The following is a 70,477-nucleotide window of genomic DNA, read 5'->3' on the forward strand; positions in this document are numbered from 1 at the left end:
TGTGCAGTTTACAAAGAACCTTCCGTCCACAATGGCTGGATTCTTAAAACAATCCTGTGAATCCAACAGATCAAGGTTGTACTATAATTGCTTTGCGTATAAAGACACTGAGGCTTAAGCAGTGCATGCAATTTGCAAGGCTGCGGAGTAGGGGCGGGGAGGAGCCAAGGCAGGCTGGCAGCTACCGGGCGGTGCCATCCCCACTCCACCACATTGCCTTCTGGGGACATTATTATCTGTGCATTAGAGGTTATGGGTAGATTGCGGGGATTCTTCATGAGGCTTTTACAAAGCTATCATCCGTCTAAGGTGGCTTATAAACACATCCCTGGAAACAATGGGGAGAGCCAGATGAGTTGTGGGGTAGAGATAATTGCACTGAACTTGCACCATTGTCTGCAGGGAGATGGCTGCAGCCCACTTCCCAAAGGGGTTGGCCAGCCATGACAAACAGGACTGTGCACTAGAGCCTTTAGGAGAATCAGTCACTATGCTCAGCCCATCCCCCCAATACATTTCAGATATATTATTGGAACACAAGAAAATAAAATATTCAGTATTCAGTTTTTTGAACTCCTAAGCTAGGTCTCAAAACTCACATATTAGACAGTAGTGAAAAAGGCAAAACTGTTGATTTACAAGAGCCAAGTCATGGTAAGACAAATTGGGCCTCTAAAGGGGACTCCTCACCCTCTGGGAAGCAGGGATAACTTTCTTCCCATACAACAGATTAGAGAGAAAAAAAAGAGGTGGGCCTAGATCTGGGGAGAATAGATGAGCCGCAGCCCTTGGCCTAGAAGGAAGGAGGTTGGGGCCTGGGGGACCAAAAAGAGAGAAGGTCACAAAGTGTCAATATTGAAAGAACCTTCCATCCAGCGCCAGGGAGCCACTGACTGGATGGTAACCTTCTGAGTGGCCTGCACATCCCCTGGGTTGAAAAGCTAAGTGAGCTGTTGCTTTCACTGCTGACAAGTGAGGTCCACCCGGAGGCAGGGGTCCCCCATGCTGCACGCAGAAATGATTCCCACCAACCCATGGGGGTTTTGCAGCCCCTCACCCAGACTGTTTCATCTACTGAGCATCTTTTCCAACTTTCACATGTCCCTTGGGACGGAGGCTGCCATCCCTGACACCCAGAGGAACAGACGTGGGATACAATGGGAAGCCCCCAGCCTCTGAACTTGGTGGGACTGGACAGTGGTGACCTTCATCCCTGCCACTTTACGATTACATTTTATCCACTCCACAGCAGAGTGGAAGTAGAGATGGTTGGGTCCCAGTTTGATCATCTGTAAAACGAAATTCAGGGATCAGACCATGTCATGTTCAGCTTGCGTTGTCCAGTACCTGCTACATGCACACTCCGAGGAGAACTGCCTGCCCACTGCCCTTCTAGGGGTCGGGGGCCTCATTCAGACCACAGGAACTCAAGTCCCAGTCCCAGTACTGGCTAGACTTTAGGCAACAGGAGGCACAGAGGTCTGACTAGCGAGAACTTACCAACCTGAGCTCTCTGAGCTCTGCCGTCCCTGTGGCTGGGATGGAGAGGCGGGCATGGGCTGCCCTGTATTCTTATGGGTCACATCCTCTCAGATGCCCTTGGCAACATTCTGAAATAACGTTATAAATAAGGTTATAAATAAGGTTATTCAGGCTAAATAGATCTTTCCTCAGAACAGGAGCCCTAGGAATAAAAGATAGCAGAGTTTTCTCTTAACTGGGAGAAAACTATCAAGGTGCCTATACATACCTGGGCTGGGTTATCCTCGTAAAGGAAACATTAAAGGAGAACTAGAACTGGGGAGTGCAGGGCAGGTGATGCTGGGGAACCTCTCCCGCCTCACCCTGGCAGTCCCCGTGTGATGGGACACATGTCACCCCAACCTACCTTCCCCTTCCCTACTCTGGGACCCCTGCCGGGTCAGGACAGGCCGACCAGGGCTGGAGCCTGGGATAGAAGGAAAGAAGAAAGGGAGCAGATACTCCTCCTGATGGCTGGACTTTCACTCTCCCACTTCTGAGCAGGCAGGCCCAGTGCAGAGATGGCAAGATGGCCAGAGGACTGCAGAAAGGGACGTCGGAAAGAAGAGGCTATTGAACACGCTGAGTCCCTCTTCTAACGCCTTGGGGGGCCTATCACCTCCATAAGAAGAGCAGCGCCCTACATTATAGGGCACTCAGGCTTCTCACGGTGCCCTAGAAAAGTGACACACACCCTGCCAGGCGCTGGGTGGGGAATCACAGAGTGTAGAGTGAGCCGACATGGGCGGCCTGCAAGGATGCCAAGCCTGACACCTGCTCCTTCACTAACCCTCAGCACACCCCTGAGAAACAGGTTTTCAGATAAGGAAGCAAAGGCTTGGAGCCAGGAGCCAGGCCTAACACACGGACAATTCAGGAAGACACATTTAAGCTCATTCAGAGGAAAAGTCGTTCAAGTTAGAAATGAGATTCTGTGATTCCAGTTGCCTGTGTCTCTGACACTCTGTGTGTGTGTTGGGGGTGGGGAGGGGGAAGGGGAGCGTGCACACGCATGATTACTAAATGCCAGTAAAATCACAAAACACAGGGGCTTCATTTCTAAACTTATTCCCTCAGGGTCAATGTTGCCTCCATTAAAATGATAAAGAACAAATGAATACACAGAAATAACTGGCTTTGTCAGGCAGATATCCAGTGTGTTTGCATCTTTAGCTTCCAGCCTTTGCCAGAGCTGGTGCTTGCCTTTTCCGGAGTGTATAGACACGCGTGCGCACACATGCACTCACACTCACACACACGCAGTGCTCAGGGCCCTGTACTGGGCTACATCTGGCGCTGTCTTAGGCACGTTCTTCCCCACAGAACAGCCCTGCCCTCTCTCCAGGCTGATTGTCTTTTATGATCAATGAATGGTTCGAAGGCCCACAGATTCCGCAGATGGGCCTTTGAAGAGCACTGCCCTCAAGACGACTCTAGAGCATGCGGATGAGAAAGTGCACAGATGCATCTGCGGGGGAGCATGGTGCCTGACTCATTCTCCAGAGCCAGGTTACTGGGGCACCAGCCATCTGACTCACCAGCTGTGTGACCTGATGTGGGTGTCTTAGCCTCTCTGAACCTCGGTTTCTTCATTTGTCACTGGAGATAATAACAGCACCTGCTTCCTAGAGTTGGTGTGGGGGTTAAATGGTCCTAACAGAACAGGGTTCAGAACAGCATCTTTCCCACGGGAACTCCAGACCTTCCTCCTGCAGGCTCAGACCCCCAGGACCTCCGAGCCAGCGGAGGGTTTAGATCTTCCTTCCCACCAGCAGCCACACTCCAGATGGAGTCTGGAGCCTTTAGTTGTCTGGGCCTTTAGTTTCTGTGTAGTTGTGCCCCTGGGAGCTGGTTCCTTTTTAGTTTTCTATGTGAAATCTCCCTGTTGGGCCTGTGAACGTTGCCTTTGGACCCCTGCCCATCTGGCTCAGCCGTGACTCCACATCTGCCCTGTTCAGGGGTCCATCCCATCCCCACCCTTGTTCAGGGGCTGTTTCTCCAAGACAGATACTCCCAGAATTGCATTGCTACCATGCCCCAAACTAGGAGTACAAATCCCGTTCAGAGGCTCCTGTGGCCCCATGACACCCGCCAGATGCAAAAAGAAGTAAGCCAGAGCAACCTCCTGAAACAGTTCAGGAACTAAGCAAACTACACCATTTGAACTCCATGGACAGAGTTTTAGAAACAGTGGCCCATGGAGAAAGGCAAATTCTCATTGGGCCAAAAGGGGGGAAATAATCCTGCCCACTCCACACGCCTCATGCACGTGGCCCATTTGAACGTGTTGAAGACTCACAAGAACTTGATAGGCTGTGGGAGTTGAATGGCCCCGCAGGATGTGCTCTGGGCCTCACCCTGGTGGTCCTGGCCACAGAGCTAGTCAGCTCGGCACGTGTGGTTGTCATTCCCGGAGACAGCCTAAAACTACTGCCTATTTCTGAGCCTATTTCTGTTCTGCTTTTAAAATCCATTAATGGTTTTCAAATTTTTTTTCAATATATAATAACATAAACATTACTAACAATAATAATAATAATAATAACCAGAAATCATTGAAACCTACATGCCCAGCACTGTGCTAAGAACTTTACTTATGTCACCTTGTCTGATGTTTGGTGACACACATTAAGCAGGTAGTATTGTCACCCCACTTTCCAGAGGAGGAAGCTGAGATCTGGAGAGAGGTACACAGTCAGTTAGTGACAGGGGACACGAGCCCAGTTCCTCCTCCAAAACTGATTTTTCTGGATTGTCGATTGTCAGCAGCATCTCCCTGTCTCTGCTACACTGTCCTCTGCTTCGCAGGGATACACCTGGGGCCACAGAATCACTGTCCCACTGGGTCCAGGTTAGCTTCAGTTGGTAACACGGGCACTGGGATCTGGTGCGGAAGTGGAGAAAACTCGTCCTGCAGCTGCTTATGGGTGGTGCTCTCTCTGCCTCCCAGGGCTTCTCCTGAGAATCGTCCTCTGGGTGCCGCAGGTAGGTGACACCCACAGGCAGGCAGCTCTCAGGTTTGCAGGTGTCCTGACAACACCTGCTTTGGAACTGGAGGCCCCAGGGTCCCCTCCCTATCTGTTCCGGAAGCCCTAAGGAAGTCTTCCCGACCTTCACTCCCCCAGTCTCTCCCACGGTTCAAAAAGCCCCCAGTTGCCCATAGTAAATCTCTCTCTACTCAAAATACCTAGAGTGATTTTGCTTCCCTGCAAAACCCTGAGCAAAGGCCCTCAGCAGAAGCTCACAGGGTCCCAGGCACTGCCGGCCGGAGAGGCCGTCCACGGCTCCTCCCTGCACACCCTCTGCAGGAACTGTCTGCTCACCCCAGGCTCCTCCCTGCCCCCCACCCTGCGTGTCCCACCTGCAGGCTTAGAGCTCATTTCTCCAGCAAGTCTTTCCTGACCCCAGGCCCCAGGAAGGCCTCCTGGCTCCATGCCCCTTGCACCCTTTGCATCCATCCTCCTGCTTGATGTCAAGCTCTATAAACACAGCGACGGTGTCTGTTTTGCACACCACTGTACCAGCATGGGGTCTATAAATACATTTGCATTAATGAGTAAATAAATAAACGTTGAAGGTCTTTGAGGTCATGATGCCGTGGGTATGAGGAAAGAGAACATAATGTCTCTCAAATATGTTGTTTTATTAAGAATGCGTATTGGCACTGGCTCTGAGCTGGGTGAGCTCCAGGGGGTAAAAGGTGAACCCAGCAGGAGCCCAGATCCAGGAGGGGCGAACATGTGTGTCTGGGAGTCTGGTGGTCTCTGTGCAGCTGCATTCTGTTAAGGTTTCTAGTGACTTCTGCTTCCCTTTGTCCCTCTAGGGTCTGCATTTGTGCCTGGAGAAAAGTGACAGGAAGGCGTCCACTCCCAGATGTCAGGAGGGCTGCCTCTGCATTCAGCAGATGGCTTGTTGAAGTTCCAGAACTTTCAACAAGAGGAACTGATTGATATCAGTTCCTTGAACAGTCTACATGAAGACTGAGTTTATGGCACTTAACCATTTTTATATATTTCATCAAGGTCTAGTAAAGCAAACCTTTTTTAAATAAGGGCAGTAACTATCCCACCTTGTCATCACTGTGAGGTGGAGAGCACGGAGCCAGAGAACCACTAGTCAGCCACGCCCACTTGAAGCTGTAACCAGACTTTAGCTCGTGAAAGCCTGTAAACCTGTTTTTAAAACCCATACCATTTTGTATAAGTTACGCTGGAGAGTGAAGGGAAATCCAGCTTTTCCACACCACGTGTCCTCTGTGGTTGGCCTCATGCAGCTGCCTCTCAGCTCAGACCCCGTTGCCCAGGGTCTGTAACCTGCTGCCCTCAGGGCAGTGGTTCTGGGGCTTCGTCTCAGCCTACCATCCAAGAAGCAAAGTCATGAGGCAATAAAGTTTAAAGCTAAGAAATCACCAGGAGAGGACACAAAAGCAGTGAGAGGATAGGAGCCAAGAAAAAGTGAAAGAAGCCACAGGGAAACAAAGCCACTGCGTTTCTCCAAACCATACTGGACCTCTTCTACCCTCTAGTGGACACTGGCCATACCACAACCTCTGCTGACGGAGCCCAGACGCTGACAGCCGCCTGAAGCTGGGCTCCACTCAGACACTGCCGCTTTCTAGTTGGTGACCTTGGAAAGTCACTTAAAATCGCCCTGCAGAAGTTTTCTCATCTGTAAAGTGGGGGTAAAATAGGCCTTACCTGTAAGATTGTTAAGAGGTTTAAATGCCCAAGATGGGGTAAAAGGGACCAGATTTATCCTCCAATCTGAAACTTAGTTTTTAAGACAAAGCCCATAGACCGGATGGACTGTGATCCCTGAGAGTCGGCAAACAGATGATTCCTATCATTGGCCACCTCGCTGCCCAGAGAGTTTCCAGGCCACAGCACAGAGAGGGGACCCTGGACAGCTCACAGACTCCATGAGTTGAGAAGACAAAGCTGAGAGTCCAAAGAAACCAAGACAGATACAGAGTTCCTGAGGGAAGAGGGAACTGCATAGAGAGACAACTCCAAAAAACCGCAAAGTATCCAGCAGAGTACTGATCGGCACAAGTGTACCAGAACCTGGGAAAGAAACGCCTGACAGGATGAGAGAGAAGAAGATCCAGCATCCACACAGAACCAGAATAGTGTATCTTCCCACCAGCCAGGCTGGAAACCTCACATACCATGAGGCATTAGGTTCAGGAGTGGGAAACAAGTACCCCTACAGTAAACACAGCTCCAATTCCCCCTAAGAAAGTTTAAAGGCATGACTTGACAGGATCTAACTGTTTCTAAGTAACTTAACTGTGTCCCAGACAAAGGTCAAAAATGCATACAGGGAAACAAAAATATCTTGCACACAACAAGAAAAAAGTAACAATGTCTGGCATCCAGTAAAAAATGACCACACATGCAAAGAGGCAGGGAAAATGACTCATACTGGGAAGAAAACTCTATCACTGGATTGAGTGCCAAAACATAACATATCAAAATTGATGGGTTGTGGACAAAGAAATACTTGGAGGGAAATTTATAGCACTAAAATAGGTTAGAAAAGAAGAAAGTCTCAAATCTATGATCTCAGCTTCCATATTTAAAAAAAAAAATAGAAAGGAAAAGCAAATTGAACTCCAAGTAAGCAGAAGAAAGGAAAAAATAAAGATCAGGGCATAAATCAGTGGAATAGAAAACAGAAAACAAGAGAAAAAGATCAATGAAATTAAAAGCTGTAGGGGTTGTTTTTGGGGTTTTTTGCTGTTGTTGTTTGTTGGGGTTTTTTTTGTTTTGTTTTTTTGGAAAATCATATTGATAAACCTCTAGTCGGACTGATGACCAAAAAAAGAGAAAAGGTCCAAATTACTAATATCAGGAATGGGAGTTATGACATAATTGTAGACTCAACAGATGTTAAAAATAAAATAAGAGAATATTATGAAAATCCTGAGGCCCATATATTCAACAAGTTAGATAAAATGGACAAATTCCTTGAAAGACATTATCCATGCTCACTCAGGAGTAAAGAGGTAACCTGAAAGAGCCTTGTATCTATTTTTTAATTGAATTTTTACTTCAAAATCTTCTCACAAAGAAAACTCCAGGTCCAGATGGCTTTGTTACTCCTCAAATGGCTTTATTTATTCCTCAAATATTTGAGGAAAAAAACTAATACCAATTCTATATAAACTCTTCCAGAAAATTGTAAAGGAGGAAATACTTCTCAACCCATTCTAAGAAGCCAGCATTATCCAGATAACAAACCCAGACACAGACATTACAAGAAAACTACAGACCGATGATATCCCTATGAATACGAAAGCAAAAAAAGAAAAAATAATTTTTTAAGCCAAACAAAACTTTAGCAACTGAAATCTAGCAACATAAAAATATAATCCATCATGACCAAGTGAGGTATATTCCAGGAATGCAAGGTTAGTTTATGATTTGAAAAATCAATCAATGTAATTTACCATATTTATAAATTTAATAAAGAAAAACCATATAAGCATCGCAATAGACATAGTAAAAAATTTTCAAAAATCCAACTTCCATTCCTCATAATAACTCTAAGAAAACCAGAAATAGAAGGAATTTCCTCAATCTGGTAGAGGACCTCTATGATAAACCTACCATTCATATTACAGTTAGTGGTAGAAGGCTAAATGTTTCCCCCTAAGATCAAGATCAAAACAAGGATGTCCATTCTTACAACTTCTACTCAACATTCTTCTGGAGGTTCTAGTAAATCCAACAGGGCAAGGGAAAGAAATAAAAGGCAGAAAAAGGTATCACATTACAATAGATCCAGGATTAACCAGAGAACAGTTACCTAGAACTCCCAGTTGACAGTACTATCTTTCTAGTTTACCTCCACTGTTAGAAGTAACAGCTGAAATAATAATAGCTCCCACTCACTGAATGCCTACCTTAAGCCTGACATAAATTGTCGCTTTGGATATGCTACCTACAAGCTTTATTAACGCCACAAAAGGAAAAAGAAACTTAGTAACCGTGTTCCGATGAGGAAAATGTGACTCACACATGTTAAGTGACAGTGGGGATTCCAATTCAGATCCATCTGGTTTTAAACTACTCACAGAAAGCTAGAATTTTTTTCCATAAAGAAGCTTCCAAGGAATGACCCAAATCAAATGGTTTCTGCCAAATCTACCTACAAAAATTTAAGCTCCTAGTTAATATTTTAAATCCTGGATCGCTATTAAATTTCATGCCTGTACTAACCCCTGCCTAATAAAATAGCTGTCTGGAGTCTTGTACCGACGAAGATTGTGCAGCCAAGTTTGGGCTAAGTGAGAAAGATTGCAGACTGGATTCTAACGTTGTTTGTATTTGTTGGAATTCTCCAGAGAAACAGAGCCAATAGGTGGACAGAGAAACAGAGAGAAAGAGAGATAGGGAGAGGAGGGAAGGAAAAGGGGAAGGGGAGGGGAGTGGAGGGGAAGGGAGAAGAGATTTTTAAGGAATTGGTTCACATGATTGTGGGTGCCATCAAGTTTGAAATTCACAGGGCAGGCTGGCAGAAAAATTCTGGCGGGAGTTGACACTGCAGTCTTGAGTCCCAGGGCAGTCCAGAGGCAGAATTCATTTCTCCCCAGGGGACCTCAGTCTTTTCTCGTAAACCCTTCAACTGATTGGATGAGGCCCACCCACATTATAAAGAGTAGTCTGATTTACCCAAAGTCTACTGATTTAAATCTAAAAAGGACCTGCACAGCAACACCTAGACTAGTTTTTGACCAAACAACTAAGCACCATGGCTCAGCCAAGTTGACACATAAAAGTAACTATCACACAGTCATAGATCAGAAAGACAGTGCTCTGTAGAGCAGTGGGTCTCAAACTTTAGCATGTTTGGGAATCCCCTGGAGGGCTTGTGAAAACACAGACCCAGTAACTCTTCCACCCAAGTTTTACGTATCTTGAATCAGTTCGAGACAGACATTCAGACAGTGCTGTTGGAGGGGAAATGAACTGCTCTGTAAGGTAGGAAGTTCCCCATGAACAGCGGGAGGTTCAAGCTGGAGGACCCTTGGTGGGAATTTCATAGAGAGGATTCAGGGAGCAGCTAGGACACTTCTTCTCCTCTCACACTGTGAAGTTCTATGAATCCCTGAATTCCAGCCCAAATTCCTGGGATGAAGCTTAAAAGGAAGAAACAAACTTTAAAGAAATAGAAGAAGGTGCCAGAGTGAATATAATTATTATGGATAGCCCTTATAAAAATCACACGAATTGTGCTCATGCATCTTTCATGCAGAAATCCAAAACCAGGTCATTAAAGCAGATTCGGGGTCTCAGTAAGTTAATGAATAAACAAACAAACAAAAGTCTACGCCTTCAGCAAAACTGTTCCAACTTGCATTAATCTGGAACTGAATGTCACATTTAATTCTGCTAAGGTTTGGCAGGGCCCCAGGCAGGGAATTGTTTGCATTCCATCAAGAAAAGCTGCTTTGGGTGCTAAGGAACCAGTAGTCTTAGTGGGGCCTGACTAGGGTGGCTAGAAGGTAGTGTTCCTCTTGGTGGGCTTATGCAGCGTGAGTGAGTTAAGGATCACTAGCCTGAATCCCAAAGGTAGCTCCCTAACCTCACTCTCAGCCTGGCCCAGCTCACCCCTCAGCCAGTGTTACTGCTAGAAACACCGCCAGCTTGTGCAGCAAAACAAAACTACGTGTATTCCCCGTGCAGCTGTGATTCCCGTTGTACCATGCATGACCCAAAGATCAACTCTAAGGCTCAGTTCCTGCTTTCTGAGAATTAGTGGACACAGCCTTAAACTTGGAGCCAGAAGACCTGAGTTTAAGACCGGGCTCCGCCCTTGGAGGACTCTGTGATTTGGACAAGTCAAATCACCCCTCTGAACCTTTGTTTCCTCATGGATAAATAGGGCTGAAATTCCTGTCCCTGTATGCCCCACAGCAGGTCTTTGCAAGGGGTTATTAAGATTCAACTCCTCACATGTGGTCCAAAGAAAGTTTTGGACCCAACTTGCCTGGGTTTTGCAATATATGTCACAAAGATAAAAATATGGCATAAAGTGTTCATAACCTTTCCTGTATTTCACTTTTATTGGCAGCGTGAATGGGAGCAGGATCCTGAATCGTTTATGTATTCAGCCAGGGGACCAGCACAGTAGCTGTGGAGGTGCAAAGTGGTTGTGAAAGAGGGGTGGGCCCGAGATTTTAGGAGAGACCAGAAGAGGGACCGTGGTTTGTGAGAGGGGCTGAGGGAGAAACCGTGATGGCAAGGACCGCAATGAAACACTCCTGAAGATTTTGTGAGACCTTATGCTGTGTTTTGTGTTTCCCATATGCTAGCCCACCAAAAGGCTTCAAGTCTTCTGTTACTCTGAAATGCTTTTGGAGTTGAAACTGCATTTCTTTTGATTCATCACAGTGCTAAGACTGGACCTTCACGACAAGGCAAGCAGGCCCAGATAGTTTTTGGTTATACGTACTTAAAAGTCAATGCATTTTAGGATGAAAGCTAGGGTCTCTATATACGTACATGTAGGCATAATAATAATAATAGTAATAATAATTTCTGACATTTCTCATATCTATCATTTCCAAAACATTCTTGTGTGTTGGATACAATGCATTCTACGTGTTCTGCAAAGCAAGAGACTTTGTTCCCCCCTCAGAGCTGGATGTTGTACACAGAAGTCACTTTTCCTAAGGGGAGTAACTGTAAGAATTCCATGTCCTAGAGAACAGATTGTGGTTGCCAAGGGGGCGGGGGGGTGGAGGAGGGATGGATTGGGAGTTTGGGATTAGCAGATGCAAACTATTATATATAAGATGGATAAACAGCAAGGTCTTACTGTATAGCGCAGAGAACTATATTCAGTATCCTGTGATAAACCATATTGGAAAAGAATATGAAAAAGAATATATATATAACTGAACCTCTTTACTGTATAGCAGAAATTAACACAACATTGTAAATTGACTATACTTCAATAAAACTTAAAAAAAAAAATAGAAAGTATTCCATGTCCAATTAGAGCAGGTAAGGGAAGCTGTGAGATGTTTGATTGATGGGAACATGCTGGCTCCTCCTGCTTATGTGAGACAAGGATGAACTCTAACTTCAGATCTGGCACCGTGGTCCTGTTTTTGCAGTGACATGTTCCCATCTAGACATAAATGTCTGTTTATACATAGACATAGACAAGTACATTTCAGTTAACTAGATCCACCCGGTCTTGCTAGCAGAGAGTGGTTTTGCCTCTGATGAACTCTGCTCTTCCAGCCTCCAGGGATGATGAGTAAATGTCAATTAATAAAAAGGACAGCACTAAGAAAAACGGTGGGCTTCACCTACGTTCCTAGACTGTTAGATGAAAACAAAGGCCGAGATCAGATTAGCCGCATCTTCATAATGAGGTGAATGAATTGGGGAAGAGGAGCGTTTTGGATAACCACAGCTCTTATCCTGCCTTAGAGATAAGGCCTGGGCCCACCGTGGTCCCCAGCCATGTCTGGGGCTCTATAACTGGGATCTGGCCCCCCATCTCTCTCCCAGTTCTTCAGGGAATGAAGTTCCTCTTTTACCTAAAGGTGCTTTTCCACTTTCCCATACATGCTTACGTATGATGCATCCAGATCTCAGCTCTAGGCCTGGCTCCATCCACATCAGGCCAATTTGTCTACAGGTGGCCCTTTAGTTTCTCAATGTGCCTTGAGTGAGCACAACATTGGTGCCGGGGTTTGTAAAAGCAATATGGTTACAGGAAGAGGAGAGAAGAAAAGATTTGGGGCGTGAGATGGGGTGAAAAATCAGCAGCACAGTCTGCAGGGTGTGGACCTTTAAAATGCGGAGGAAAGTCTCGGTCCCTGCTGATGGGCCAGGAAGAAGAAGACCAGGAGCAGTGGAGGACGGGCCAAGGCCTTGGCCTAGGAATGAAACTTAAAATTGCACCTGTGTGGGGGCTTCCCTGGTGGTGCAGTGGTTGAGAATCTGCCTGCCAATGCAGGGGACACGGGTTCGAGCCCTGGTCTGGGAGGATCCCACCTGCCGCGGAGCAACTGGGCCCGTGAGCCACAACTACTGAGCCTGCGCGTCTGGAGCCTGTGCTCCGCAACAAGAGAGGCCGCGATAGTGAGAGGCCCACGCACCGCGATGAAGAGTAGCCCCCGCTTGCCACAACTAGAGAAAGCCCTAGCACAGAAACGAAGACCCAACACAGCCATAAATAAATAAAAATAAAAAATAAAACAAAAATTGCACCTGTGTGAAAGTGGCCTGTCCTCCCGCCCGCCCAGGATGGCGCTTGAAACGCACCCACTGTTTGTGGCCAGTTCTTCTCACTCCCTTAAAGTAAGCAGATATAGAAAACAAGAGCAGGAGAATCAGCCAGGCAGAACTTACTCCACACACTGGGGGGACCCATGGACAAAATGTGAGCGATCATAAAATACAAGCGATGACCTCTGTGTCTGTGGCGATGCTGCCACAGTACGGGCTGGTGGAACCCACAGCCCCACAGGGTCAGAGACAACCTCCAGCCCCCAGGCCAGCAGGGTCCCTCTGTGCCCCCCACCCCACCAATGTGGGGCCCTAGCTCCACCCACTGCAGTTCATGGTCATCTTCCACGTGCAAAGGCTTTGCTCAAATTGCCACCCCAGTGAGTGCATGACCATGAGGGTCACTACTCCTGGCTCTAGTCCCCAGAGCTGCAGCTCTCCTTCCTGCGTGGAGCGGAGACCCCAGGAGAAACGTCCCTCACCAGCTGTGGGAGTGACGATGCTCTGTGTCACCAAGTCCAGTTTCATTTTTACATTCACACATGTAAAGTTGGGCCATGGGAAGGATCTTTCCAAAAGGAAGAAAGCATACAATTCTCTGATTAATCAGAGCCATAGTCAAATCAAAGAATTCACCGAAGCCACACTGAGGCCTGAATTATCAATTGTGAGAGACAGGTCTTCTATCCAACCATATCAAACCAAGTAACTGGGTAACGTTCAAATGCTTATTTATTTGTAAGGCTGGGCCAAGACCGAGAAAATATCTAAGTGAAAATTCAGAATCATCTGAACTTGGCATTTCCAATAGATCTAAGGGCTCACTTATGTTCAATCCACTGACTCCTAATTAGGAAAGGAGCAGAGAATTCCAAAGAACAAGGTCCCTTGTCTTTCAGAATGGTTATAGGACTTCCAGATGGCATATTGAAAGGTATGACGATGGAGGCAAGCCTGGGGGGTGGGATAAAACAGGTGCTTGAAAGCCAAAATGAGATGCCACACAGCACGGTTTGAGTTAATAGCGGCAGCGGAAAACAAAACAACCCCTTGTGACCGCCCTGGGTTGAGAAAACAGCCAGGTCATGGGACCCATTCCTGCAGGCCCTGGAGCAATCAACGGCTGGGCAATGTGCTGAAACCTGGGAGGGAGCAGCCTGGTGACACTGAAAGGCCAGCTTGGGGGAGGTAAGGACGCCCCCACCACTTCCTTGCTGCACACCCACCTGCAGAGAAGGGGTTTCTGAGAAGGAGCCGGGCGCACCTGGGCCGGGGAGGGGACGGCTGCCTCAATGCAGTGCACCCCTGCCCAGCACAAACGCCCCCTTAACCGCGAAGCTGCGCTCTCCACCTCCTGCCTCGGCCTCCCTGAGCCTCAGATCCGGATCAGCGGCGTTCAGAGGCTGCACGCGTAGTGTGGAGGAAAGCACAGTGCCGGCGGGAGCAGACGCCCCTGCGCCCAGCCCCCAGTGGTGCTGCTGTCTTAGCTGTGGGTGTTGAGGAAGGCTCTCGAGCCCTCTGGGTCTGCTCGTCCTCACCTGTGAGGAGGTTCGGGGATGCCCACCTTGCAGAGGATCGAGAACAATGTAGGGCTCAACAGACTTAGCTCTTTGCATCCTGTCCTGTCCTCGGTTGCTCTCGAATCTCTTGGCTGGTCTCGGGGTCCCTGCCACCTTGTGGGCGCTGAGGACAGGCCTGTGACTCACTCCTCCTGCTCCCCTTATGCCCAGCGTGGCTCTGGGTGGGTGTCCTTAGAGAATCTCTTCTTATCCACACCCGAGGCCTCAAATCCCCCACCCAGTGCTCCAGAGGCCCCTCCCTGCAGCTCAAAGGATTTCCCCTGGGGCCACCTCCCACCCTCTGCTTCAAACCTCCTGATGCCTGGCCAGGCTTCCTGGGTTCTAGCCACTGTCTCAAGTTTCAGAGCTCCTCTTTTCTCCACTCTACTCCCTTCTTTCCTTCCTTTCGCATTAATCTTTTTGCCTTCTTTGTCTCCTCTCTCTCCCTCCTTCCTATCCTTCCTTCCTCCCTCCCTCTCTCTCCCTGCCTCACTTCTTCCAGTTGATGAATGGTTTGCATGGCCCTCTGAGCTTTGATTTCATTTTACTCCCAAAGACACTGCCCATCACCTCATTCCCTTACTCCCAAATCCTTCACTCAGGGCCCTGGGAAGTCATGTCCTCAGCCAGGCTCTGCTCCCTCCCCCAGACACTATCTGAAAGTTGGCAACTGTAATGGACATTTGATTTGCAAAAGTAAAGTCAGGGGAGGTGGGTTTGTTCTCTCCAGTGAGACCCTGGACATCTATCTGCCTGCTCCAGGCCTGGCCTACCAGCCCTCCCTTCCAACCCCTGGACAAGCTTGCATCCTTCCAATGTATCCTCTTCTGTTTAAGTTACTAGAATAGGTCCTTGTTGCTTCCAACCTAAGAACTCTCGCTGCATGAGTAAAGAGGGCAAGACACCCAGGACAAGAGGGAGCAGGGAATACAGGCCACAGGGGACCCTATCTGAGGCCATTTCAGTCATCGAGGTGAGAAATGATTAGTGCCTAAGCTGAGGCAGGAGCAGTGAGTGTGCTGAGAAGGGAATGGATCAAAGTGCTATTAAGAAGGCAAGGAAACAATTGGGTGTGGAAGATGAGCCCACCCCCAGGCTCCTGGTCAGGGTGTTAGATGGAAGGTGGGGCTCGTGCAAAGGGAGCACGTGTGAAATGTGAAAGCCTCACCAAATACTTGCTCTGGCCTCCAAGTCCTTGTGGACCCAACTCTTTCTCTCCCCAGATTGCAGATTTAAAGCCAAGGCCAGGAAAGCCTTATTAAAAGCAGGTTTGCTCTGATTCCTGGCTCCAGGAACTAGAAGGGCTCATTGCTGGGCCAGGGATGTTCCCTTCGTAGGCTGTCTGCCTGTGGCTGGAAGACTTCTCTGTGTCTGGGGGACTACGCAGTTCCCAGGCCTGCGCGTGGCACGGGGGCTCTGGGAAGACACAGAACATGTAACAAAACAGACGGCACGTGTTCCTTCAGCCACTGGAAAACAGAACCATGGACAGACCAAGAGGAGGCTGCTGACGCTGGAGGTGCGTAAAAGGTGGGCTTGAACACAGTCACCCTGGAACAGTCGTGTTCCGTGTGTCCCATCCCCTTTTCAGAGCTTCAGCAAAAACCCGAGAAAATAAAGGTGCATGATTCAGGGTGAGCCTGAGCTTCCTCCGCAAGGACAACTGGCAAGTGGTCCTTGGGTGATCAGGGACCAGCCTAAAAATGAGCTGACAACAGATTCTGGAATACTGAGGCCAGGAAGACCCAAATCATGTCATCATCTGGACAATGAGGATAAGTGAGACTCTGAACCAGGGGGAGGGCAGCATTTACAACCCTGGGCTGCTGTACAGACAGATCACATGGCAGATGCCCACTCGCTTGACCTCTGACCTTGGAGAGCTCACTTCGCCTTTCCCAGGCTCAGTCTTCTCTCCTTAGGGTTGTGGATGCGTAAAGCATTGACAGAGTCCTGACACATGGTAAATGCTCAATAGATTGGAGCTTTTATTTTCCTAAGACATCACTCTCTCTTTCTTTCCTTTCTCTCAAAGGTGAGGCATTGCCCCACAAACTGCATCCCGCACAGCAGCGAAAGTCCAAGGAGATGGCATTCTCCTCCCACCCCTGCCAGTGACCAGCTGGACTTAAGCAAGTGTTTCACCTCTCCAGAACTGAGCTTCTCCTCTCCTAACGAGTGGTGAAAAGAGATGATGTGCGGGGTCACTTCCTGCAAAAACGCATGGAACTGAAAGTTCTGCATTGCGTGGTTCTCCACAGTATGTGCTCACGCAGCTGCGTAGCCTCAAGGCATCAGGAGTTTCCAGCGGCTTTCATGCACAGGTAATGGGAAGGGTTGTCTTCACAGCTTAGTGTCAGTACCCAGATATCCTCGTGATAAAGTCAGCTTCAGAGTCTAAACTGCAATGTACTCCAGGTTCAACAACTCAGTATGAGAGAAGAAGTCTTAGACACTCTGGGAAAACATCACTTCTGAAAAAGATAAAACTAGCAAATAGTCCCAACAACGTTAATGGATATTTTTATTATGTATAAATAATAATGAGAGACAAAAATCTTATCCCTCTTTTCCCATTATTAGCATTTTAAAATGCACAAAACTTAATAACACTCATAAAATGTCCCTAAATACGACTCCATTGCCATTTAGTCTTGTTCACTGATGACATTTCTATTTCCATTAAAGTATTCTTATAAGACTTCTTCTCCGTGTCATCTCTGTCAACTCACAGTTGGCAATTTATGTTGTCTGCTTCCCCTCCTTATCTCTGTGACACATTCTGGAATTCAGTCTTGGTAAGTGTCTGTCCTGAGAAGCTTGATAAATTGTATCTGGCAAATCCCTGGAGATGTCTGCTCACGTCATGATTCTGCTGTTTTAACACAAGCATCAGCACATTCACATGGCTCAGAGGAGGGCTCTCGTCACTCTTCAGTTCTAACACCCGCAGGTCCCACTGTTTAAAGGGCAACCTAGTACTATGTGCCCAAAGAAAACAGAGGGGCAGTGGGAGGGGGCAGCTAAGAGTCAGCCTGCATGGTTTTAACTGAGGTCACATACATCGTTCCAACACCAGGTCTCTGATTCATTAATACTAACTGAGGGTCCAACAGTTCAATTCAATTCTGACACTAACTACCCAGAGCCGATGCAGATCCCACAGATTAAGGGCTCAGTCCCACAAGACTGTCCCCACTTTAGATACCAGTTGCAAACGAAGTCCCCAGACCTGCCCTTCTGCCTGGCTGACTACAAATTCAGGGTTCCCATGACCCCCTCAGGTTTATAATTTGCTAGAAGGAGTCAACTCTACTTACAAGTACAATTTTATGATGTATGATGGATTAAATCATGGCCATTGGTGATTGAAGTCAATCCCCAGACCCTCTACCCTACTCAAAGGTCAGAAGGTGAAGCTGAAAGTTGTAACCTTCTAATCAAGTGGTTGGTTCCCCTGGCAACCAATCCCCATCCTGAAGCTCTGTAGGGGCTGCCAAGAATCAACTCATTAGCATAAATCCTGGTGTGGTCAACTCATTAGCATAAATTCTGGTGTGGTCAACTCATTAGCATAAATTCTGGTGTGGTTGAAAGGGGCTTGTTATGAATAATAAAAAACGCTCAGGAAATTCCTAAGGTTTTAGGAGCTCTGTGTCAGGACCCAGGGACAAAGATCAAAAGTCTATTTTTGATTATACCACACAGCCAGAGCTGGGCTGGAATGCCAGAGGTGCCAGGTATCACCTGGCTGACTGGACAAGGTACTCACTCTCTATGAGCATTGGGTTCTTGGTCTGTAAACAAGATATCCTCAAACCTGAAGGTAGGGTAGGCTGTGAGCATCAGGAGGATAGTGTGAAAATGCCAAACAAGTGTGAGTTAAGGGCTTCCCTGGTGGCGCAGTGGTTAAGAATCCGCCTGCCAATGCAGGAGACACGGGTTCAAGCCCTGGTCCAGGAAGATCCCACATGCCGCGGGGCAACTAAGCCCATGCGCCACAACTACTGAGCCTGCGCTCTAGAGCCCACGAGCCACAACTACTGAGCCCGCGCGCCGCATCTACTGAAGCCCCTGTGCTCTAGAGCCCGTACTCTGCAACAAGAGAAGCCACCACAGTGAGAAGCCCGCGCACCGCAACGAAGAGTAGCCCCCGCTCGCTGCAACTAGAGAAAGCCCACACACAGCAACGAAGACCCAACACAGCCAAAACTAATAAATAAATAAATAAATAAATAAATAAATAAATAAATAAATAAAAGGGTGAGTTAAAACTCTCCATGATGACATTCTATTTCACATCTGGCTAAAATCAGACCCAGCCAGAGTTCTCCACCACAACTGTAAGTGTAGATTGCCACTAAAGAGAATTGTTTGTTAGTTTCTATAAAGGTAAACATACATCTACCCTATGACTCAGCAATTCTACTCATAGGTATTTACCACAAGAAATAAATACCTGTGTCTGCAAAAGAGAACTGTACTTCAATGTTCATAGCACCTTTCTTCATAATAGTCAGTTAAAACCTGGAAATAACAGATGAATGGGTAAATGAATTATGGTATAATAAAAACAGATATAAAAACCCAAATGGAAGAATCTTAAATTTTTAAGAAGCCAGACACAAAGGATACATACCTTATGATTCCATTTATATTAAATCTAGAATAGTCAAAACTAATCTTTAACACACAAAAGTAAGAACACAGTGGTTGGGTGGTTGATTGCAGGGGGGTACAGGGAGCTCGCTTGGAGATTGAAAATGTTCTAGCCTTTGTTTTGAGTGGTAGTTACATAGATATATATGATTATCAAAATTCTCCAAACTGAAAGATTAAAATCTTCCATGGTACTGTGTATTGGTTGTGCCTCGATTTTCAAAAACCTTTTAAAGCTCTCTCCTTGAGGATCATGGACCTAGGAACTGAATGGAGATCTGTCTCTCGGTGGGCAGAGGGGGCCCTGGGCTATAAAGGACAAAGTGGAGTCCATGTCTAATTCTACAACCCAACCCTCAATTCGTTGCCAGGGACTTGCTAAGGAAGGGTTCCCATGCAGTCGTGGACATCTAAACTTGCCTACAGAGGCAGTGTCTATGAAATGCATTCCCTGAATCAGGATTCTTGCCTGCCTCCCCCAGTTCTGAGCTCCCACACCAGAAACTCCTGGAACATAACAAGGAATGTCATTCATCTCTGCATCCCCAGGGGCAGGCACACCACAGGCGCTCTATACTAAATTGCTAAATACCAAGGTCGGCTATGGATGACTCAGAAAAGCCAATCTTTGGCACCAAAGTATCCAGTTTGTCAACATGCATTGACTATATTAACCATATAACTATACAATTTCTACAAATCAACAGTGGTAGGGGTGGGATAGCTTTCTCCTCATGCCACACACCAAAGAGACAACAAATGCAGCCCCTCACTCAGAAGCTGTGTTCTAAGGGAAGCAGAGAGATGGCGCATTGATGTTCTTGTTCTCCTCTCTCTCTCTCTCTCTCTCTCTCTCTCTCTGTGAGAATTTCTGGCATGCTGCCATGCTGATCAGAACAATCATATAAGCATTTGGTGAAGTGGTTTATTAGGGGGTAAAAAGCCACATGAGGTCCTTCTCCACTCACCTCACTTCTGCTTTCTGCAACTTTCTTTTGCACTGAAGTGTGGGGAAGAGATAGAAGTAGAGGTTACAACTCCTGCTTCCGACCCATTGATCCCAGGATAAAGTCTCCCACCAACAAGTCCCTTAGGTAGGTCAGAGTTGAGGGTACCTGCACCATTCCCAGCATCACCATGGAAACATCTCCACCCCTGGGAAATAATGAAAATTGCTGGTATAGAGTGAACTAGATTTAAAAAACAAGACAGAGTTAGCGTTGAGAGAGGAGTGATAAAGGGATCATTTTAATTAGGAAGTAAGAGGTCATACCACCCACAGGGGTTATGGGGATGTACTAGGCACCATTTACAAATCTAATATTGCAGTTGAGCTCAGCAGTTTGGAGTACCTATTAACCACATTCCCGTGACATTCACCTACCTGGTGTACATACATTGAATTTTGCTACAAATAAGGGCTCTCGTCCTGCACGGCTGTTGTTAAACATTTACCAGCCAGCATGCTATTGTCCCAGAGCCCTGTGTACCTGCAGGAACTGTTGACCTTTACACTGGAAAGTGGTATGGTTTAGTCCATATCTCTGAACGACCCCCTGGCTGTAGTGTGGCATCTGGAGCGGCAGGTGGAGGGGTGAGAGGCGAGGAGGTCAGCTGGCAGTCGATGGCACACATCAGAGGATAAGCAGGCAGCCCTGGGGTCGGCCACAGACACAGGGGTGATAAAGAGGAGGCAGATGAGGGCAACGCCAGGAAGTGGGAACTTCAGGGCTTCTGCTGACCTGGGAAGGGCTGAAGGAAAACTAGAAGCAAAGTCCGCTCTGAGGTTCTGAATCTGAGTGATAGGTAGATAGTGATGTCATAGAAGGAAATTAAACTGGGGACTGGGGACCAGGATCGAGAAAAGATGAGTCTCTTTGAGCTGTTTTGAAATCAAAGTAATGGGTGGTACCCCGTGACCCTGAACATAGGGTGTCAGTCAAGCAGAGATTGGAGGAAAGGTGTCCGTGTCCTTCGCTAACAGATCATCTCCCCTGCTCAGCATGTTTTCACCTTGTTTTATGATCTGAGCGTCAGAGCTGGAAGAATGTTTGTGACCCTCAGACCCTCTCACCTCATTGAGCAGATGAGATCATTAGGAGGTAAGCAGATCCCAAACCTGTCACTCCCAGGCCAGCTCCACAACCCTGACACACCCCAAAACCAGGGCTGGGACAAGGGTCTGTTAGCGGCAGCGCTTGCCCTGTCAGCAGGGGGCAACTTGATCTGCCATCAGCTTTGACAGGACAGGCCCTTGTGCTGGACACAGGGGTGAAAGTGAAGGTAAAATGTCAGCCCCAGGGAGCTCCAAGGGTGGGGAGGAAGCACCAAGGGAGAAGAAAGCCACTGCGAGGGGCCCGAAGGTTAGCCTGGAGCCAGCTTTCACCTCCTGCCCAAATGTGCCCAGGCTCTGGCCCTCAGCTACCCTGAGAGGGACAGGGCGAGCTTCCACTCGGGCCCAGGACCGAGAGGCAAAAGAATCTGGGTCCAGCGGGAGCGAAGTAAGAGAAGAGGCCACATCTGTCCAGACACCGAGGTGTGCTGGGGCAGGGTCAAGGCAGGGCGGGGCAGCAGGCTAGGAAGAATCCAGCCACTTAGAAACGGGTGACTCCAAGGGGGAAGCCCTGCAGCCACCAAAAGAGTGCCAGTGCTCAGGGGGCGGCTCTCCTGAGGCCATTTATCCTGGTTTGGAGCATGAAAGGCTTCACATTTATGGGGTCCCCACTCGCCCATCCAGGCCGAATACAGGGTGGCAGAGCCAGAAGGAAGAGAGGCACATGTTCTGTGCCTGCCCCCCACCAGCTCAAAGAGTATAGTTTGCGTCTTCATTTGTTATAAACGTCTCTTGTGTGCCAGGCACTGTTCCAGGCACTGGGAATACTGGGGTGAGGGACCCCACAAAGTCCTTGCCCTGAGAGGATGCATATGCTAGTGGAGGGGAGACAAACAGTAAGCAGGCATACAAATGAGAATACGTATGTATGTGTTAGGGAGAAACTAAAGGAGAATAACAGACCTTGGACAAATTCCTCGCACCCTGTTTACTCACCCATCCCCCCAACAGGACCGTGGTGAAGCACAGGTGGGACGTGATGGAGTCCACCCCAACCCTGGAGGGAGGGTGAGTGAGGCAAATTCAACCACTGGCGCTTTTGCCCTTTTTATTGTGGTCCATACACATAAAATTTACCATTTTAAACATTTTTAAGTGGCATTTAGTGCATTCACAATATTATGCAACCATCACCACCATCCAATCCATCCCCAGAACTTTTTCATCATCCCAACAGAAACTATACCCACTAAACAATAACTCCACACTCCTCCTGCCCCCAGCCCCTGGCAACGTCTATTTTACTCTCTGTCTCTATGAATTTGCCTGTTCTAGGACCTCATAAAAGTGTAATCATACAGAATTTGTCCTTTCGTGTCTAACATTTCACTTAGCTTCACCTACAAGAGGAATCACTGGATCTTACAGTAATTCTGTGTTTAGCTTTTTGAGGGACTGCTGTTTTCCAAAATGACTGCACCATTTTTCATTCCCACCAGCAGTGCACAAGGGTTCCAGTTTCTCCACATCCTGGCCACACCTATTATTCTCCTTTTTTTTTAGTAATAGCCATTCAAGTGGGTGTGAAGCAGTCTTTTGCCCTCTTTTATATAATCACAATAATTATTGTCAGCATGTTTCCTGCATATATGTTCATGACATGCCTGCATTGCTCTGTGCACTATTCATTTATAGTACACATTTTTGTCCAGGGTTGTATACACCAGCCTCTGCACTCTGTACCTTATGGGCAATTTAAGGCGTTGTCAAAGGTACTCCCAAATGTATAACTGTCTCTATGCTTCTTTCCATGGAAACAGAAGTGTCAGGGGACTGGCAGCCTGTATAGAGAGCTTGGTATTGTGTCACTTTCAGACCTAGGATGTTAAAAGCCAGTCCTAGCCCTCTCCTCCCCCATCACCCTGCCACTCCTGTGCATGCTAAACCCTGTGCCCAGGAGGAAGGCAAGGCCAAGGGCAACTCACCCAGGCTTCACACTCATATCTATGAGCCATTGCTCTTTTTCAAAACAACTGGAACCAGTGTGAGTGGGTAAAGAACAGTGGAAATATAGAGCCTTTAAACAGTCCCTGGCCAGACTCACCTGGCCCCCCAGATCTGATCCTCTGTGATCCTCAAGCTCAAAAAATAAATAACACAGGTCCTGGAGCAGGACACACTCATAGGTGTAATTTATATCTCAAAATCCAAGCAAGCTCCAAAAAGCAGCCAAGCCTACAGATATAAATCCCAGCTCATTCATGCACTGACGTTCCATGGTCTGAAAAAGAAAAGCAAGAAGATGCTTGCCTGGGTAAGAGTTACACACAGCGAGGTCTTGAACTCCCAGGGAGGAGCACTTCCCGGCACTTCAGCGAAAGCTAGGCGGAGATTGGGGGAAAGACGTCCGTGTCCTTGGCTACAGGTCGTCTTCCCACTCAGCAAGATTTCACCTCATTTCACAGTCTCAGGGTATCAGAGCCAGGGGGATGTTGATGATCCTTGGACTTCTCACCTCATCATACAGATGAGATCATCGAGGTCCAGGGTTTCCATGCAGTAAGCAGCCCCAAGCCTGTCACTCCCAGGCCAGCCCCTTGACCCCGACACGCCCACCAACATCTATTAAGGGCGGCACCTATCCTTCCTCAAATGGGAGACTTTGAGATCATTGTTGACAAATCGGTTTTTTTTTTTTTTTTTAACTGACATTTGAGTCCCAGCTGATTCTTTTAGCAAGAACAAAACATTGACATGCCAATGGGTGGGTTCAGACATGAGACCCCCTTCAGTGCAAATATGAAATACATCATTATGTACTATGTATTTCATAATGATGTATTTCATAATGATGTATTTCATATGGCAGGCTCAAAAGGAGAAAAGCCAAACACTGATCATAAAGCAACTAGAAACTGAAACTCCTCCTGTGAGGCAGGAGAAACTTCCTTGGAAGAAGACAGGGCCAGCTTCCTAGAAGCACACACACACCCCCCAAGCTCATGGGACCAGAGAGATGGAGTGACCCCCCTGGGGAGGCCCACAGCCGTCCTGAGTAGCAGCTACACCTCTGCTCCCTGAGTCCCCTGTGTCCGGGGATCCCTCCCAGGTCTCATATTGGAGGGCCTTTCTTCTGCTACACGTTTCCTTGCTGGACAAAAATAAGAGCCAGTTTAACAGAGACAAAGGACTATCCACTGAGCACTGCCATGTGCCCGGGCTGGGCCGGGAGCTTCACGCCTTGAAATTAAAAGGTGAGACCCCCCCCACCCTATAGATGGAGGGTGGAGCTGAACCTCAGACCGCACACTGCCAGCATTAACAGCCCCGTGCCCATTAGACCCCGGCCTCCAACCCTGTCTGAGTTCTAACACCTACAAGGCCCAGGCTGATCTCCTCAGGAGCTGGTTTAGGGCACTGAGGCCGCCTGCTGTTTGCTGTTGCTGTTTCCCAGTTGATTTTGATGTGCAGTCAGGATTGAGAGCCACTGTTAGACCAGCGGTTCTCAACATCACCAGCACAATAAAGTTACCTGAGGAGCTTTAAAAAAGGGTACTGAGCCTGAGTCCAACCCCCCCATCACCCCCATCCCCCCACAGACGTTCTGATTGAATTGGCCTGAGGTGCGGCCCGGGCATTAGGATGTGTAAAATCTCCCCAAGTTGATTCCTCTGTGCAGTCAAGAAAAAGACCCAACGTCTTAGGTGACACTTAGGGAAAGGGAGTCTGCATTTCTCAGAAAAGTCCAAGGACCCCATCCTCTGGATGTTTAACCCCATAGGGTTCTGCCCACCTCATTCTCCAGGGTCAAAAATCTCTGGTTTCACCTGCTCCTCAAACACCCTCCCACACAGAGAACCCTGCAGCCGGTGCTGCAGAGCTCAGGTTGGCCTGTGTCCTGCACTGGAACCGCCTCTGAGGCTCTTCTCCTGCATCCTGACTTCCCTCATCCCTGTGTGAACTGTGAGACCAGCTGGCTTCCCAGAAGACCCTGCCAGAGGCCTTTCAGTTCCTTCTGGTAGATTTTCTGGGTTATGTTACCTTTGCAAAGTATTAGCAGCCTGACTTCTGAGGAAATCAAGTTCCCAGTCTTCCGGGGAGGCCCCAGTGACTGGGAAGCACTGGCAGCCTAAGAAACCTAAGCACAACGCAGAGACGGTCCAGCCCAAGAGCACAGTGAGGCAGGGAAGGATGGTTGATCTGGGGCCGGGGGTCTCATCAGAGTCACCCGTGGGCTTGTTAAACCCCAGATTGCTGGGCCCCACCCCTAGAGTTTCTAATTCAGTCGGGTGGCAGGGTTGGGGTGGTGGGGGGCAGGATTTGCATCTCTAACAGGTGATGCTGTGCTGCTGGTCCGGAGAGCATCCTTTGAGAAACACTGGTCCATAGGCTGCAGCTTTCTACCTTTCTCGCAATTGCAGTTTTACTCTAAGGATTCTCTGAAAGGCTAAATAAAATGGCCCAACTTCTTGTGCTTTGGTTCCCCTCCCCAATCTCCTGTAGAAGTCAGAGTATGCAGTGGAAGGATGGACAGTGTAGCAGGCAGAGTAATGGTCCCCCACAATGCCCATGTCCTAATCCCTGGGACCTGTGAGTGTTATGTTACATAGAAAAAGGGAAGTAAGGCTGCAGATGGAATTTAGTTGCTAATGAGCTGACCTTAAGTTAGGGATACTAGCCAGAGCTATCCAGGTACACCCAGTGCAAGAGCAGTGGAGCCATTTTCCCATCTGGGAGAGAAATGAGACAAAAGAAGAGATTCAAAGGTGAGAGGGACTGGACCACATTTGACAGCTTCGAAGATGGAGAAAGGGGGCCAGAAACTAAGGAATGTGAGTGCCTTTTAGAAGCTGGGAACAACCCTCAGCTGACAGCCAGCAAGGAAATGGGGCTGTCAGTCCTACAGCCACAAGGAACTGAGCTCTGCCAACAGCCTGAATGAGCAAGGAAACAGATCTTCCCACAGAGCCCCCAGAAAGGAACCCAGCCCTGACAACACTTTGATTTTAGCACAGTGAGACCTGTATGGGGCTTCTGACCTCCAATACTATGAGGTAATAAATTTGTGTCATTTTAAGACACTAAATGTGTGGGAATTTATTACAACAGCAATAGGAATTTTTACAGAAGGGATGGAAACAATAACTGGAACTAACACTTATCGCATGTGATTTAGTTATGACAATGGCTCCCGCTCAGTTCAATAAGGAGAACCATGTACCTGGGTTCCCCACATGTACTCAATAATTGGACTCCCATTGCAGCCTCAGAACTTTGTGGTTTTACATCCCTGTGTGCTGCTTCTGTCCAGTGTGTGTGCCCTGGTGCAGTCTTCTCTGCCTCAAAGTTTCCAGAACCCCATTCCAAGGTAGTCTTTTGGACCAGGTAAAACAGGTGGGAATTATACAGGTTGAAACTGTAGGTGGAAGGAACAGAGGGGTGAGGTATCCCAGGAAAAACAAACAGAGGAAAAGTGAGGCTAGCTTTTAAAGTTGAGAACAGATAGGTAAGGAACTGACAAAGGAAGCAGTCAGAATGTGGGACTTGATCCCAAGTGGAAGATTATGTTGGCATCCCCACTGCCCTAATGCAGCCTCTCCCTGGAAACCTCCAGTGATGGGACCTCGCCATGCTCAAGACAGCTCGGCTCACCATTACGCAGCTCACAGTGTGACAATTGATGGAAACTTCCCAGCAAGGAAAAGGGATGTGGGTCTAGTGTGGTGAGGCACATGGTGAATGTCATCACTGAGATGAGGAAGGGGCCTGACCCCACCCACGTTCCTTCCCAGCCAGGGACAGAGCCCCCTGTAACCAAGCAAGGAGTTTCCTGTCCCTTGGTCTCTACAAGGGCTACAACCATGAGTGATGTGGGCCCAGCAAGTCTCACACACGTGCTTCAATAGCTGTGGATGGCATGGGGCTGGCATCGTCTGGGTCACTTTGTCCTCTCCATCACTGAAGTCTCCACATCTGTGGCTTCAAGTGCTTCCTGGAAGCCACTTCTAAGGAGCCTCCCTGGATGGGCTCAGCCATGTAGTTTCTCTCCCATAGCACTAAGTTCATGCAGCTTTTATACAATAGTTTTTAACTATATACAACTTCATTCTCTCTGTACCACCTAACAGGGGGCCTTCCATATATAGGCATTCTATATATTTTTGTTGGCAGGTGCACAATTCCAGTATATTTTTAGCCTAAAAAATCAATTATTTAGCAGCATGCATGTTATAATCCTGTTGTGGTAATATGTTTTTCCCTATATGCACAACTATATAACTCGAAGGATTTTCTCTAATATATTAGCATCTGGAGGGAGGTACTTCCTTAATTTTTATCCTTGTTTCTTTTTTCAAGATACACTTTTATTTTTGTCTAAGTAATAAAAAAGTAACCAAGCTTAATATTTCAAGGAATAATCAGTGTCTTAATAAAGCAACAATAACAAACAACTATTTGTTTCTCTAATTCCTCTCCCCAGTTCCACTCCCCAAAGACAAATGTCAACTCTTCTGGCAAATTCTTCTGATATTCACTTTCATATATTTGGTAGTATTCATGTTGCAGTTTTTGACTGATCAGCTGTAGGCATGAACTTGGGACATCCTCCTCACTACCCCTCCTCCCATCTTCCTAAAATATAATCATTCTGGATACTTGTTTTCTTCATTTCTGAGAAACTCTCTTGTGCTACATCTTCAATACTTTTTTTCCCCTTGCTCTGTCTGTCTGGAACTCCTATAGGTCAGTAGATGAACCTCAGCCTTTCCCTTCTATTTCTCTTTCTTTTTCTTTTGTTCTGCTTGATTTTAACTTCCAACCATTCTATCATTTTTGTTTTGTTTGCTTTATTTTGTTTGGGTTCTGTTTGTTTTTCTTTTCAAAAGTTTTGTGCTCTGGTTATTTTTTCATTGTGTTCTGTCCTTGTTTTATAGATGTAACATATTCCCACATATCTCTCAAGATGGTAATAAGAGGGTTTATTAGTTTTAAGTTTTCTATGCTTCCTACATTGCCTGCACCTTCTCTCTGAGCCCTCTTTTTCTGTTTGTTTTAGGCCCTCTCTGTCACGTTGGCACCTTCCTCAAATATCTCATGGCCCTGCGCTCTCCTTATACCTAGGACAAGGTACTGCAACAGTAATTGGACGTGTTCTGTGGAGATTTCAAGGACTTGTGGGTTTCACCAGAAGGTCATTAGAATTTTGGTTCCTCATAAGTTAGGGTCCAGGTCTTCCCTGGGGCTATTCATACTCTCCAGAAAGAGTCCTCCAGCTGCTTGCCTGGGGATATAGGTCTGCCTGCTGCTATTCTAGAGTCGGGGAGGAGAAAAAGTCTGAAGAGCCCACAATTCAGCACAAGTCTGACTTTAATACTTGTCTTCTGTCCTCTGCTTTGCCTAGCCTTCCAAGGCCTGACACACTGCTACCATTCAGTTCATCTGGAGAATAAGCCTCTGGTTTCCATTGGCTGAGGATGCAGGAGAAGGGCAGGGCAGAGAGGAGGGATGGCGGTCCCCAGATGACGTGGGTGCATTGGGTCTTCGTTGCTGCGCGCGGGCTTTCTCTGGTTGCGGCCAGAGGGGGCTACTCTTCTTTGCGGTGTGCGGGCTTCTCACTGAGGCAGCTTCTCTTGTTGCAGAGCACAATCTCTAGGTGCGCAGGCTCAGTAGTTGTGGCTCGTAGGCTCTAGAGCGCAGGTTCAGTAGTTGCGGTGCACAGGCTTAGTTGCTCCGTGGCATGTGGGATCTTCCCGGACCAGGGCTCGAACCCGTGTCCAGTGCATTGGTAGGCGGATTCTTAACCACTGTGCAACCAGGGAAGTCCCTATTTACTGACTTTCAACTATCCACTCATTTTTAGCCCCGCACCTGACCCTTGCTCTTTAGTTCTTGGTGTCCTTGGGTGCTGAGCCCCTCAGGGATTTGCAGGGTGAAAGGCACACTGCTGACAGGAAAAACCTACTGCAGGCAAGTAGCTCGAAACGTCCCATGTTCTGAAAACTCAGTTGCCATGCCTCCATCCTTCACTTGAATCCTCCTCTCTGCTCTTACCTTGTGTCCTTGGAGTGAACACTTTTTAAAGTTCTCATGCTGCACTTTGATGGGGGCAGAGGGGAGCCAAATGTCTACCACTAAAGAGCCACATTCACCTGGAAGCCCCTGTGTTTTCAAAAATAAACTCTTTTTTAGTTATATCAGAAAATATATATTTTTGGTATGTGGATGACCAATTGGGTGATGTTGGGTGACTGAACAGAAACAAATGAATAAAACATGATTTAGTACTTATGGGAAGTTACAAATGACTTTGGTTGACTTACGAACAGAATTCTCATTTTTCCTGACAGAGCCTTGAACATCTTTTTATAATTTAAACCACAAAATCAGAATGTTCAGAGACACAATCATTAAAAGCACTGACACGGAACGGAAATTGTAGCTTCCCCCTCCTAATTTCACTCCAGCACTTCCATTTCAGGGTGGGTGTGGTTTTCTGGGAGAGCACAACCAGGACCCTGATGAAGGAGCCTGTGTTCTTTCTCCTGAGCCTCCCTTGTGGCTCTGATTGATGAGGAAAACCCATTCCTCACAGCAACAGCAGAGGGAGACCCTGTCCGAAGCGACTCTACGCCTTTGACTAAAATATTGTTTCCGCTGCACGTTGGGGCCCACTCCCGGGAACACTGGGCATTTAACCTCCTAAATGCTACAAACCTGGACTGGTATTTAGTCTCACTGTGTCCCCTGGGAGGACTGATGTCAGAGACCAATTTCCAGAAATCTGTGATCATCAAGAAGGCCAAGCCCATGGAATGTTTAAAACCTTCCACAGCCGCACCCCATAAATCTGTGTCTTGACAGATGGTCCCAGAAGCCCAAGCTGCACCGGCAGGGCCACCTGACCATGTCTGATGAGGCTTACTCAGCAAAGCAGGTGGTGCCTGTGTCAGACCCCCACCAGGAATAGCAATCCCTCACACTGTGAGGGATTCTGAACATTCTGAACATTCTGATTTTGTGGTTTAAATTATCCTTCCTCTCTTTCAAGATGTCTTCATTGAAATGGACTTCAGGCTATAAAGACCTCAGCCTCAGTGACTCAGAAGGATCTGAAGAGTCCAACTGCTTCATTATAAACACAGAAAAACCAACACCCAGGAAGCATGACCTAACCAAGCTCACACTGATCTTAGAGGCAAGTTGGAATTCACCCCCAGGTAACCTGGCCTGAAGACCACTGTACCATCCCTCTGCCAGAACCAGGGTGTCAAAATGACAGCTGCCAAAGCCCTTATCGGAGCTGCAGCGGGGACAGACCCATGCAGCTTGGGTAGCCCCTCTCCACCCCATTTCAGAGCAGATATCTCACCCCACCCTGCACAGACAACGCCTGGTGGACCCTGGGCAGCTCTATCTCCCTGGGAGCTCAAGACTTGCAAGAAAATCATTAACACAACCCTGCACGCAAGCTGTGCACAGATTCTGGGTACCCCCCTGCACTGTAAGGGAGCAAACACAGATTGCACCAAACTCAGAGAAGGAGGGAGAGATGAGGGGCAAAGATGAGTTTACCTGAAATGTATCAGTTGCACACCCTCACACTGTTGGGTATGTGGCTTTGCCTACTTCCTGCTTTTTTGGCTAAATTGATCCTAAAGAACTAAAATATAAATAAAGGATCCCCTTGAACAAGTGTCCTTCATTCATTCAAGCATCTACCATCCCTGAGTCCACAGATCTTGTCAGCTGGTCGGAGAGGGCAGCACTAAGAATTAGGGAATAATTCAAGCACAATGTGACCGGTCCTGGGGGCCTGGGAGGAGAAGTAATTGACTCTGGAGATCAAAAATAATTCAAGGAGGTGCTACTCACCTGGACTTTCAATGATGAGTGTATGGTGATGAGGAGGAGAGACTATTGCAAAAGGAAACAAGATATTACAGAGAGAACAACACGAGGAAAGGCAGCGTGAGTGTGTCTGGTGGGGCTGAGGCTGAGGCCCCAGACAGTCTGGAGAAAGAGAAGAAGGGAGGGGGCAAAGATTGGAGAAATGGCGTGGGGCAGCTTACAGAAGGCCTGGGATCCTGGACTGAGGAGTTCAGAATTTATTCTTTAGGCGGTGGGAAATCTTTGAAGGTATTAAGCGAAGTTGTAACTTGTGAAGATCTGCAATCTCCACCAACAATTCAGGCATAGGATGGAGGCTGGAAGACCAGGCTGTGGCCGTTAGCTGAGCAAGAAATAATGAGGGCTAAGCTCAAAGAGGACTAGGAACAACAGACAAGAGGAGGCAGATGAGGAGCAATTATAGTGCAGAATTAGAAGAACTGGGGAAAGAGGGAAACTGATTTTAATGTGTTTAGCTTTGGTGACTAGACTAATAATGAGGCTAGTATCCAGGATGTAAAACTCAGGAAAAAGGAAAAGAATGGAGTGGAAATACTAAGTTCAACTTGGGACATAATGAGTTTGATGTATAGTTGATCAAAATACAGGTGGAAATTTAGCTCCACAGCTAAGGAAAAGAGGTTTGGGCCAGAGGGCCTCCGTGGGAATTATTCTCATTCTGGTAACACTCAAGCCAGGCAATTAGAGAGAGTGGAGAGTGGATGAGAGAAAAGAGGGTTCCAAAGCATGTATTAGTTAACTCTTGATGAGTAACAGATTACCCTAAAACTTAGCAACTTGAAACAACAAGCTCAGGTGGGGGCGGGGGGGGGCCGTGTGTGTCTGGCTCAGGATCCTCATAAGGTTATAGTCAAGCTGCCAGCCGGGGTCTGACATCTGAAGGTTCAACTGGGGCAGGGGGTCTGCTTTCAAGCTCACTCACGTTGCTGCTGGTGGCAGGAGGTATCATTTCCCCAATATGTGGCTTCTCAGTAGGCCTCCTCAAGACATGGCAACTGGCTTCCCCTGAGATAGAGAAAGTGGCCAAGGTAATGTCTCTTATAACCTAACATCAGGCTGACATACTACCACTTCTTTCATATTCAGTCACACAGACCAACCCTCCCAATGTGGGAGAACACCACACAAAGGTGTGAATACCAGGAGGGGAGATCGCTGGAACCATTTGGAGGCTGCCAACCACAGATCACCACCAGGGAAACAGCAAAGAAGGAGGACTCAGTAAAGGACACATAGGAAAAGGAAAGAACGCAAGCCCTAATGCACGTAGGATGATTGCCAAAGGCTAACGTCATAGGGGGGTTGTCCAGAAGGAAGGAAGAGTTAACCGTGGCAAACGCTAACAAAATCCAAGAAGTGGAGTTGAATAAGCACAACAATTAGCCCACTGGGTCTGGTGGTCAGCTGCCAGGCCAGCATAGTTGCAGTGACATGTACCCGGGTAGAAGCCACGTTTTAGTAGGTGAACAACTGGACAGAAAACGAAACAACGGGAGAGAGTGGCAAATTTAGAACACTTTCAAAAGTCTAGGTGGTGAAGGGAGGAAAGACTGCATGTGGCTTGCAGGGGAAAGCAGCGTCTTGCAGGATAGCTTTGCTCTTAGCTGTAGATGAGTAGATGGGAAAGGTGGAGGCAAAAGTGGAAGACATGGGTCCAAGGGCTCAGGAGACATACAAGGACAGCGATTGAAAGCACAAGTGTGAGGACTAACCCCGGAGCCTCCATCGGAAGGAAAGGACAAGTGAGGGGGAGGATGCAGTTAAGAGGAATGCAACGGGTTTTGGGGGTGCAGGTCTGAGGGTCTATTTTCTTCTGCAGACACTGAAATGGGGGGTGAGGTGACAGGGCATCTGAAGAGGTCAAAGGCTTAGACCAGATCCCGGGATTTGTCTCCAGTGCCAGGCACTTGCTTGAGTTATGCCCGTGAGCTTCCTACTATTTTGCTGAAGCTTCCTCACCCCCAACAGATGAAGATTCGTATAACTCACATTTCATCTTTTCCTGACTTATGCTCCCCAGAGCCATCCCAAGCATCTGGAATTTTTTTGCTGCTATTAATTGTGCACAATTTTTGGCTATCCCACATAGTGAGGAGTATCTGTGAAGTATCCACTTATAGCAATACACAGAAGCTCTAGACAAGACCCAGGGAGAGCTGCAGCCCACCACTGGAAGCATTCATTCCCATGGACCACCATTGGGAGAACAAGGTGGAGAGCTTCACCAAGCCCACCTCTGCCTCCTGGGATGAGGAGCAGTGAGGAAATCAACACCAAGCTTCCACCCAAAGCCTTTCTGAATGATCTGCCCAAGGGTACTGGGATGGTGTCCTCTCTTGGGGCAGCTTTGTGACAGAGGCAACTGTAAAACCAGAGGGGGCAATAGAGGGGGCCAAGCTGAGACCACTGGACTCAAAATCTCCTCATTTCTGTTCTGTGTGAGCTTGAGCAAATGCACTTAACCAAACATGACTCAGCTTCCTCGTCTGTAAAATGCGAATAATAATAAGAATAGGGTTATGTATATAGCATTTAGCACAGCACCTAGCTATGACAATCATCACTGACATCATCACTAGTTTTCACAGCCCTGGAGTCAGGGCTTGGATTATTGTAAGCTTCTTGAGTCAACCTACCTTCCTATGGCTGCGACACACAGGGGCTCTGGTTGTTGTATCATGAAACAAAACAATATAGTAAGTAAAGCTCTGGATGAGCCCTGTCATCTCAAAGAACAGCTACTCCTTTTACCCTGGTTCTCTATGATGTTGAGGCCAGGCTGTGCCCCAGTTTGGGGTATCGTTGGTTCAGTGGGTGGAATCCTGCACAGGGGGCGCCACAGTGCAGTCAATTTGTTCATTTATGTATTAGCTCCCATTTACTGGCATCTGCTCTGGACAGGTACTTTTGACATGGCACTTCTGACCCAGTAAGACAGCTAGTAGACCCATTTTACAGATAAGGAAGTTGAGACTAAAAGAGAGTAAGGAACGTCCCAGGCCACACAGCTGTTAATGGCAGAAGTGAGTTTGGAATCCATCCCCGCCAATCACCACACTGCTTCTCTTCCCTGGCTGGGCATCCAGGGCCCACAGGCAGGTGGGCGAAAGAGGAACCAGGCAACGTAGGAAACCCCAGCTCTCTTCCTTTGAATTCTAGGTGGCATCCCTGGCACATCTCACAGTCCTTGTCTGGATTCTTTAAGGAATCATAATCATCTAGAATCACAGACTTCCGGGTCTGAATCATCCAATCAGTGCTTGAGAACTGCCCATCATGTCACTTCCCCCCACCAAGTATTCACGTGGGCTCCAAGGAGCTTATTATCTCCTGCAACAGTTCATCCTACCGATGGGGGAATGATGGCTAGAACACTTTCCCCTACTTGGAGCTGAAAGCTTCCCCCCATAACTTCCAGCCACTAGTGCAAGCTTGGACTCCGCAGGATGCAGTAACAATTGAAACAATGCTTTCTATGTATGAGATCCAGGTCACACCATTGTCTGGAGCAGTGGGGTCTCTAGCACTTTGCTTCTTAGGCCTCTGTAATCTGAGACTCCCTTTTTGTTATTCAGAGTACTTTTCCACACTCTTTATGCAGGTTCCTCAGCCCTGCACAGTGCTCGATCCTTCCTTCTGTCCTGTCCCCCTTCTCGGCCTTTCACAAGCTGCCTGGGCAGTCCCCCAATTTCCCCAGGAAACACCCCTTCTCTTTTTCCTCTGGACCCATTTGCGACTGCAAGGTCAGACTTGGATGTCTGGGAGCTTCTCTGCCTTCTCAGCCAGCTTCTATTTTAAGGTCTCTGGCCCCTGGCTCCTGGCAATATTTTCTCTGAATTCTGAGAGGTCTAATCGGGCCCAACCAGATTTCTCCTTTCCCCGTGGAGCTTCACAGATCACTGAATCGTAGTAAGAGGGGTCATAAAATCTGCCAGAGTCTTCTTTGCAGTTTCTTGAAAAAGGGCCCTCTCTGGGGTTCCTCCGCATTTTACCCTTATGACAGGCCCTACACCCCCTCCTCTTCCATCCCTCTTAGGGTGCAACCCCGGTGAAGCAAGGGGACCCTCAGGGATGGAAGAACATTCCTAATGCTCAGCCCCCGTAGTTCTCAGTCTCTCCCAACCTAAGCCCAGTGCACAAAAAAAGAGATTCCCAAGAAAAAGGCTGTGGAGAGAAATGGAACCTACGTCAACCGGCTTACCAGCAAGGAACAGGTGAGTTTAGCCAGCTCCGTAATGACATCCGGTGCCCAGTACTGCTGGTTATGCCCTTCACCTCATCCCCTCAACACCAGATAGCGGCCCACCCCGACACAGGCATATCCAAAGGGAGAGAGTGCAGCCCATCCTCGGGCCGCGCGTTAAAAGTCAGGGACGCTGTCCCAGCAGCGCAGCAGTACCTGCCCCTTCCAGGCTCTTTGACCCGAATTGGGTTACATGCTCATTCCTAAACCAAAGTTGCTAGGAAGGGGAGGCTGTAACCAGGACCAGTGGGCTGAACAGACCCCGCCAACGAAGGCCTGGAAGGGCACCATGTCTCCTGAGCACGGAGGGGCCAGGTTTACAGCATAGTCAGCTGCTGTCAGCACGGAAGAAGCCAGGTGTGCTGTGGGGCAGAACAGGTGCCTGAAGGACGTGAGCCACGGGCTGCTGACCCCAGCCCCCAGCACCTCCACCTGTGCAATTCAGCCTGTGCCACAGAGACTCAGGTATCAGCATTGGGGGAGAGGTGCGTGAGTGTCAAGACCTGTCGAAGTTGGGAAGTTTGGAGTTGATGAACACAGTCTGCTATTAAACTCAGTCAGCCAACCAAAGAAATAAACGCATACGTCAAATCACACATTTTTAAACTTGATCTTAAAGATCACGTGAACACAGAAGTTCTTAAACTCATGCAAAGAGGGAAAATTAGTAGTCTTTATGGAACGCTATGAAATCTTGATCAAATTAATCAATCAAATTGATTAATCAAATCAATCAGCAAAGAATATTTATTATATGAGGGCTTACGCGTGCTCAGCAAAGAAAAAAGCAAAACGGACTATGCCTGAGTTTTCTATTATTAGAATTTAGTTTGGAATTTTTTTCTCCTACTTTGGTTGTTTTTGATGTCTACCCCATATGGGCAGAGGCATAAAAAGTTCCAGAAAAATGCCTAGGAGGAAAACTAAAACTTGATATAATTCAATCCCTTGTGTTAGTAAAGTAAGAATTAGTAAAAGCCCACCATTGTCCAATTTTAGAGGATAGGCTTCTTGGAGCAGCCCTCAGAACATGCTTTGAGAACCACCAATCCAGCCAAATCCGCTCATTTGTTTTCTGCAAAAGTTACTAAGGCTCACGCATATCTTTGGGTTTCCCCAAGGTCACCTAGTTAATTATTGACATAGCAACTCACCTCCCAAAGATTATAGTAATTTCCCACATCACATGTCAGGGTTGCATGTCAGAGATAAAGAAAGGTCCGTGTGTGGCATGGGCCTGAGCTAAGCATGTCTGGTCAGAGTCCAAATCTGCCACAGACTTGGAAGCTTTCTAATCCACCTAAATACAGCAGAATAGAGGCTTGGAACTCATTTCAAAAGTTGTTTCTGCTGGTGATTTAAAGACACATCCCTCTCTCCCATACACACACGAACACAAACCTGCATGTACACCGTCACCTCCAGACACTGACTCTCAGACCCTGAAGGCTTCAGGTCCAGATGTGACTTTCTCTGTGCCTTTCTGCTACCCAGTAGGGCACGGCCTGGGCTGGCTCCTTGGCCGGCTCCCCCCTCCCAGCCAGAAACAGTTAATTGCCAGCTCCACGCTGCCTCCAGCCCAGCCCTAATCGGCCTGATCTCAGGCAGCCACGCTGGGGCCGCAGCAGCTCCAGACCAGGCCCTGGCTGCGTGGAGCAGTGGGGACATTCTTCCAAGGTAATGATTAAGCCGAGCACCTGGCAAGCTGGGAGAGTGAGCCCTATTCACACCTCGGCCAGGCTGAGGTGACCTGGACTGGTTTGGGAAGGCAGGGTTCCAGGGTGCAAGAGCCCGGAGCTGGTAGCCGCAGCCTCCCGCTGCACACGGACCACCTGGAGCATCTCAGGCCAGAGCTTCTGCTGTCTGCCTTTCTGGGACCCTGCACCATGAAACTGCAGGTGTTCTGGACGGGGCTGGAATACACCTGTCGGCTCCTGGGCATCACCACTGCTGCAGGTAGGACCCCGCCCCCCAGCTTCGGTCCTCTGTGTACTGGGCACAGCAGACAGGACTGCCCAAGGGGTGGGAGCCGGCCAGCGAGGGATGGGAAGAAACACCTGGCCACGTATTCGTCACTTTCTTTCCCCAAACCCCAGAAACACTGCTCTTCAAGGCAGCAGCAGGTGCAGTGGGGTGAGCCTGGGGCTGGGATCCAGGAGCCTGGTACTGAATCTCTGCTTGGCAACCCACCATCCCTGTGACCTTGGGAACCCTCAGCATCGTCATCTGTGAAATGAGTTGAAAGGGTCTGCCCCGCCTCCTTGGGGGCTGTTGTGAGGTGGAGGTGGGAGCTGAAGGTAAAGGTGTAAAGGGCTGGGCAAATGTAAGAATCAGTTGCCTCACTGGACAGTCAGTGGTCACTGGAGTGCATCTTGTTTGATGCAAACCACAGCCCCACTTCATGGAGAGAGAATTCCCAGCACACGGGGCAGGCTGAGCTAGACAGCAGGACACAGAGATCCCAGGCTTCCCTTAGAACACCGTGGGTTTGGGGGGAGAAATGGTTCCCCGTGCTGGGCTGCTCTTCCTCACCCAGCCTGATCCGGGGGCTGCTCGACTTGCCGGGAAGACAGATGGTTACAGTAGTACCTGCACAGCTGTGACCCTGAGCTCTGCCTGCTAACTTCCCCAGCTCGGACCCGGACCCTAGCCCCGTGCCCCCCACGTGGCCAGGATCTGTGTTGGGAAGGTGAGCAGGCAGCATTCTGAGCCTTGGCTCTGGCCCCCACTGTCCCCTGGGGACAAGGAAGAGACACCCACTGCTGATCAAGTCCTTGCCCACCATTACACACAATCTTATGAATGGGTCTTGGAAAATGGGAAATGGCTCCCAGCTCAGACCCAAACAGTGCTGGTTCCTGCTCCAGCCCTGTCGCTCACCGATGTGTGACATTGGGAGAGCCACCTGGGCCCTCTGGGATCACGCTATCTAGTCTTTATGATAGAGATAACTGAGCCTGCTAGCCAGGTGTTTTGGAGGGTCGAGGATGCATGAACTGAGCATAGCTAAGTAGAACTGAGGATGTAAACCTTTTGGGAGAAGCCCCAGGACATACTTCAGAGCTCAGTGGGGATCTGTGTCATTCCCTGGGTTCAGGGCCAGCTTCACTGCTATGCTGGCCAGTGGGCTCTTCTAGCAATTAGCCCTGACTTGGCACAGGGAGGCCTGCTGTCGATGGTCTAATCCCACCCCTCCTGTTACAAGAAGGAGCACCTAAGTTCAAATAGGGGCAGTGACCTTGCCCAAGGTCACGCTACAGGTCAGAGGGATAGCCGGCCTGGAACCCTGATGGCTCGATTTTTGAAAAGGCCAGGACTCTGCCCAAAGAGCTCCTTCTTCCCAGGGCAGGAAGCCCCATCCAGTGGGCACCAGGAAGGGTCTGGAATTGCTCTGCTGAGGGCCCTGAGTAAATGAACAAGTAGGGGATCCAGGTCCAGCCTCCATCAGAACCACCTTGTCACCTACATGAGCTCCAAGGCCCCTAAATGCCCATCCTGGGGAAGGGGAGTTAACCCTCAGTAGGGTTTCTGTGTCTGGGGTTTGAGTCCTCATCTACCACTGTTGATCTTGACTACACCCTGCCCTCCTCTACGCCTTGGTTTCTAAATATGTAAAACGCACCCCTTTCACCTGTCACAAATCACAGTGACACTTCCCCCTGCCACGCTCTGCCCGGAGGGGAGACCTGGCTCCTGTCGGGAAGCTGTTTTAAGAGGTATATAAACTTTTAATGGATTAGCTACAGACAGTTTAAAAGTCCGATTTATCTCAGCCAGTGGAAGGGTCTACAGCCACACCCACACACACGCACACGCTACACACACAAACTTCTCCTCTGAACTACAGCCCTTATCTCTGTGCAGAGGGCCACTGTTAATGCAGAGGACGGTCCTCTCCCTTGGTTTTGATATAGGATCCAGGCTAAATATAGGCCACTATTTTGCCTTCTAATGGCCAGGCTTTCCAATAATTGTGTTTGGGCTTTCTAGAGTGCTGGGAGCAGGTGGGAAGCTAGAAAGAGGGGCTTTAGTCATCTTGGGAAAATCTCGAGTTTCTTTCAGCATAACTGAACTGCTGGACTATTTCCAATGTGTAAGATTTGCAAATTCCTTATTCTCTTAAGCTTCTTTTTTGTTGAAATCCTCTGTTAAGAAGTCCAGACCTCATTTATAGGGGCATTGCTGCTAGAGAGGAAATGAGACTTGAGACAGAGGCTGTCACTTTGCAGAAACTCTGGGAGACCTAAGGCAGCCCTGGTCCGCCTGTGGGGAGGAGTGTGGGTTTCCTAGAAACTAGGAAAAGCGTGTGACCCAAGGTCACCCAGAGTGTCACCTGCAGGGACCAGGCAGCTCCTGATCCAGCAGCCCCTCCCTGGTTTCCCTTTCCCTCTGCAGATGGATCTGAGGCTGTCAGCAGCTCTAAAGGCACCAGGACCTGGGGACATGCACCAGGATGGCAAGGCCCAGCGGCTGTGGCCGAAGCACAGCTCACCTCTTCCTCCCCATTCAGCCCCTTTAAATGAAGCTTCATTAGGATGTCCAGTGGTCCCAGGGGTCATTGCTGTCCCACCCCCATGACCAGCCCCACACCACGAGTGGGCACAGACAGAGCATTGCCACCGCCAAAGAAGGGTAAACAGGCCTTGCAGATTGCCCTCAGGCAGAAGTGTTTTGAAAATTAGAAAATGAGGCAATTCTCTCCCTTTGAAGTCATAAGCTTTCCAGGTCATCACAGACCCACTTCTCCTTATTTGACTTACACTCGGCTGGTGTCATTCATTTGTATCCCCTGCCTGGCCATGGAAGGCATTGGGTGTCCCTCTATTGCTGAGATGTGGCACCAGGTGCCACCTAAAGAAAAGACACAACCAGGGAACTGCACACGGGCTGGGAGCACTCCACACCTGCCAGTAAAGATGCCGGATCCCTATGTGCCCATCCCTCCGGCAGGTTCTCACTGTGTCCACCTGAAGACAGGGTCATGACATCCCTGAGTCAGAGACTCAGGCCCCAGGAGAGGCTCAACCGTGTGTTTCATTCTCATTAACTGTCAGGAGTGGGGGGACCTGAGAAAATGGGTTTCAACTGAGATGGGAGCTCTGAGGCCCAGGGCACACCTCCTCCATAAAATGAGAAAGGGGCCTGTCCAGCGAGGTTGGTCCCCATCCTGTGCTTGGAAGGCAGGATTGGCTTCCCTTTGCACCTCTGCTGTCCTCCTTATCCCCCAGAGTGAATCCCCATGGACTTCCTCCCCAGTCCTCAGCCCCTGCCCCAAGCCTGCAGAGAGAGAGTGGGAAGAGCTCCCTGTGTCAGGGTAGATGGTACACCTTGAAGGCCCTCCAGATCTGGGTTGGGGTGCGGAGGGAGGTGAGGAGATTCATTTCCCTAGGCCTTGACCCTGGAGAGAAAGCCCTCTCCTCACAGCTGTGTCCTTGCACAAGGACAGACCTGGGCTTCCCGCAAAGAAGAACTGCTGAGGAAATGTCTCTGGGCCCTGTGGGGAGGCCTCTCAACTTTCCTCAGAGCAAAACTCACTCAAGCTTCTCCGTCCCAACCTTCGGGGGCGTTTTTTCACTCTTCCAGCCTCTGCTCTTGGTGTAACAGCTGCTCATGAACATTATTACCTGAGTATCTATCGTGACCCTAGCTCAGTGCTACATGTTTTAAATGTAGTATTTCGTTTCATCCTCATAACTACCCTTTGAAGCACCATCACGCTCATCCTCATCCCCATTGCACTTGGGGGGGGAACTGAGGGCTGGTTGGTGAAGTATCTGGTTCGAAGTCTCACACTCAGGAAGCAAAGAGGCAAGATTTCCGTTGATGACTATCTACTCCTGAGACCCTACTCTACATCAGCATGCCTTCCGCCTAAATCAGGCCAAAGGACATGTCTTTCTATGTCTTGGCGAAACGATGGGATGCAGAGTGCAAGACACACAGAGGGTACCAAAGAGGCTGGCTGAGGCCACCCTATCAGTCTAGTGCCCCCACCAGTGGTCAGTCCTGACCATGCACAGCCTCAGGCAGGTGAGGTCATGGTGAGAGTGGACACAGTTACACTGAAGCAAAGGAAGGATTGACCAGACACTTCCTAAATCTAAAGACACTGATATTCTTTTTATCTGCAATATTATATGATCTTTTTTATTGAATGAAATTTCTTTAAATTCTAGAGTGCTTTACAACTTTCAAAAGTCTCACACACATGATTTCATATAATCCCATAATAACCCTTTTTTTTTCTTTTCCCCTACTCCTATATTGCCCTTCTCCCCTTCCATCTCCTCACTGGTAACCACTGGTTTGTTCTCTAAATCTGTAAAGTCACTGATATTTGATCCAACTGCTCATTCTCTGTCTTTGAATGATTCCCAAGCATGCTTTGACTGGCACCACCATGACCATCTCCAGCCAAACCCACACCTGGACCTCATCTGGGGACAGACAAATCTGCACAAATTTCTAGAAGGAATTATCGCAGTAGGACCTTCCATGTATGGGTCCAGAGGTACATGACTGACAACATACTGTAAAGCCATTATCTTGCTGCAGCCCTACCAGTACTTGTGAGGGCCGAGCGCTGAGCTAAATCCCATTTTACAAATGAGGAAACCGAGGCTCAGAATGTTTAGGTAGCTTGGGAGAAGTTACACAGCCAGTAAACAGCAGATCTGGTGCCGGAACCCCAGTCTGCCCACTCACAGGGCAGTGATGCAGTGGAACATCTGGGGGCTGTCGGCACACAGCTCCCAAGAGAAGGGCACCACTCAGCCAACGAGGACAGGAGCCGGGCTTGAGACAAAGCCATTTTAAGCAAGTCCTGCTTGTCACAAATCAATTACTTTCGATCAACCTGGGATCACTTAGGAGTTTTGTTTTGTTCTGGGTTTTTGACCCATTAACCTCTTCTCTACATAAAGGACAGAGCCACATTCCCGACAGCCCCATTCCTTGCCACATTCCGTTCAAATGGAGACTTGGCTTATTAATATAGTCTAGGATAAAAGAAGCATTTAAACACAGATGTTCTCATTATTTTTTAAAGAGTACAGCAAATGCACAGTTTGACTTTAGCCCTATTCAAAGCCTTCAAAAGAAAAAAAACTAATGCTTCTGAGGCAATCATCTTGGGCCCTCCATGCTAATTTCCACCCTTCTTAAATGTATACCTCAGTGTCCACCTCCTGCCATCTAAGGAAGGTTCATGCACTCCAACACGTCCACAGGTGGATTTATTACCAGGCAAGAACATATTGTTTTCAGATCCTGTAAGTGGATGTTGACTGTTTTCCAGTCTGATTGTCCCAATGAGCAAATGAAATATCCCCACCTTAGTTCCACCCTCTTACCACTGGAAGATAATATAATTTAGTTCAAGCATTTCTTTCTTTACTTATTTGTGCCTGTGTCCTCCTTCTTAGATTTAGAACAAAAAGTCTGGATCTCCACCTAGGATTCATTTATCTGACAAACATTGGCTGAGTCCCAACTTTGTGCAATGTAGACACATAGATTAGGATGGTATGAGCTCTAACCTAGAGAAGCGCATGAGCTGACCAGGGAGACAAGCTAGTAAATACATATTCCAGTGCCAAACACTTCAGCCTAGTGTTTGAGAGGGTGAATTTGCGTCCTCCTCTACCACTTAGTAGATGTGTGACCTTAGGCATGTCAGCTAATCACTTTAAATGTCAGTTTTCTCATCTATGAAATGGGAATAACAAGTGCATCTACGCTCTGGGAACATGAGCATTCAGTGAAACAATGACTAAAGCAGCAAACTTCCTGGCACATAGATTCTCACTCAGCGCTGGTTAATTTTAGAGGAACGTGCAGGACACAGGGACGGCACAGTGTGAGTAATGAAATCTTCTTGCAGGATGGAAAAAGAAGAAAGATCAGAGGAAAGGAACAAGCTAGCATATGACCCTGGGGGCTCGAAGGGGAGGAAGGGGCTATACTGTGAAAGGTCTTAGACTGAGTAACATTTTTCTTCACATTTTGCGCTTGGGTCATTAAGATCATCCCACAGCACATTGGTTATTTCTACATCACATGTAGTGATGAAACCAGAAGAAAGGTGGTAACCTCATTTTATTTTTCATGGGCTGACAGTTCTTTTAAGATTTTTCTTTAGCTCTGTGCAACCATCTGACGAGGCCTGTTATCAAAAAGGAATGTAGTCAGAAACAAATGGCTGATTCTGGGGAGATGTAGCCCTCCTGGGGCTTTCCCCTGAGCCTTCCTAGCTTGCCATAGGCCGGGTAAAGGTCAGACAAAGAAACATGTAGAGACATGGATGGACCTAGAGACTGTCATACAGAGTGAAGTAAGTCAGAAAGAGAAAAACAAATACCATATATTAACGCACGTATGTGGAATCTGTAAAAATGGGTATAGACGGTCTTATTTACAAAGCAGAAATAGAGACACAGACGTGGAGAACAAACGTATGGATACCAAGGGTGAAAAGGGGAGGGGGTGGGAAGAATTGGAAGATTGGGATTGACATATATACACTCTTGATACTGTGTATAAAATAGATTGCTAATGAAAACCTACTGTATAGCACAGGGAACTCTACTCAGTGCTCTGTGGTGACCTCAATAAGAAGGAAATCCAAAAGAGAGGGCATATATGTATACGTATAGCTGATTCACTTTGCTGTGCAGTATACACTAACACAGTATTTTAACGCAACTATACTCCAATAAAAAAAAAAAAGAAAGAAACATGGTATGTGCAGAGAGAACATGTGCAGAGAGAACATTTGGAGGCATGGTCATTATTTTCTAGTGCCGGGAAAGCTGCCATGTGGAAGAGTGAGCAGATGCATTCTCTTTAAATGAAAGAAAGAATAAGAATCAAATACTTCAGCCAAATACTTTGACCTGAAATCAAGACCTAGAAGAAATTTCCCCGAGGGTCTCTACAAGAAGGATGCTATTCTGCCTCAGGGTCAATATCCTCAATAGCATCAGCGAAGGTCTGCAGAGTCCCTCCATGTAAACGATGTCATCAGCAAAAGGTGGTGTATTGGCCCAGATGGTTTCATAACCTTGAATTTTATAACCTTGAAGGAAGAAAGAATATCTATGCTACACATCCTTTCCAGAAATTTGAAAAGGAGGGAGTACTTCTCAAGTCATTCTATGAACTATCATTATAGTGATACCAAAACTAGAAAAAGGCATCATGAGAAAAGAAAACTATAGACTAATACCCCTCATCAACATAAATGTAAAAATTCTAAAAGTTCTGACAAATCTAATTAAAATATATAAAAAATATAATATACATAACCAAGTACAGTTTATCCCAGAAATGTAAGGTTGCTTTAATGTTCGAAAATCAATTTATGTAATTGACCATATTAACAAACTAAAAAAGAAAAGCTATATTATTATCTAAAAGATACAGTGTTTCCCTGGGAGTGGATGGAAGCATTGGAAGGTAGGGTTACAAGGATACAAGGAAACTTTTGGGGTGATAAATATGTCCACTATCTTGATTGGAGTGATGGTTTCCCTGGTATACACAAGTCAATACTTACCAAATTGCAAATTTTAAATATGTGCAGTTTGTTGCATGTCAATTATACCTCAATAAAGCTGTTTTTAATAGTGGATGTGTCAGTTATCTATTGCCAGAATAATGCTGTGTAACAACGGCAAAACCTTAGTGGCATAGAGCAATAAGCTTTTATCATTCACACATCTGGGCGAGTAGGTTAGGCAGCTCTGCTAACGTAGGCTGGGTGTACTCACCTATCTGAGGGTCAGACAGCTGTTGGTTTGTCTAGACTGGCCTTGGCTCCGATGATAAGTTCCCTTGTGCTCCAGCAGGCTGGCCTGGCCATGTGCCCATGATAATGGCAGAGGCATGAGAAAGCAGGTCCCGTTCACAGGCCTGTTTCCCATCTGTGCTTGCCTGGTACCTGATAACATCCTGTTGTCCAAAGCAAGTCACATTGCTGAGCCCAGATTCAAGGGAAGGGGAAACAGACTTCTCTTCAGTGCAAGGGACTTGCAAAGTCATATAACAAAGGGTGTGGATACCAAGGGGGTGAAGGCTTGCAGGGGCATCATTGCAATCTACTACAGGCACTTTGGCCAATCTACAAGGCCAAACAAAATAGTCCTCTTGGATGGTCTACTATAGTCGATAGTAGAGAATCCAGTAGAGAATGAGGACTCTCTCACCTTCAGGAAATTCTCCCTAAGCAGGCTTGTGAGTGGGTTGGAGGGCACTGAGGGCCACCCTATACTCTAAAATCTCTTCTAACTGAATATCTAGAATTTTCTTCTATAAAATCTTGGCCTTTTCTCGTAGTATCTCTGAACCCTGGCTCATAGGTGTCACCTGAATGGCTCTCAACACACTGGTAAACTTCCCTGCCAGGCTTAGAATCTGCCACAACTTCTCCTGAGTTAAGAAACCTGCAGCTACTACTTTATTGTCTCATTGGATTCTTAGCAACCAGTTCCAACACCTCTGTGTTCTTAGAAATGGTGCAAACCTAGCCTTCACATCTACAGTCAGCTGTGACCCATTTTGAACCATCCCCAGCCATTGTCATCAGATCAGTGTGTCCCTACCTGAGATGTCCCTACAGACACTAAGACCAGTAGGAGATATGCCATAGCTGAGGATGAAGAAGAGCAATAAATACGACATGGGGAATTATGAGGTGCCCTTAGCAGCAGTGAATATGACATTCTCACCCAGCTCCCCAGGCATCCAGGGCCAAGACCACTGCCTGGCATGGAAAGCCAGTTAGTGTGGCCTCTAGTGACCTCTGTGAAGTGTCCTATGTTGCCACCAGGGCACTGCACTGAATGCAAGACAGGTGTCAAAACTCAACCCAGTGATGGAGTCAGAACAGATAAGCTACAGCCAACCATGACATCGGCCCTGAGGCAAAGGTAGCGCGAGGCCAGAAGCCTTGGAGATAGTCCCTTAGCCATTAGTACCACAGACAGGCCCCATCCTCAGGAGCACATGGGCCCTTAGCAGGCTGCACAGAGGGGCTTAACACATGAGATGTACAGGTAGCTGGGGCTTTGGGCCACTTGTATCAATCAGGCCTGCAGAAGGGACCCGAGACCGGAAAATCAATGAGCAACATCAATACATAGAGAAGAGCTCTTGAGCAACAATAAAAACATGTATTAATGGAAGGAAAGGATAAGAATAAACCCTCCCCTTCCCCTGAGACTACTGATGGGAACAACCTGCCTCTCCTAATAATTCCATTAGCCATCATCTACATTTGCACAACTCTCTATAATTTACTAAGCCTGAGGCTCATAGTCAGTTATGCATGTTTTATCATTCCCATTTTTCTGGAATAGGAAGCAAGCAAGGGAGTTATCGTTTGCTTGAGGAGCCAGGACTCTGTTTTTCTGATCAAGCCGCACGTTCTCTGTCACAGCACTGCATGCCCATAGCTTTCATCGACCCACACTCTGGACCAGAGCCTCAGGATGCCCGGAAAAATGTTCCGGTGTGTGCCTGGCCCAGGCCTGCATCACAGGTCCAGAATCTCTGATCCCTGCTAAGTCTGAACTATAACAAACAGCTCAGGAAGGCAACTCAGAAGAAAGCCCTGGCCTCTGGGAGAAGAAAATACTGTGCTGTGGTTGGACTCAGCCCAGACAGGAGGGAAAGAAACTAGAGGCCAGGAAATGAGATGCAGAGGCCAGGCTTGTCCACAGATGCTGGTTCTAACCAGACGCCAGAAAAGATGCCTCCCTGGAGACTGTGAGGGGAAGTGAGATGGAGGGGTGGGCCGGACCGTGCCAGGGTGGGCTTGTAATATGATTCTGTTGGGTTGGGATGAGGGGCAACAGGATCCTAAGGGACAGATAACAGGGAGGGATGGAAGGAGTCTAAGGCCCCCAGTGGGGGTGTAAAAGTAGCACAGGTGGCTCCGCCCAACACCCGCACCCCCTGTGGCACAAAGAACAGTGCAGCCCAAGATCAAGGCTCTTCTGGGGCAATTCTTTCTTATGGAGAAGTTGTTATAATGAAGCCCTGATTCTGGGGACATGTATGGCATTTGTCCCCCATCTCCATTCTCAAACTCAGCTCCTCTGTCCCCGTGCCCAGCTCAGGGCAAGGGCCACAGCGTCATTTGTTGGGGTGAGTGGCTGATGTAGGTTGGCCCATTTCGCTCAGAGCTAGAGCCCTGTGAAACCACAGAAGACGAGATGGAAGCACGATCTAGGAATAGCTGTCAGGAGACACCACGGAACCTGCGCAGGCAGCTGCAGACAGAAGCTGGGTCGAGGCCACAAGCAGACAGACGGATGAGGGGGACAGAAGGAAGGACTTCACGTTGGCCAGCATTGCCTCAACCTCACATGGTCTGCCTCTGAGAACATGAGCCCCAGAACTGAGAGGATCCAGCGGGGGACCCTTTGGCCCCAGTGTCAAAGGGACTTACGGCCTCCCGTGGGAATCCCCTACGGCTCTCCTGGCCTGAGAGGTCATGCTTCTGACTTCACCCCCTTGCTCTCCTCCCCCTACCAAAGGGCATATCTCTGTCCCTGGGCTTGCAGAATCCAGCATGTTTACTGTTGGTTGAGAGCTTTTGGAAGAGTGACCCCACTTTTCTTGATGCAAAATGGGCTACCTGGAGGCTGGGAAAGCTGCCCAGGCCAGAGGTAGAGGGAGGAAGGAGCTTGTGTGTATGGGCCACGTGACATCTGTGAGCACAAAGCCCAGTTTTTCAGACCTGTTATTTTCCTCCAATCCAAGCAACAACTCTAGGAGATACAACGAATTCTCCCCATTCCACAGATGGTAAACCCAGCTCAGATGAGTTAAGTACTTATCCACCGTTACCCACACAGAACTGGGATTTCAACCCAGCTCTCTCTTTTCCCTATTGTTATTCTCATTTTTTAACTGCAAACTGCCTCTAGAGTGTTCCTGAAATGCCCCTTTGACTATTGACCCTCTGTTTCCATCAAAAGACATCAAAATACCGCTCCATATGCCAAAGGGGTGCAAATCAGGGAAAGGGGCTGAGTTCCCAAGACCCCTTCCTGCCATCTGCTGGTCATCGCCAGAAGCCCATGCAAATCTACAAAGATTACAAGGTGAATGAAGGTCCTGCCTCACCCCAGAAGTGAACAATCACAAGCATCAGCCTTGAGCAGAAGACCCCTTCCCCAGGCCCTGGGTGGGAAGACACTTCCCCGGGCTGGACTGGATTCTTGTACAAAAAATCGATGATTTCACTGAGCACCGGTGATGTGCCTGGCATTAATTAACTTACTGAATCCTCAGAGAGATTGGCTCAGCTTTTAACTGGCAAATGGGAGAACGAAATGCAGGACCTGACCTAGGCATCCATGATTGGTTTGTTTGTTTCTTTGTTTTACTTATACTCCCTGTGCCTCAGTTTCCTCTTCTGTAAAGTGAGGGTAACAGTACTTTCACGTAAGACTGCTGTGATGATTAAATAAGTTAATAAATGCTTAGTGCTGAGAACAGGACAGGAGACACAGTGAAAACTAAATACATGAATATTTGCCTGCATAACACACACACACACACACACACACACACACACACACACACACACACCCAGGTCGACAGTGGAAACCAGGAAATGGCCCATCGCCTGGAGCCAGAAGGCTCAAGTTTGGTCTATCGGTCCTTTGCTTTCTAGATGTGTCCTTGGGAGAACTACACAAGGTCACTGAGCCTCATTTCTGTCCCTATGAAATGGGGAGTATAGAACTCCCTGTGCTGTGAGGAACCAGGACACGTGTGACCGTTGTGTATCAGCCACTGAGTGCCTACAGGTCACATTAACACTGCAGAGGGGAGTGAGGCTGTGTGGCACCCTTGACTCCTCACCTGGGACAAGCCAGCAAGTGGCTAGGACCTGGAGAGGACAGAGGCACAGTGTCCTCCACCGCCCTGGCCTGTAACCACAGGGAGCACTGGAACCCCCATAACTAAGAATACACAGGCACCCCCTTCCTCGATGGAAGAGCTCTGTCCCCTTCTCCCCAAAGTACCTCCGCATCCCCCCACGAAGGGAGGGGAGGGGGTGCTGGCGCCTAAGTGAATGGCTCCACCCTGCATTTCAGAAGACAGCATTTCCGCAGTGGACAAAGGGCTCCGGTCACCTGGGCATGGGTGCTTACGCAGCAAACCCGCCAGGGAAAAGAGGAGGCATCAGGCCCAGGGAAGCAGTCCCCCGCGTGGCAGAGATGAAGGGCCACACACGGGCAGCCGAGAACAGAAGCTCAGCCCCACCATCTCTGACTCCCTGGGAGGGAGACGAGCTGAAGTCACTGTTCGGCAAATACCAGCATGGGTTGTCAGAGCCCAGAGAGAGAAGTGTAGGGTGCGTGGGCTGTAATCAGTTAGGGCCAGAAAGAGGTCTGATGGGTGGGTCACCACGGCGGGAGGAACGTCTGCATGCTGCCTGTGGAACGTTTCCATCAGCGGGTGGATGGGTCAGGGCTGTGGCTGGTTGAGTGAAGCCGTGAGAGTGAGGAGACAGCCAGGACCCAGCAAGTCCACAAAGGTGGGTTCAAGATGGATTTACTCATACAAATGGAAGGTCAGGTATTTGAGCACAGACACCAACTGCCAAGAAGAGACAGGCGGAGAGATGAGGCTGAGCCGCATCTCATGTCCCAGCAAAACCCCAGGGGCTTAATCAGCACTGGGTCCAAAGTGACGAGCCAGGAGTGCATGATGCAGCCGCCAAGCCGCCAAGCCAGCAACGAGGGCACGGAAACAGCAAGAACAGTGATCTGGGCGAGGGAACAGAGGTGGGGGCAGGTCGCATGGCCAAGTTCTAGGGCCCAGAAACACAGTCCACATGGGCCTACAGGACGGTGAGGGCCCTTGAAGCCACTCCATGTGGAGGACACCTGTGGAGCCCAGGGCTTGGTGGCCTGTCAGTGTGGGCTGTTTCAGGGGCACTGAGGGTTGGCAGCATGACCAATGTGGACAGAGAAGGACAGGCATCTGCTCTGGGGAGACTGGATTAAAAGGCCTCTGGGGTGCTGCATGAAACCCCTCTGGTTTGCAGAGACCAATCCAGAAGGCTCCTTGCTCTCTTGCACCTTCCCACCCACAGCTCCCTGTGTCACATGGAGAGGAGGCTACCCTGGTTCCCAGTCCCCAGGAGAGGGCTCACTCCATGTCCAAGGAGCCCGCACAAGGCAGCGCCGTGGCTGGAGCACCTGGGCCCACTCTTCCCTCCTCTTCTTCTCCCCTTAGTGTTGATCGGCGTGGGCACTGAGACCTTCCTCCAGGGACAGTTTAAGAGCCTGGCTTTCTATCTGCTGTGAGTATGTGCGCACGTGCCCTCCCTGCCTGTACGTTCTGTTCCAGCTCACCCCAGGTCCATCTGCTGAGGCCCACCCACAGCATCCCGCCATCCCACACGAGCTCCATCCTGTCCCAGAGGTGAAAGGAGTAGAGGGGGCTTCTGGAATATCCCCTTGTTGGGAAGGACTTTCACCAGATCGTCCCATAAATCAACCAATTAGCATCCCATCCATCCATCCACCCACCCATCCATCCATACATCTATCCATCCATCCATCTCTTCAACCATGTCTTTATTCAGAAAACAATAACCAAGCTCTTGTTTTAGAGATTGGGGAATCAGTTCAAAGGACTACCTATTTGAGCTCCTCTACATGCCAAGCACAGTTAAATGTTTTATTTACCTTATGTCCTTTACCTTTGACAGCATTACAGAAGAAGTGCATATAGTCCGTTTTGCACATTAAAAAAAAAAAAAATTCAGAGGGAGTAAGCAGCTCAGCCCACATCACCAAGCCCATGAACAGCAGGGCCCAGATTCATCCACCTGGGTCCCTTCAGTTTCTCAGCCTCTGTCCTTTCTCCTCTGCCAGCTGCCTCTACAGGCGCCCCCTAGTGGGAAAAAGATGGCTGTGCGGTGGTATCCCGAAGGGGTGAGGAGAGCCTGGGGTCCCTGCGGGCTCTGCAACCCAGCTTCTCAGCAGCTCCATCCTAAGGGAGCCCCGGCCTGCCTGCAGGGTCACCAGGCTGCATCCTCTGCCCTCCACCTCCTCCCCTCCATACCCACCCTCGTCGCGGTGGCCTGGTCTATGTCCTAAGGAGCCCTCCTGGCTCAGGGAGCCTCTTCGGTTTGCTACGTGGATCACACCCACCATCCACAACCCCGTTCCACCCTTCTGGCCCATCTCCACACCGCCACAACTTTAGCCACCTAGAAACCTGGTCCCTCTGTCTGCCTTCAGGGGATCCCAGAGCCTCCATCCAGCCCACACTCCTTTGCCATCTTCTGGCCTCCACCTTATTTCTTGTCACTCAACTTACACCCCAAGAGCTTCTGACTTTTTCTCAAACTCACCCACATCACCTCCCCTCTAAGCCGTTGCTCCATCCTGTAGAGCACACGAGTGCCTTCCCAGCCACTCCGGCATTCCGAAAGCCTGTCATTCCTCCCTGCGTTTCACCCTGGGAAGCCTCCCCGAGCCTGGAGCCCCTGCTGGCTAGAAGTGGCTTCTCCTTGCTCCGAAGGCCCTCCACATCTTACTGAGCCTGTGCCTGCCCATGGTGCACTGTCTGCCTGGAATCCAGAAGCAGAGCGGGCCTTCCTCCTCTCCACATGGTTGCCTACTTCACCCACAAACATCCACTTCGGGTAAGAGGTGGAGGGTATTATCCTACGGAACAGTCCAGATCCATGGCTGGTTAATGCAGACTGTTTTCTACCCAGAACCCTGCCTCTTCCTGACTGCTCAGTCCCTGTCCTGAGGGGACACTGTGCCCGTCTTGTCACTCTGTGGTCCAGTCCTAGAAGATGTTCCTTCCACCCTCAAGACCCCTGCCCCTTACTGTAAACTACTCTATGTTCTCCACCCATGCCCTGCTCTCACCCCTTGGGATGGGGACCCATTGCGCACCCGGCCCATCCCTCCTGCCACTCACACCCCACTCACTCCTCGAGGGACACCCAAAGGCCCAAATGTCCCTCCCTCCTCTTTTCACTCCTTCTTCCACTCATCCTCCTCGCATACTCACAATCTCCTCCGCCCCTGCAGATCTCAGAGTCCTGCCACTGTGTTCTCTCCGTCTACTGGAGCATCTCCCCATAAGACTGTCACTTCCTGCTCTGTGTCCCCAGGGCCAAGCAGGGGCCATGGCCACAAGTAGGCACCAGTAGGAGCTGACCTGTCATTGGTTTTCTCCGGGCTTTTCTCCACTTCTCCTCTACCCCTGCTGCCTCCTGTCTTCCTCCTTCCAAAGAGGCCCCTCAGCGCCTTCCTCACACTTACCCACAAACGGTGGTTGAAGGGTCCACATGGGCAGCACGGAGCCCTGGGCAGAGGCCTTCATGTGTAGGATGTTGCTACAAGGGCAGGGCTCTCTGCTTGGATTCACTGCCTCGTCTGAGTGGCCCAGCATCCCTGACCTCAAGAGGCACAGCCTCTGTAGCACCAGTTGGGAAGTCTGAATGAGCCACTCTATTCCCAAAGCCTCAGTTTCCCCCTCTGCTCCAGGACATAGAAAAAGACAATGTCACTTGTTTATCAAAGCACATGCTCTGGTGTGCTTGGTAGGCATACAGGCTCTGCAGTCTGAGTGCTGGGTTCGAATCTTGCCCCACTACTGATCAGCTATGTGACCATAAGCAAGGGGCTTGACCTTCCCGTGCCTCAGTTTCCCCAGCTGTAAACTGAGGGTAATCACAGTGATTTAACAAAGATCATTAAATGAACTGGTATTTGTAAAGCCCTTAGAAATGTATGCCATGTATTCATTATGTAAATTCATTATTACCATTTAAAAGCTGAGGAGTAAGAGCCAGGCAGATACTGGGAGGGATAGAGAAAGTGGGAGAAGGTAGAGATTAAGTACTAAATGGTCAGAGGGAGAAAGAGAGAAATAACTAACATTGTCAAACAGACAAGAGAAGAAAGGGGGAGACCTCCAAGAGGCACTGGCCTGTGCAAAGGCCATGTGGCACCTAACAGCTTCATGTAGGACTTTCAAAGGCGTGCTAAGAAATTTCATTTCTGTAGGTCAGTGAGACCCTCCAATAAAAAATGTAAGTTCCCCTCCAAAGATTCTGATATATACAGTCTGGGGCTGGCCCAGGAATCTCCAGGAGATTCTGATTGGAGGATCCCCGGACCACACTTGAAGCAGAGGAGACTTTGAAGCAGTCTGGAAGGGGAGGAATATCAGATTCAGAAGGAGCCCTCGGGCAGCTTGGTGGTGATAGACTGGAGGAACAGGAGGTCAGGAGGTGAGGGTCAGGGAGTCAGGGAAACCAAAAGGGGAAGCTGGTACAAGGATTCAGGGGGCAGTGTCCAACTCAGGCAATACAGGTGAGACCAGAAAGAATGGGAGTGATTCTCAGGCTGTCTAAGGAACACAGTCAGCCCCTGCTGGAGACTGTTTGGATGATGAGAAGGCAGGGGATCAGGAAGGGATCCAGCTTTAAGGCTCAGACAACCAGCAGTAGGTGTCAGCCCTGGTGATACTGGGTAGAAGGATGTGCCTGCCAGTGTCCAAGCAACAGTGTAGGGGTCAAGGTCGTCTCCCCTGCTGGCCTGAAGCTCCCTCACCTATCTCTGGGCCCCGGCCTCCACCCCTACCCCCCACCACCGAGGCCCAGCCCAACCCAGCACAGGCCCTGGCGTCCAGGCAGCTTCTGGTTCATGTTGACTGGGTGACAAGATTAGGTCAAGAAACTCCTGGTCAGTTGTTCGGCTATACACAGAGGCCCAGGAGGCCAAGGCGCTGTGAGAAGACAGCCAAGGGAAGCGAAGGGAGGGTCAGAGGGTACCCGGCCTCCCTCACCTGCCTCCGCCACAGGTTTACAGGAGCCGCCGTCTCCGTGAGCGAAGGGGCCTACTTCGTGGCTCAGCTGCTGGCCATCTGCTTCCAGTAAGTAACCTCCAGAGCGGCCCCACCTCCACCCCCAGCCCCAGACACTCCCAGATGCCACCACCCGTGAGACCACGACCCGTAGATGTTCTGCTCCCGAAGCAGCCACGGACAGGTTCCCTCCCGACCCTGCCGCGAGCCCCAGCCTGGACATGGGCTCAGGCTCGTGGAGCTCAACGGTCCCCTTTTCCCTTCTCCCAACCAGGGAGTGGACTGACACATCCATTCAGGGCCTGACCCCACCCAGAGTCCCCCGACAGAGTCCATCGCCATCCTCTGGAAACAGCCACTGTACCCCCTGTCTGAGTCATCTACCTCGCGGAAAGCCAGCTTGGAGCGGGCAGAGCTGGGTTTGAGAACTGACTCTGCCTCCTGCTGGGACCCAGGGACAAGTCAGTGTCCGCCTCTATGCCCGTTTGTGAGGCAGGATTGCAGATTTTGCAGAATCTTGGGAAGCCACATGGCCACAGAGGCCGATACCTCTGCCCAGTTATGCTCCGTTCATGGAAGCTGTCATCAGGGTGACCAAGGACTGACTCCTGGCCACAGTTCTCAGAATCTAGACAGTTGGGTCTCTAGGTGGTCAGCAAAAGAGCCAGACTTCAAATCCAGCTGTCCTGGCATCGTGCAAGGCCACTGGCTGCCTCCCAGGGTTACCAGCCCTGAGGCAGCAGGCATCCCCCATTTCTGCTGAATGTCACTGCTAAAGGACCCTTGCAACTTCTCAGGGCAGGGGAGGGAGGTGCCCAGGGCCTGAAGGGGCATTTTACCGTCTCTGGAGTCCCTCCACTCCCAGCCAGGGTTTGTTACAAAATAATGACCACCAGGGGGCACCAATGAGCTAAGGCCGCAGAATGTGGAAGGAGGGCTGCGCTCTGGTCCAACACGTCATCCACCAGCTCACACCACTCCCCCAAAACCAGACTGGGCAGGAGGTGGTGTGCAGAGCCCCGCTCCAAGCCAGTTCAGAGGATGAAGGAGATGGACCTAAAGGCAAACACTTTCCTCCTTTGCAACCTGGAGACAGCTCCCTTAAGGAAACCTGCTCAGCATCAGGCCTCTGCCAGGCCCACGTGTGGTCCTTGCATGCCAGTTAACAGAGAAGCCCCCTTGGGCCAATGCCATCTCATGCCTAGCCAAGGCTCCTTTGAGTAGGGTGCAGCTGGATTCCAGCCCTCTCACCAATGTGGCCAGGCCCTTTGTGCAGTGCACAACCCTTACAACTGTCCCAGCCAGGTGTCTCCTGTACTGCACGCTTTCTGCACTGCACTGTGGACTTCCCAGTGTGCCTCTGAGTCTCCTACTCTTCTTCCCACTGCCTTTGCAGCATCCTGAGAGCATTTACCTTCCTCTCCCTTGGGCCAAACAGGCATGTCTGGGCTGCATTTCACAAAAAGTGCTGGAGACCCTCTGGAGAGGCTCAGGCAAGGCCCCTAACTGTGGAACCCACAGTGAGGACTTCAGCCCCTGGGGGTGTTCAACCAGAGGCCACCGCAGGGAACATGGCCATAATAGGACCCAATCCCAGACTCTGATGGCTTTATATATTGCTGGGGCTTTTCTGGGTCGCTGCCTACTCCCTGCCAATCCTGGACTTCCTCCCCCCAGGTGTCAGCCAGGGTCCCTGGCCTACAGAGCAAGGGAGAAGGCCCACTGGCTGGGCTGCTTCCAGAGGTTCCTGGCCTACATGCTGCTCTCTGTGGCCTGCTTCCTCCACCCTGTCCTGGTCTGGCACGTGACCATCCCAGGTAGGAGCTCCAGGAGGTAGTGGAGGCAGGCAGCCCCCACTGCAGGTAGGCTCTGAGCAGAAGGGTCTGCATCCCGCTTTCATGGACCTGCAGTGACGCTGGCTCCAGGGCCCCACTAGCCCGTCTGCCCTTTCTAGCATAGATCATAGGGATGAGGAACTGATCAAGTGGCAGGAAAGTCCCAAGAAGTGCATCTTTCCCGTAGGTGTCCAGAGGCTACACCCACAGAAGCGAACTGATCTTTCCTCCAATGCTTGTGTGTGGTCTGAGCTTTCAGAGGGAGCAAGATAGTCACTTCTCCATCCAAACCCTTCTGTGCCTCCTTAGCACCTACCCCTTCAAGTCCAAACTCCTCAGCCTGGTTTGAAAGGCACACCAAATGGGATCCCCAAAGACCCTTGCAACTCCATCTTCCTCTCCCACTCCATTCACCCTGCTAGTCAGCCCAGGTTCTGATCTCAGAAGCCAGCACTTGATGTTTCCACCTCCTGGGTTTTGACAATGATTTTTTCTGCTAGGACCCTTCTCCCTCCTCCTTAGCTGTGAAAGCTGCACCCCTCCTCACAACCCATCTAAAAATGCCAGGAAGCTGACCGCCCTTGGAGATGAGGTGGAAAGGTGGAGCCTCCTCTTCCTTCCTGCTGTTTCTCTTAAAGTACCTGTCGTAGCCTCTCAGGGACACTCCGTGCAGCCTTCGCTGGACTCCTGAGCAGGACTCAGCACTGCCAAGGCCACAGCGAGCCACGGCCTCCCACTCCTTAGAGAGCGTGAGATGCATGGGAGGCCCTGGCCCTGGCAGGCGGGACAGCCACCTTCACCCCTTCCTCTGGACAGGGTGGGGATCCCAGCAGGAGACAGAGAGGCCTCTGGCCTGGAGGCTGCATGAGGGGCCAGGAGGGGAGCCAACACCGTGCCAGCTGCACCCACAGGGAATTGCAATTTCCTCCATGTTTATAGGGCAGGGGGCAGTAAAGCAGGATCTCTCCACTCCTGGGAATGGAAGGAAGCCCAGTCCAGCATTTGGGCCCAGTATCCAACATAGAGTCCAGGTCTGTCGAAGGCATTGCAGGTCCAGCCCCAACAAGCCGTCCCTGAGAGGGAGGCTGAGCGTGGTGATGGGAGGACAGGCGGGCAGCCCCAGGATCGCCTGTCAGCAAGAAGGGGGCCTGGGGCACAGGGTCTCCTGGCTAACTGTCAGGTTGAGGGCCCCAGCACAGCACTGGCCCCACTGACATCCCCCGGCCAGGCATCAGGCCTGCCACACGGGTCTGATGTGGGTCTGTGAGGACAACTTAGGCGTGAGGGCTGGAGCACTGAGGGCCTGAGTGTGGCCACACAGGCGTGCCGCAGTGGCCCTTTGGGACGGTGGGCGCGGACAGCCTCTGGCTTTTCTCCAGGACACGTCCAGCGTCCTGACCTCCCAGATCTCTTCCAGGCTCTATGCTCATCATCACTGGCCTGGCCTACTTCCTGCTGAGCAAGCGGAAAAAGAGCAAAGCTGCCACAGAGGTGCTGCCCCCCCCAGAGCAGTACACGGACCCCTCTGGCAGCGCCGTGAGTACCACCGGCTCTGGGGACACCGAGCAAACGTACACCTTCCATGGGGCCCTCAAGGAGGGGCCTGGCTCCCTCTTCATCCACATGAAGAGCGTCCTGAAAGGGACCAGGAAGCCCAACGCCCTCCAGCACCCAGACGCCCTGACGGAGCTGACTCTGGAGCCAGCTGACCCACTGGCCAAGAAGAAGCAGGTGCACTTTGAGGACAGTATGGTCAGAATGATCCCGGACCTGGCCGAAGACCTGGACGATGGGGACGGCGAGCCAGAGGAGACCACCTCTGACACCACCCCCATCATCCCTCCCCCCGAGGCCCCACTCTTCCTATCTTCCCTCACGGGCACCAGCCTCTTCTGAGCTGCTTGTTCCAGGCTGGGGGATGCTCAGCAAGGGGTCTGTATAGATAGACAGCCCTGCCTGGAATTTCCTGATGTCCAGGGGCCCTCCGGGGAGCTCGGGGTCTTCACAGGTCAGTTCTTCAACGGGTGACCAGACATCCCCATGGTATCTGGGCCTCTGGGACCATCGAGCGACATGACAGGTCCTGCGGAGACCTTGAGGGTGGCTCAAACGAAGCTCGCACTGCCTCGAACCCTCACAAGTTTCTCTCTCCCAGACATGGAGCGGAGAAACCCTTGTGCTTTCCCGGAAGGAGACCATCATTCCCACATCACACAAGGCTGCGTCAGTCCAGAAGCCCTGGGGCTTCTCTTGCTCCTGACACAGGACCCAGCACTCAGCAAGGACTCACGGCCCATCTCATCTCTGATGTAACATTTCAGCTCTGAAAGGCCAGGGATGCGTTGGCAGCTTACACATCTCAGAGGCAGGTGTAGACTACAGCTATGGGTCCTGAACTCCAACCGAGATGGTTCAGGACAGGGAGCAGGGAGAAAAGGCAAGGCTGCGAGCCCTCAGGATGGGAGCAGCGCTGAGCTGTGGGCCGAATTCTCTGCGCGCTCTGGGGCCGGCGCTGGGCAGCAGGAGTCACAGAGTGACTTGAGACAATGCGGCTCTGTGCTCACTGCAGGGAGAGCCAGGCCAGATGAGCGATATTCATTCCAGAAGCATCGCTGAGGGCTCCCTACATCCTCACTACATGGGCTCTCAAGATTCCAAGTAGATGATGTAAACTGAAAGAGACTGAAATCTGACAGTCCTCAGCCATGAATGCCAACACACAGGACAAGACGCCTGCTGTATGCAGGGACCCCAGAGGCGGTGCCCTGGAGACTCACACAATACGACACATTGCTCTGCCCTGCTTGGTGACTGTTGGGAGAATAGGTGAGAAATGTATATTTGTTGAAAATGGGAGAGAAGGAAGGAAGAGCGGGAAAAGAAGGAAGACAGGAAAGTGGGCAGGCAGCAGGCTAGGTCTCTGCCACAGGGCCACGGAAGTGACAGTTAACCCAGAATGAACAAAGAAAGATGAATCAGATACTCGTTAAGGATTTGCAATATGTATTTCTATAAAGTGTTCTGTGGTCCATGGGATTGTTACAAGGCAGAGCAGACACATTATTCTTCATAGGCAATCTTAATTAATGAGAAATTATAATGCTTCTTCATTCGTGCATGTGAGCAAACACCAGGGTTCTGTAGAGCAAAACTTAGAGCACACGCTTTAAGGTCTAGATTAGAAACGTGTGCTCATTCTTGTACACTTTTCAACATTCCCTACAAGTTATTTTGCAAATGTATGGAAATAGCCAACCAGAAGCTAGTATCAGTTTGGTGCCTAAATGCAGCAGGTATCCCAAACAAGCAGACCTCTCCCTGCAATAACCCAGTTCTTCTGTAAAACCAAGTGAGAAAAGACATTCTCACAAGCCTTCAGAGGTGGAAGCAATAGTGTTGTTTCTTTAGCTGCCGCCGAGGAAGAAGTTCAGGATCTGAGAGTCACAGCTGGGGGAGAATGAGTAATATGGAACATGGGTCTGGGTAGGCGGGGATGGCCCCTGATTCCGAATGGGCCAGGTGTCCCAGGCTGGTCTGCTGTGCACGGAAGGGGTCCCAAGTGGGGAGGAGCCAGGATCCCCACCTGTCATGTGGAGAGGAGGATACGATGAGCACAGACACCCTCGTGGCACAGGCCTCTGGGGAACCCGACGGTCCTGCCCCATTCTCAGCCCAAGTCAGCAGAGCTGGATGGGTGAGTAGGCTGCAAGAAGCAAACTGGGAAGCATAATGTCCGAGCTTTCAGACCCCATTTAATAAACATCTCTGTTATAGCATCGTTTGGGATGTGTCTTAGAGGTAAGGTGGGCATTGGGAGTTCTGGGTGATATGCGTGTGATTCTGAGACATCTAGGCTTCCTGGTGGCTGTCATCAGTTAAGGGAGTCCGCTGGGTATGTTGCATTAGAGGCTGAGGCGATTATGAACTTACCTAGGTTAACAAAGTAAAGCTCTTCCACACTCTTATTGCTGACCCCACACCCACCCCCGAAAAAAAGGTTTGGGTGAGATCATTCAATAGACCAGATCCCTCATCTCTGTCAGTGGACCAGGCAAGAAACGTGGCACCTTCCTCAAAAGCAGGCGACTACCACATGTCTCCATTTGATTCTCAGCCCAAGACGCTATAACCACATCCTTAGCTACTGCTATCCCTACAAATGTGTAATGACACCCATCCTTGCTGAGAAACAGAGACTAGAGGGGCTGACCTTGTTGTAGCCCGCCTTCCTTTTTCAGCAGAAGGCAGAGCAGATGTTGCGTAGACGTAGAACAGAGCTATTGGAAGTAGAGCCCTGGGCTGGGGATCATTAAATCTGCCCTTAACACGTCGATTGACCTGGGCCAAGCCCCATCACTTTTCTGGTTTCAGTTTCCCCTAGTAAGTGGGAGTAACAGCACTTCTCTCAGGATGGGTGCAATGAGTCCTCCAAGAAAGATGGGGAAAGTGCTTTTCAGATTACAAATCACCCAAGTCGGTGTGAGTGCATGTTCCTATTACTGTGGGGACCTCTCAGTGAGGAAGCCCCAAAGTAAGGAAACACAGAAAACATCACCAAGGCTTGTCTCCAGGGCAAGGCCAATGCAGGTCTCAAATCCAGAGTCCAGGGCTTGAGCCTGGAAAGGGTGTGGATACCACCCTCCAGCTTAGAGAGCCATAGTGGACCCCCAATCACGAGGAGCCATGCCCTGGGGGGTCACCCAGTGTTCCAATCTCTCTCCCACCAGTCCTAAAGGATTTTTTTAGTTTTTAAAATAACTTGATTGAGATATAATTCAAGTACCATAAAATTCACCAAAGTGTATAATTGAATGTCCTTTATTATGTTCATGACCGACCTCACCACAATCTAAGATCACAACATTTTCATCGCCCCTAAGAAAAGTCTGTTACCCATTAGCAATTATTCCCCACCCCAACCCACTCCTATGCTACGCAACCACTAATCTACTTTCTGTCTTTATAGATTTTCCTATTCTGGACATTTCATGTCAATAGAATCCTGTATTGTAATATGTGGTCTTTTGTGACTTGCTTTATTCACTTAGCATAATGTTCTCAAGGTTCACCCATGTTGTAACATGTATCTTTATTTTATTCCTTTTCATGGCTGTATAATAGTCAATTATATGGTTATACTACTTGTGTTTATCCATTCATCTGCTGATGGACGTTTGGGTTGTTTCCATTTTGTGCCTATTATGAATAATGCTGCTATGAACATTTTCACGTACAAATTTTTGGGTGGACATATATATTCATTTCCCTGATATATACTTAGGGGTTGAATTGCTTGGTCAAGTGGTAAATCACTGTTTAACTTCTTGAGAAACTGCCAAACTGTTTTCCAAAGGGGCTGCACCATTTTACCTTACCATCAACAGTGTATGAGGGTACTGATTTCTTCACATCTTCACCAACATCTGTTATTGTCTGACTTTTTTATTATAGTCATTCATTAATTATGGTTTTGATATGCATTTCCCTAATGACTAATGGTTTTGGGCAACCTTTCATGTAATTATTGACCATTTATATATCTTCTTTGAGAAATGTCCATTCAAATGCTTTGCCCTTTTAAAAAAATTGGGTTATTTGCCCTTTTATTTTGAATTGTAAGGGTTTTTAACATATTCTGGATACTAGACTTTTACCAGTTACATTATTTGCAAATATTTTCTCCCATTCTATGGGTTGCCTATTCACTTTCTTGATAGTGTCTTTGAAGCCTTTTATTTCTCTTTCTTGCCTGATTTCCCTAGCTACCACCACCAGTACAACATTGAATAGAACAAGAGCAGATACCCTTATCTTGTTCCTGATTCTTGGGGAAAACATTCTTTCACCATTGAATATGATGTTACCTAGGTTTTTTGTAGATATCCTCATGAGGTTGAGGAAGTTTCTTTCTATTTCCACATTGTTGAGTGATTTTATCACGAAAGGTTATTGGATTTGTCAAATGCTTGGGGCAAAACTGTAATGTAAAGTGAACGCTGGAGGGAGAGGGAGCCCCCATGTTATTAGCCATCCCCGCCCAGAGTGGAGTGCCTGGAATAATTTCCAAGAGATAGAGCTGAGAGGGAATAAGGGAATGGGTAGTGGTTCAAATGCCATATACCCTCCCTGTTCTCACCAAGATTTAGTAGATTTTCTTTTTTTTTTTTTTTTTTTAAAGAATTATTTATTTATTTATTTTTGGCTGTGTTGGGTCTTCGTTTCTGTGCGAGGGCTTTCTCTAGTTGTGGCAAGCGGGGGCCACTCTTCATCGCGGTGCACGGGCCTCTCACTGTCGCGGCCTCTCTTGTTGCAGAGCACAGGCTCCAGACGCGCAGGCTCAGTAGTTGTGGCTCACGGGCCCAGTTGCTCCGCGGCATGTGGGATCTTCCCAGACCAGGGCTCGAATCCGTGTCCCCTGCATTGGCAGGCAGATTCTCAACCACTGCACCACCAGGGAAGCCCTAGTAGATTTCTTGAATGAATTTTTCTCCGTTTGCTATATGCCCTTAGGACAATTTCCAGAGATTTTAAATAATTGATACTTTTAATTTCCTCCAGTTAAATAGTTGGTTTGTAGGGAGAGTGTCCCCCGAGCTCCTTGCACTGCCAATCTAGAAGTCTTGCTCCTAATTTTTTGTGCCATGACCATGAAGAAATGGGATGCATTGATGAGAACTTTGACCATCAAGTACACAAGATGTAGGCTGGAGCCCTAGATCTGCTTTTCACCAGCTATGTGGCCAGAGCTCATGTAACCCTTCTGAGCCTCCACTTCTCCGTTTGTAAAAAGGAAATAATAAAAGTACCTACCTCCAAGAATTGACTGAGAGTTAAATATTATGATATAAGTGAAGTAAAGCACCTGGTTGCTGGCAGGGACTCAGTAAACATCAGCTCCCTGGCCCTCCTGGTCCTTGAATGCTCCTTTTTTGGAATGCGGGTGCCTACAACCATTCTGGAATCTTTTGCCAGCTCCTTTCTGCAGGCTGCATGTTATTGTCTTGAAGTCCCACCTACCCTTTCAGCTCAGCCTGGAGCCAAAACCTTGCCAATGGTATATATGTCCTGGGAACAAACTTGAGCCTCTTTTCCTGGTGTTCTACCCCATTCCACACCTCTCTCAAAGGAAACATACTATTTGATATATCCAAATGGGAGAACCTCTTGCACCATCCCCTGCCTGCACAAAATTTCAAGCTTTCTCTGCAAACTGGTCAGTCATCCAGCCTGCATCTTCCCGTCAAAACCCTGGGATCAGCTGGAGATTAGAGCTGCTGTCCTGTCGATGGAAAGCCAGCTGTTTGGCCACCTGGAGAGGGCAGGAAAAACTACTGCTCTTGGGAGACAAAGAGGGACTGTCCCCATTGGCTGGGTAGGGGCTGCCCCCATGAGATCTGCCTGACTGGTTATTTCATCATTGTCTGGAGAAGAAGGAAAAACTGCTAAGTCAAGACCTTTGCACAGGAGAGAAGTGGAATTCAGAGAAGCCAAGTTTCATTTCAGTGGAACATTATGCTGTGAGTTTCACATTATGATAAGGGTGAAGACACTTTATAAAAAGAAGCTTCCAGGAGGCCAGGAGAATGGTCCCACTGGGCTCTGCTGAGATTTGGGGCCTTGGGTCATTCCTCATATGTAATGTGAGAGAATGAGATCATCTCTAAGGGTCCTGCCAGCTCCAAGCCTCAGGGATGCTGAGCTGGGCACATTAACAGGGAGTATGTGCCCAGACTTCAGAGCAGGTCCAAGAAAAATCCAATATTGAGTCTAAAGATAGGCTGTGTGGTTTTTGTTGTTGTTGTTTTTTAACAGCATGATCATCCGGGAAATTTGTACAACTTCTAAAGACAGAGATCTGGGGCAGCTGGGAGCATTAGAACTGCGGGAGTGAACTGATGTATACTGGGGCAGGTGCAAGAGGCCATCCAATGAAATGTTTACCACCTAATGGATATTGAAAGCTTTTGTGAGTCTCAAATCAAATTCCTCTTTCAAGAGAAGATGACAAGTAAATAGGCAATGCCTGTGATGATTCATTTGTCCCTAAACAGCTGCTTATGTCTGAGGCTGCGCATGGCACAGAGTGGGGGTGAGGGGGCCAGAAGCCCACTATCGCTTCAGTATCCAGTTTCCAGGAAACTCGGTGAGATGTTTGCAGCTCCCAATCGTGGGTTCCTCTTTCCAAAGTGGAACACATCTCTCTTTTGAATCAGCAGCACCAATATAAACTTAGAGAATAGGTTGCTAGGGACAAGAGTCCATTTAACTCAACAAATATTCATTAAGCTCTTCCTGGTGGGCCAGGCACTATGCAAGGTGCTGGGCTAAAGGGGTGAGTCGAGCTTACTGTCTGACCCCATAGATGGAAGTGTGGCCGACATGAGGCAGATATGAGCGTTACGATGAAATTGCAGACAATGTGCCACGAGAGATGAATTCAGAGAGAGACCTAGGAAAGTAGATTTGTGTTGCGCTTCAAAAGAAGGACTAGAATATTACCGGGTATGTAATTGTCTATCCTGGGACAAGGGAAGCATGGCAAAGTCCCTCAGAATCTGAAGCCAGTCGATATGTTCTCCACACATAACAAAGATTTTTGTGCAGTACAAAAAGCGTAAGGCAGAGAGCCCTATCAACAACAAAGACAATAACAACGGACAGAAGCAAGACCTGAGTGTGTGCGGGGCATTCAGTGCTTTGCAGGTGCATCTCTTGTAATCCTCACAGCCTATGAAGCAGGGTCTTTTACAATTACATGTCGCAAATGGGAAATCATAGCACGGAGAATTTAGTAACTTGCACACTGGCTCACAGCTAAAAAGCCATAGAGCCAGTATTCATTCCAGACTCTGGAGCCGAAATTCTTTATTTTTTAATTTTTTTTAATTTTTATTTTTGGCTGTGTTGGGTCTTCATTGCTGCGCGCAGGCTTTCTCTACTTGCGGTGAGCAGGGGGTACTCTTTGATGCAGTGCACGGGCTTCTCATTGCGGTGGCTTCTCTTGTTGAGGAGCATGGGCTCTAGGCATGTGGGCTTCAGTAGTTGCGGCACGTGGGCTCGGTAGTTGTGGCTCATGGGCTCTAGAGCACAGGCTCAGTAGTTGTGACGCAAGGGCTTAGCTGCTCCGTGGCATGTGGGATTTTCCCAGACCAGGGAACGAAACTGTGTCCCCTGCATTGGCAGGGGGATTCTTAACCACTGCACCACCAGGGAAGTTCCCGGAACCAAAATTCTTAATGCCATCAGGAGAACAAAGTCTTAGATTGGCCACAGATCTCATCAGCCCATAGCCTTGACCACGCCCCTTCCCCTGGGCCTCTCTCCCTTGTGTTTTGAAAGAGAAGGATGTTGACCAAATGACCCTAAGGTGCTTGACATCTAAGTCATCTGAGACTGATTTTTCTCAGGGGTGGATGTAGAGGAGGAAAGGAACAGGGAGGGAGAAAGAAAGTTTAGGGAGCTAGCTTAGGTGGGACAAGGCAGAAAACCAGCTCTGCACTGAGGCTGTGACTGTGTTTACCCCCTTTTCCACCCTGTGTTTGCATGCCCAGGAGCAGTTTCTATTCTGAGCATTAAACCCTCCCACCCCAACACAGAGGGAGCCTGAGCAGTGCCTGACGCCTGCCCCCGGCTCGGTCAGTGCCGTGCGGCTCACCCTGCCAGAGGCCTGGCGCCTTTGGGGTTTTCCCTGGTGGCTGATGGGCCTGAGCCAAGCCCGGGAGCTGCGCCAAGCCCCGCCACGCGGTCCGCCTCCACGCCCAGGACAAAACCCCCGGCTGCAGCAGGGTCTCCCCTGCCATGCAGGTGAGAAGTGGCGAAGTAAACATCTCTTTGACACCTCGGGAGACAGCATCAATGCTCAGGCTACCCTCTGGTTTCCCTCCAGAGGCCCGGGGCTCCTGCGGCTCCTGCGTGCTGTGCGCCAGTCCCTGGGGCTTAGAAAAAAGGGCGGCAGACAGAGACCAGCCAGCACAACCCCCCCAAAGTCCTCTTGCTCCCCTGAGCCCAGAGCCCCCTGGCTAAGCCCCCCCCCCCCCCAGCTGGTGGGAGGTCTTTCTGGCCTCAGGACCCCATGGCCGCTCTTCATTTCTCCACGGACCTTTTCAGTTCCCATTTCTCTGGCTTGGGCAGCTCCTGTGCTCACAGCCAGGCCACTTTTCTCGAGCCAGGGTGCTCTTCCAGTTACTCAGAGCCTCCACCCCACCTACTTGGTGCTCAACAGAGGCCAGTGCTCTCCTGAACTTCTCTCCATCTGTTGTCCTCCCCCTCCCCCTTCAGACCTGGCTCACTCATCACATGGCAGTGACTTTGCCCCCTGGAATGGGCTGGCCTTGTCTGCTGGGGCTTTGCAGTCAGGGCAGGCATTGCCGGACTTCTTCCCAGGGGCACTGTTGATCCCTTGCTTGCTGGATTTTCACAGGTGATCTATCTTCCTCCCCTCGGCCAGCCATGTGCTTCACCCTGCCAGTCACAAGGGTCCATCCTCAACAGCGCACCCCTACCCCACTGCCGGACAGAAAGAAGTGAGAGGGGGATGGCCCAGTACCTTCTGGAAAAGGTTTCCTTGCTATTAAAATGACCCTGACTGGATGACACCCTTCCTCTCCTTCAATTGAAGGTCATGACTGCTGAGAAATATAGGAACCATTTGCAAACATGAGGGGGAACTTAACCAGTATGCTGAGGATGAGTGCAGAGATGGAAAGAACTTGGGTCCTTGAAAATGTCTTCGAGACACTGACTTAACCAACCATGGAACTACCTATTTTGGGGGTTTTTACTGTGTGAGATAATAAAATCCCCTTTGTTTGGGTTTTTTATTCCTCACAGATGAAAGCATCCCATGTTAGAGTGTAACTTACCCACACCCTTTGCCAGGTTTTGCATAAAGAAAATGTCCTATATCAACCCCAACTCTTTCTTTACCCGTGGACCAAATCAGGCCCTCTGCCTGCTTTGGTAAATAAAGTTTAGCTGGAACACGGCCATGCCATTCATTTACAGATTTGTCTATGGCTGCTTCTGCTTGAGTAGTACCAAGAGAGACAGCATGGACTACAAATAAGAAAATATTTACTATCTGGCCAAGTCCTAATTTACACTCAGTAGGCCAACAGAGAAGCAAAAGTTCCTCAAAAATTGTCACAGATTATATATAGGTACATGAAAACATGAAATCCCTAGGAAAGGAGGCACTGTCACATCCTAAAGTGTCTCAAATGCCAAGCATCAGGCCACAACCTGCCACAGAGTCTGTCCCGAGAAGGACATGAGGGGATACAAGCTGTTGGTCAAACTCACGGGTTGTGATGGTTAATTTTCTGTATCCATTTGGCTAAGCCATGGTGCCCAACTGTCTGGTCAAACACAAGCCTAGATGTTGCTGTGAAGGTATTGTTTTTACATGGGATTAACATTTAAATCAGGAGACTTTGAGTTAAGCAGATTTCCCTCCATAATGTGGGTGGGTCTCATCCAATCTTAAGGCCTTAAGAGAGCCTTAAGAGCAAAGACTGAGGTTTCCTGAGGAAGAAACAATTCTGCTTCAAGACTGCAACATAGAAACCCTGACGGAGTTTCCAGCCTGCTGGTCTGCAGCTTTCAGACTCAAGCCTGCTACATCAACTCTCACTTGAATCTCCAGCCAGCTGGCCTTTCCAAAAGATTTTGGACCTGTCAGGCCCCACATTCACATGAGCCAATTCCTTTAAATCAATCAATCAATCAATCAATCAATCAATAAATCTCTCATCTCTACCTATCGCGATAAGGTATATAATAAATATAATATAATGTAATATAATATAATATAATAATATAACATAATATATATTTCCTATTGGTCTGTTTCTCTTAAGAACCCTATTACACTGGTCAGTCTAATTCTGTCCCAGCTGTAAGGCTGACATCTTAATTATTACAATGAGAGAGAGTTTTCAAAGTGAAGAGCCAGAAATGATTCCCAATGGACACAAAATTTAAGAATTTTAGTAATTATATGGCGCCATCCTTTCTTAAACACCCAGGACCTTAGTTTATAGTTACACATTTGGGGAAGGAAACTTGGGAATGGACAGCCTCTGTCACACCAGGGGCTAAACAGAGGTGGCTTTGATGGCAGGTTCAGAGGTAAGGTCAACTCAGCTGAAACATCTTTTTAAACCCAGGGTTTACAGGTCAAGCCTGGCCAGCTTGCCCCTTCCCCACTGGGGATGTTTTACATTCCTCGGGAAGCTGCATGCTTAGAAGAAGAGGTAGAGGAGGCCGCTCTTCCCTCCAGGACACAGTAGCAGTCACATTCTCTAGCTGGTGAGTCTCCCCAAAGTGCCTGAGGAAGATCATTTTGAAATTCACAGCCCAGGAGCTGGACAAACGGCCCTTGTTTGTCAAATGCTCTGTGCTCTCTCAAGATTCCTTTCTTTTCCATCTAGAAGGTCTCCACTTCCTTTGGCTGCTTAATATCTTGGCTTGAGGGAAGGTCTTAACACTTCTTAGTTCTCAGCCTTGAGTATCAGTCAGTATCTTGCTATTCATAGAAATTCTGGCTCCTAAGCAACACCAGACTCTGTGTGGAGGGAAAGCCTTACTGAAGACATTCTCCTTTGAGACGCCTTGTCCTGTAAATCCTCCTGCCCTTGTACTATTTCATGACCAGCCACTGTGTCCAGTAAATAGTCTTGCTCTTTGCTAAATGAATCAAAATACTAAAAAAACATAAAGTCATTTTCTACTATTAAAATCATAGTCACAATGAAAATGTAGTTTGCTCAGGAAATTTTGCATTGCCAGTTATTTTCATCTTATTTTTAAGACGTTATTAACTCATGGCCATTACAACATCCATTCATAATAATCGACTTTCTAGCAACCCCACATCGTCAGCATCCTCCAGGGGCATAACCACATAGAAGGTGGAAGAACATATGAAATGCAGGTGAGTGGGGAGGTGACACAGGTCTGGAGGAGGCGCAGGAAGGCAGGGAAAATCCAAGGAAGTGGAGAGATGTCCTTTCCCTAGCCTTCTGATTTGTACTGTTGAATGAACCAAAAAAAAAGTATGTATGTCCAGTGTCAGGAAGATAGGGAGGGGGGGGCGGTGTAGAGAAAGAGCTTTGACTTATCAACAAACCAGATCTGTTTATGTTCTCTGTCTGTAGATGTTCATGCCATCCTTGTCCTCACATATTTTTTTCGAGCAGATCTGGGGCCAATTTACATCCTCTTCTCTGGACCAAGTGGAGAAGGGACTTGAGATAAGCTGTTATTTTTCCCCAGAAGGAAGTTTCAACAGCAGTCTTTAGCTATATCACCTTTTAAAGCAAACTCTCTTCCTCCTAGGAAAGCCAGTGCCTAAGCACTTATTAGTTCTGCAGAATGGGATACAAAAGGTTTTCCAAAGCATAACTTAAAGGACAAACAATATGTTAAGTGTGTGTGTGTGTGTGTGTGTGTGTGTGCACGCACACACAGGTGCACATGCATGCCCGTTTAAGGAGAAGGCACTTATATGGCATATATCATTGAAATTTATGTCCATTTGGAGAATAAATTCTCATTCCCAGCCTACCTCTGGAATGGGTTGCAGAATTCCATATATTAACCTGAAGTTATTATATTTATGCTAACAAATGGAGTTAATGAAAACCATTTCACATAGGAAAGAAAGGTAGATGGTATGCAAATAATTTGAGAAATCATCTGAAAACTGATGGCAAATCCTGCTGCATGTTAAGATCATGCAATGGGATGACCTCACTACTCAAGGATTCCACCAAAACAAATGGTGCAAGAAGCATTCTGTAAGTGGCCTCTTCCTCCTGATGGGTTTAATAAAACAGAGCCCATTAAAGATAAAGAAAAGCTGCTTGGTTTAAACTGGATCTTACAGATCTCAATCAAATACAATCATCCAATTGTTTTCTAAAGAATATACACTCAGAATCTGCAGACTTTTTGAAAAATTGCTTTAAAAACTCACTTGTTCAGAATCTTATGTTGGAGAGAGTAACAAAGTCATCCATAAAAGACCTTAGGCAATTAACCAGTAATTTTAATTCAAACTCCCCTTTACTGTTTTAAGGGAATGGCCTTGAAAATAATCTTCATTATTAATATTATTTATGTTAAAATACATAAGCCTATTTTTCCTTCAAGACACAGAGAAATCTAAATTGCATCTCAACAGCATGTGATTATACCGAGTCATTTTCACGACTTGCCTCTCAAAGCACCAGAGGGAAGAAGGCAATTTCTCAGTCTACTTGGAACGGTGCCTTAGTGCCAAGAAGCTTCAAGCCAAAGCTGAGCAGAGCCCCCTGCCCCAGGGGCAGCCTTACCTGATGCAAGAAGTCACATGTGTTTGATCAGACGCAGGATCCTTTCCGTTTCCACAGTTACAAATCAAATATAAGTTTATCCTCTGTGGCTCTTTATTTTTTTTTTTTTTTTTAATTTATTTACTTATTTTATTTATTTATTTATTTATTTATTTTTGGCTGCGTTGGGTCTTTGTTGCTGCACGCGGGCTTTCTCTAGTTGCAGTGAGCGGGGGCTACTCTTCATTGCCGTGCACGGGCTCCTCACTA

At 48.7% G+C, this 70,477-nt stretch overlaps 1 protein-coding gene and 2 long non-coding RNA genes across 13 annotated transcripts; 2 read left to right on the plus strand and 1 right to left on the minus strand.

Annotated features, from left to right (window-relative positions):
- The first annotated feature begins 13,883 nt into the window (after positions 1-13,883).
- On the plus strand, positions 13,884-16,963 carry LOC132350793 (uncharacterized). 2 transcript variants are annotated; one of them, XR_009498009.1, is made up of 3 exons: positions 13,884-13,961; positions 15,556-15,862; positions 16,368-16,963. It is a non-coding gene; the product is annotated as an uncharacterized LOC132350793 (long non-coding RNA). The 2 variants fall into 2 exon arrangements; XR_009498010.1 differs by having other exon boundaries at positions 13,885-13,961; positions 15,653-15,862.
- Positions 16,320-36,738, minus strand: LOC132350795 (uncharacterized). Of its 3 annotated transcripts, none has more exons than XR_009498013.1 (4): positions 36,598-36,738; positions 19,960-20,146; positions 18,792-18,859; positions 16,320-16,806 (listed from the first exon to the last, which is right to left on the minus strand). It is a non-coding gene; the product is annotated as an uncharacterized LOC132350795 (long non-coding RNA). The 3 variants fall into 3 exon arrangements; XR_009498011.1 differs by lacking the exon at positions 36,598-36,738 and adding an exon at positions 23,149-23,174; XR_009498012.1 differs by lacking the exon at positions 36,598-36,738 and adding an exon at positions 23,149-23,174 and having other exon boundaries at positions 16,320-16,821.
- On the plus strand, positions 36,679-59,665 carry TMEM72 (transmembrane protein 72). 8 transcript variants are annotated; one of them, XR_009498008.1, is made up of 6 exons: positions 36,679-37,152; positions 39,592-39,828; positions 50,455-50,521; positions 51,621-51,874; positions 54,055-54,126; positions 54,332-55,726. XR_009498008.1 is itself a non-coding variant. In XM_059900293.1 (6 exons), the coding sequence occupies exon 6, from the start codon at positions 57,315-57,317 to the stop codon at positions 57,786-57,788; it is 474 nt and encodes a 157-aa protein (XP_059756276.1). In that variant the 5' UTR covers positions 36,772-37,152; positions 39,592-39,828; positions 50,455-50,521; positions 51,621-51,874; positions 54,055-54,126; positions 57,310-57,314; the 3' UTR covers positions 57,789-59,665. The 8 variants fall into 8 exon arrangements, 7 of the variants coding, with proteins under 7 accessions (XP_059756275.1, XP_059756276.1, XP_059756277.1 ...); XM_059900293.1 differs by lacking the exon at positions 54,332-55,726 and adding an exon at positions 57,310-59,665 and having other exon boundaries at positions 36,772-37,152; XM_059900294.1 differs by lacking the exon at positions 54,332-55,726 and adding an exon at positions 57,310-59,665 and having other exon boundaries at positions 36,772-37,152; positions 51,751-51,874.
- Positions 59,666-70,477: the final 10,812 nt, after the last annotated feature.

The sequence above is a fragment of the Balaenoptera ricei genome, chromosome 16 (genome assembly GCF_028023285.1).
Source record: "Balaenoptera ricei isolate mBalRic1 chromosome 16, mBalRic1.hap2, whole genome shotgun sequence".
Lineage (NCBI taxonomy): Eukaryota > Metazoa > Chordata > Mammalia > Artiodactyla > Balaenopteridae > Balaenoptera > Balaenoptera ricei.

Excerpts from the sequence above, each read along its gene's own strand:
- TMEM72 (XM_059900291.1), top strand. The coding sequence starts at position 39,732 with ATGTCCAGTGGTCCCAGGGGTCATTGCTGTCCCACCCCCATGACCAGC. Across the intron at positions 50,522-54,054 it reads AGCCTGGCTTTCTATCTGCT|GTTTACAGGAGCCGCCGTCT; the intron begins GTGAGTATGTGC and ends CCTCCGCCACAG. Across the intron at positions 54,127-55,734 it reads CTGCTGGCCATCTGCTTCCA|GTGTCAGCCAGGGTCCCTGG; the intron begins GTAAGTAACCTC and ends TCCTCCCCCCAG.